This window comes from Fringilla coelebs (assembly GCF_963513975.1).
Source record: "Fringilla coelebs genome assembly, chromosome: 23".
Taxonomy (NCBI): domain Eukaryota; kingdom Metazoa; phylum Chordata; class Aves; order Passeriformes; family Fringillidae; genus Fringilla; species Fringilla coelebs.
The window spans coordinates 2895598-2964481 of NC_140049.1; the positions used below are offsets into that span (position 1 = coordinate 2895598).

At 51.0% G+C, this 68884-nt stretch overlaps 4 protein-coding genes across 8 annotated transcripts in view; 1 reads left to right on the forward strand and 3 right to left on the reverse strand.

The window, feature by feature from the left end:
• Positions 1-772: 772 nt before the first annotated feature.
• On the reverse strand, positions 773-10823 carry PPP1R15B (protein phosphatase 1 regulatory subunit 15B). 5 transcript variants are annotated; one of them, XM_084220839.1, is made up of 3 exons: positions 9304-10823; positions 6061-6078; positions 773-3798 (listed from the first exon to the last, which is right to left on the reverse strand). In XM_084220839.1, the coding sequence occupies exons 1-3, from the start codon at positions 10693-10695 to the stop codon at positions 3604-3606; spliced, it is 1605 nt and encodes a 534-aa protein (XP_084076965.1). In that variant the 5' UTR covers positions 10696-10823; the 3' UTR covers positions 773-3603. The 5 variants fall into 5 exon arrangements, with proteins under 5 accessions (XP_084076965.1, XP_084076966.1, XP_084076964.1 ...); XM_084220838.1 differs by lacking the exon at positions 773-3798 and adding an exon at positions 3826-4662; XM_084220840.1 differs by lacking the exon at positions 6061-6078 and having other exon boundaries at positions 774-3816.
• Positions 10824-11800: 977 nt separating this feature from the next.
• On the reverse strand, positions 11801-37086 carry PIK3C2B (phosphatidylinositol-4-phosphate 3-kinase catalytic subunit type 2 beta; the record flags this gene model as incomplete). The annotated part of the gene is made up of 32 exons (XM_084220857.1): positions 11801-12072; positions 12154-12282; positions 12363-12469; positions 12550-12631; positions 12752-12869; positions 12949-13073; positions 13160-13361; positions 13805-13914; positions 14004-14160; positions 14785-14954; positions 15058-15194; positions 15391-15520; positions 16328-16420; positions 16510-16617; positions 17845-18025; positions 18566-18660; positions 18739-18832; positions 18914-19102; positions 20344-20486; positions 20567-20678; positions 21453-21620; positions 22932-23054; positions 24738-24933; positions 26416-26449; positions 27770-27916; positions 28711-28774; positions 29338-29417; positions 29756-29867; positions 32192-32312; positions 33966-34120; positions 35492-35592; positions 36238-37086. The coding sequence occupies 32 exons, from the start codon at positions 37084-37086 to the stop codon at positions 11884-11886; spliced, it is 4821 nt and encodes a 1606-aa protein (XP_084076983.1). The 3' UTR covers positions 11801-11883.
• A 9645-nt stretch (positions 37087-46731) lies between these two features.
• MDM4 (MDM4 regulator of p53) lies at positions 46732-66671 on the forward strand. Its single transcript, XM_084220444.1, has 11 exons — positions 46732-46858; positions 50095-50200; positions 51427-51501; positions 53366-53499; positions 54855-54904; positions 59581-59642; positions 60362-60458; positions 61492-61652; positions 62885-63019; positions 63533-63613; positions 64437-66671. The coding sequence occupies exons 2-11, from the start codon at positions 50126-50128 to the stop codon at positions 64977-64979; spliced, it is 1413 nt and encodes a 470-aa protein (XP_084076570.1). The 5' UTR covers positions 46732-46858; positions 50095-50125; the 3' UTR covers positions 64980-66671.
• Positions 66672-68537: 1866 nt separating this feature from the next.
• LRRN2 (leucine rich repeat neuronal 2) overlaps positions 68538-68884 on the reverse strand; it is a gene marked incomplete at both ends in the record, with an annotated part of 2028 nt that continues 1681 nt past the window's right edge. Inside the window, one exon of the mRNA XM_084220491.1 lies at positions 68538-68884. This exon is cut by the window's right edge and continues 1681 nt beyond it. Coding sequence (XP_084076617.1) covers positions 68538-68884 — 347 coding nt within the window.

Sequence of the window (68884 nt, forward strand, 5' to 3'; positions counted from 1 at the left end):
CAAGGAATAGGAAAAGGGGAAAGGAAAAGGGGAAAGGAAAAGGGGAAAGGAAAAGGGGAAAAGGGAAAGGGGAAAAGGGAAAGGGGAAAAGGGAAAGGGGAAAAGGGAAAGGGGAAAAGGGAAGGGGAAAAGGGAAAGGGGAAAAGGGAAAGGGGAAAAGGGAAAGGGGAAAAGGGAAAGGGGAAAAGGGAAGGGGAAAAGGGAAAGGGGAAAAGGAAAAGGGGAAAAGGAAAAGGGGAAAAGGAAAAGGGGAAAGGAAAAGGGGAAGGGAAAAGGGGAAAGGGAAAGGGGAAAGGGAAAGGGGAAAAGGGAAAGGGGAAAAGGGAAAGGGGAAAAGGGAAAGGGGAAAAGGGAAAGGGGAAAGGGAAGCTCCTCCTCCAGGGGCACATTCCCACATCCTGAGCTTTTTCTTGGAGCTCTCTGGGACAGACCCAGGGTGGGACTGGGGGGTCTCTGCAGTTTCTCCCATCCCAAACCCCTCCATGATTTTTTATTTTTTGGCAAGGAGCAGCAATGGAAGGCGAGGACAGCTCAGGAAAAATTCCATGCACATCCCAAAACCCCAGGCCAGGAAAGCAGCCAGGGTTCTTATCCTGAGGGCAGCTCCAAGCCTTTATTCCTATTTAAATCCCTTCATCCCCTCCAAAAAACCCCAAAAAAACCCCTTGGGTTAAACCCCACTCAGAGCTCAGCAGCCCAAGGTGGAGCTGGAACACAATCCCACATTTCTTCCTTCTCCTGCTTCCCAGCTCCAGGAAAAAAATCTGAATTTTGGGATCAAAGCAGCACCTCAGGGCCTCAAATTAATTAATTCTCCAATCCTGTGGAGAAGCTGCAGCTCTGGAGCAGGAATTTTTCTCCTCTGAGTGGGATAAAGAATTCCCAGTGGGATTTGTGTGCTCCAGCTGGAAATTGGATGTTCAGCCAAGACCAGGGAAGTTTTCCCATGGAGAAATCCCAATTTTCATTTTAAAGCAGATTTTTTAAAACCTCCCCCACATTGCCCATGTCCAGCTTTATTTTTATTATTTTTCAGGAATAATTCCCTGGGTTTTTTCCTTTTATTCCAGAAGTTTTTTATCCTGATCATCAGGAAAATCAACCTCGAGGTGTTTTTAGGGATGAATAAGGAGAGGAAAACATGGATTGTGCTCCAAGGTGGGAATTCTGAGTGAAGTTTGGGGTTTTAAGTTGGAATTTCTTTCCAAAACTCCCCCAGAATTCCAGAGGTTCCCAGGGAATGAGCACAGAACCCTGAGGGAGCTCCAAAGGGAGCAGGATTTTGGTTAAATCCCAAAAATCCTTCATCAGAATCCCTGGAAAAAAATCCAGTTTATTCCTCCAGGCCCCTTCAATCCTAATTTTGGGATAATTTCCCAGCTCCTGCCAGGAATTCCCTGCCCTAAACCCCAGGGAATGACAAACACAGCCTCTCACCACCCAGAAAATCCAAATTTGGATTTTCCAGCTGGTTTTTTTCCCCAAATTTATCTTGCAAATCTCTTTATTACAACACACAGATTAGTCCTGAATAGTTTCTTATGTACAGAAATAGAATTTTTAGGTAGAAAAAACCCAACAAAGCGGCCACAAATCAAGGAAAATTCATAGAAAGCCAAATCCAAACTTTTCCCCCCCTAAATGATACAAAAATAAAAATCTGCAGATCACAGTTTTGATTTAAATCCCTCCAAGTTTTGCTTCCCATTTATTTTAAGGAATTTTAGAGGGGAAAAAGGAGCTCTGAGGTGTTCAGGGATGGGTTTGGTGGTAAATAAATTCAATTTTTAGCTGGAATAGAAGGAAAAAAAGGAGGTTGGAGAAGTGGGAGATGATCATCAGTGGGAATTCTGATTAAAAAAATCTGATTTTTCCAAGGTTTCAGCTGTTCCTTCTCCAGATCCCATTTTTTTTCCAAGCAGCTGTGGATTCCCAGCACTCCCAAGGTTCTCCCGAGCACCAAGAAATCCGAGTTGTCCATAAAGAACTGAAGCACCACAATCCCAAAAAATCCCAAAAAAATCCCAAAAAATCCCAAAAGTCCCAAAAAATCCCAGGGGAAATTGGGAGATCCGTGGGAAAAACCAACTGGGAGATCCATGGAAAAATTCCTGTCGTGGGTTTTCCTTGGAATGATCAGAAATCCACATTTTTTGTTGTTCACTTTTAATTTTTTTCCTTTTTTTTGAGGAAAAAAATCCAATTTTTAGGATGGCAAACAGTTGGAATTTGAATCACCATTAATTTAATTTTCTAATTGCACCACAAAAAGAGGATTCTTCAACTCAAGGAAGACACTTCCTGCAATAAAAATAAAGGATAAATCCAAAATTTCTGGAATTTTCAAATCAGGATAAAGAAATTATTTTCTTCCAGATTAAAAACTGAAGGAATTAAGGATAAATTTAAAGCACTTGAAGTTTTTTCTTCTACAAAATGGAAATTATTCTGGCCAGCTGAACAAATAATTGATTTATTGACCCAACTTTGTGCAAACATTGGAATTTTTCCATTTTTATTTTCCCTGCTTGGAAAATTCCCACACCAACCTCCAGCTCCAAACCCCTTTTTCCCCCCTCAAGGATTTTGATTAAATAATATTAATATTTTAAATTAAGAATATAAATAAAGAGTTTTGTCCTCTCACTGAAATGTTTTTGGTGACCCCAGTGCAGACACAAAGAGTTAATACTGATTTTTGGGAAAGAAAATAAGGAATTTTTGCCTTTAAAATTTCCTTGAATCCAAGAAAATTATCAGGAAAAACAGATTGGATATAAAAATTCACTTCAATCCCTCTCCCATAGCAGAACTACAGCAAAAATTAATTAAATAATTCAGGAATTTTCCTCCCTAAATTCAAGCATCATCCACAGCCTCATTAAATTTTAATTATTAATTGGGATGAGGAATTTCCTTGTCCTAAAAAGAAGGAATTTGTTGGACAAGCAGTCAGAAGCCTTTGGAATAATCCTGGAATTATTTAAATCAATCAAACCAAAGCTTGGCTGGAATATTCAAACCTCAAAAAGCTCCAGAAATATCAAAAAATTGGATTATTCCAATTAAAAAAAAAAAGTGGGGGAAAAAAAATCACTTAAAGGAAAAGATTTTTAAAAATGAGGCTTTTGGAGAAGCTGGAAAAATAGAGAAACACACACACAAAAAAATATAAAATAAACCCTCACCTGCACATCCCTCAAGGAATTTTAAATCAAAACTGCAATTTTAGGGAATGAACCCCATAAATATTTCCTTCAAAATAGGTTTTGCTTTGTTTTTTTTTTTGTTTCCAAAGTGCAAAAATCCAAAGGAACAGTCCCCAGGCTTCCCAAGGAACGGCAGGAAAAGGCATTTTTTGGGAATGGATGGAACCCCAAGCAGTCAGGTGCTAATTAACAGGAATGCAATTAGAGCACCCTTTTCAGAGAGCTCCAGGGGGTATTTTTATCTGGATATCAAAAGGAGAATTTGTTGAATATCAAACTGGGGAAAACCAAAAAAATCCCATTTTTTTCTCCCCGTTTCAGCACATGCAGCTGCCACTGGCGGTTGAGATTTCATTAATTTAAGGGTCAGGCAAATTGCAGGAGGTGGAAGGTGCTAGAAGGGGTCAGTCCTGTGGGAATGGGATTCCTGGAGCCTGTGGAATACCCTCAGTCTGTGCTCAGTGCTCAGGCAGTAGCCAATGGCCTCCTCGGTCTCCTGGATGCGTTTCTGGAACCTGCAGCCGTCCCGAGCCAGCTCCTCCCAGGGACCCCTCCGGTCCTCCTCGCTGCTGATGTAATACTCTGTCACCTCCTCCTGGAATGTCACCTGCAAAAGAAGGGATTCTGTCAGGAATTTGCAGCAAATTCAAGTTTAAAGTTGTGGTTTTGGAGTTTGAGTGGTGAAAAGGTCGGGAATTTTTTCTGAGTCGTTTTGGGAAGGGATTCCTATAAGGATGGGATTGCCAGAGGAGCTGTGGCTGCTCCATCCCTGGGAGTGTCCAAAGTCAGGAATTCAGAGGAAATGGAAGCTTTAAGTGGTGTTTTTTGGGGTTTGAGTTGAAATTGTTGAGTGGTGAAAAGGTTGGGAATTTTTTTTTCAGGAATATTGGGAAGGAGTTCCTGACTGGGATGGAACTCCCAGAGGAGCTGTGGCTGCTCCATCCCTAGGAGTGTCCAAAGTCAGGCTGGAATGTGGATAAAAACCAGAAAAAAAGGTAAAAATTAATAAAATATGGATCAAAAATATGGATTTTAAAGATTATAAAAATAATCAGAATATGAGGTCCCTTCCGGTCCTCCTCACTGCTGATGTAATACTCTGTCACCTCCTCCTGGAATGTCACCTGCAAAATGAAGGGATTCAGTCAGGAATTCTCAGCAAACTGAGATTTAAAATTGTGGTTTTGGGGTTTGAGTGGTGAAAAGGTCGGGATTTTTTTTTTCAGGAATATTGGGAAGGAGTTCCTGACTGGGATGGAACTCCCAGAGGAGCTGTGGCTGCTCCATCCCTGGGAGTGTCCAAAGTCAGGCTGGAGAGTGGATAAAAACCAGAAAAAAATAGATTAAAGTAAATAAAATATGGATCAAAAGTATGGATTTTAAAGATTATAAAAATAATCAGAATATGAGGTCCCTTCCGGTCCTCCTCGCTGCTGATGTAATACTCTGTCACCTCCTCCTGGAATGTCACCTGCCAAATGAAGGGATTCAGTCAGGAATTCTCAGCAAACTGAGATTTAAAATTGTGGTTTTGTGGTTTGAGTTGAAATTGTTGAGTGGTGAAAAAGTTGGCAATTTTTTCTGAGGGGTGTTGGGAAGGGATGAGACTAGGATGGAATTCCCAGAGGAGCTGCGGCTGCTCCATCCCTGGGAGTGTCCAAAGTCAGGCTGGAATGTGGATAAAAACCAGAAAAAATAGGTAAAATTAATAAAATATGGATCAAAAGTATGGATTTAAAAGATTATAAAAATAAATAGAATATGAGGCCCTTTCTGGTCCTCCTCACTGTCACCTCCTTGTGGAATGTCACCTGCAAAAGAAGGGATTCTGTCAGGAATTCTCAGCAAATTCAAGTTTAAAATTGTGGATTTGGGGTTTGAGTGGTGAAAGGGTTGGGATTTTTTTTCAGGAATATTGGGAAGGAGTTCCTGACTGGGATGGGATTGCCAGAGGAGCTGTGGCTGCTCCGTCCCTGGGAGCGTCCAAAGTCAGGCTGGAGAGTGGATAAAAACCAGAAAAAAATAGATTAAAGTAAATAAAATATGGATCAAAAGTATGGATTTTAAAGATTATAAAAATAATCAGAATATGAGGCCCTTTCCGGTCCTCCTCACTGCTTGTGTATTACTGTCACCTCCTCATGAATGTCACCTGCAAAATGAAGGGATTCAGTCAGGAGTGCTCAGTAAATTGAAGTTTAAAATTGTGGTTTTGTGGTTTTAGTTGTAATTGTTGAGTGGTGAAAAAGTTGAGAATTTTTTCTGAGGGGTGTTGAGAAGGGATTCCTATGAGGATGGGATTGCCAGAGGAGCTGTGGCTGCTCCATCCCTGGGAGTGACCAAAGTCAGACAGAAGGCTGGATAAAAATTGGAAAAAATAGATTAAAATAAATAAAGTATGGATCCAAAATATGGATTTAAAAGATTATAAAAATAATCAGAATATGAGGCCCTTTCCGGTCCTCCTCACTGCTTATGTCATACTCTGTCACCTCCTTGTGGAATGTCACCTGCAAAATGAAGGGGTTCAGTCAGGAATTCTCAGCAAACTGAGATTTAAAATTGTGGTTTTGGGGTTTGAGTTGAAATTGTTGAGTGGTGAAAAGGTTGGGAATTTTTTCTGAGTCGTTTTGGGAAGGGATTCCTGACTGGGATGGGACTCCCAGAGGAGCTGTGGCTGCTCCATCCCTGGGAGTGACCAAAGTCACACAGAAGGCTGGATAAAAATTGGAAAAAATAGATTAAAATAAATAAAATATGGATTTAAAATATGGATTTGAAATATTATAAAAATAATCAGAACACGAGGCCATTTCTGGTCCTCCTCGCTGCTTATGTCATACTCTGTCACCTCCTCGTGGAATGTCACCTGCAAAATGAAGGGGTTCAGTCAAAAATTCTTAGCAAACTGAAGTTTAAAGTGGTGGATTTTGGGTTTGAGTCAAAGTTTTTGAGTGGTGAAAAGGTTGGGATGTTTTTTTCAGGAATATTGGGAAGGAGTTCCTGACTGGGATGGGATTCCCAGAGGAGCTGTGGCTGCTCCATCCCTGGGAGTGTCCAAAGTCAGGCTGGAAGGTGGATAAAAACCAGAAAAAATAGATAAAAATAAATAAAATATGGATAAAAATTGATTTAAAATATGAATTAAAAATATGGAATAAAAATATGATAAAAATAAATAGAATATTATTTAAATATGTGTGGAACTGCTGCTGGGACTATGGGATCCCCGCTGGGATTCTGGGATTGCTGAGGATTACGTGACAACCCCTCCAAAAAAAAGCAAAAACAAAAACAAACAAAAAAAACTCAGAAGGGTTTTGTTGAGTCAAGAGCCCCGTGAGTCACCACGGGGACAGATAAGGAAGGAACAGGACAGCACTCATGGCAACGTGACCGGAACAACCCGTCCTGGATTAAAAATATACACACAAAAACTGTCCCAATCCCTCCTGGAATTGCAGAAGGTGGAGTTTATGTAATGAAATTAAAAATATACAAACAAAAACTGTCACAATCCCTCCTGGAATTCCAGGGGGTGGAGGTAATGCAATGAAATTAAAAATATACGCACAAAACTCACAATCCCTCCTGGAATTCCAGGGGGTGGAGATAATGCAATGAAATTAAAAATATACACACAAAAACTGTCCCAATCCCTCCTGGAATTCCAGGGGGTGGAGGTAATGTAATGAAATTAAAAATATACACACAAAAACTGTCACAATCCCTTTTGGAATTCCAGGGGGTGGAGTTTATGTAATGAAATTAAAAATATACACACAAAAACTGTCACAATCCCTGTTGGAATTGCAGAAGGTGGAGTTTATGTAATGAAATTAAAAATATACACACAAAAACTGTCCCAATCCCTTTTGGAATTCCAGGGGGTGGAGTTTATGTAATGAAATTAAAAATATACACACAAAATTCACAATACCTCCTGGAATTCCAGAGGATGGAGGTAATGCAATAAAATTAAAAATATACACAGAAAAACTGTCACAATCCCTCCTGGAACTGCAGAAGGTGGAGTTAATGCAATGAAATTAAAAATATACACACCAAACTCACAATCCCTCCTGGAATTCCAGAGGGTGGAGTTTATTACATAAATATACACCCCAAACTGTCACTTTTAACACCTTCTCGCAGCTATTCAGCTATTTTAAGTAAATAAAGGAATTTATAGGCTCAAGATCTGCACTTGGTAGGGTTTAGACTAAGATCACAGTAAGGATTTAAGTCTGAGTTGAACCCAGCTTATTTTAGGCTCCTGCTGGATTATTTGTGCCTTTGCATTCAGCTATAAAAAGGCACAAACTGAACTGTCAGCACCTCTAAAATCAGGATTGATTCTTCAAAACAAACTCTGCTACAGGATAAATATTCCTGGAAGCAAGAAAAAAAACCCCATGGAAATGTAAAAATAAAAATATGCTGCTCCATTCCTAGGATTTATCAGCACAAGGAGGAAGGTGTTGGTGCTGCAGGGAGCTTCCAAACAGGAAAATCTGGAATTCCAGAAGGGTTTGGGTGATGCCATTCCATGAGGGACACTTCCCACTGTCCCAGGGGGGCTTTGACCAAGGATGGGATGAAGGGGTGACTCCAAAAATCAGGAGTTGGGGATGCAGAAATTCCCAGGGAGCAGCAGGTGCCCTGACACAGCCGAGCCCAACGCGCCACCAACACTCCCAGATTTGATGGATTTGGGAAAAAAAACCACCAGGATTCCAGCTGGGAATGGCCTTGAGCTGGCTGGATAATCCCAAAAATTCCCGGGAATCCTCAGGAAGGTGCCTGGCCTGTGCAGCAGCCGCTTCAGGAGCTGTTACATCAGCCCGTCCCCTCCTTGCAGCTTTTTTACATCAGTCGGAGCCACAATTCCCGCGGCTCTGACATCATGTGCGATATTGCAGCCAGCTCATCCCTTCTTTCACCACTGCCCCGACGGCACCTGAGCCAAAAATTCCCGCTGCAATCGCAGCCCTGCCGCTTGGGAGTGCTCTGAATTAATTATTAAGCGAAATTAAGGGAGAAAATAAATGTATCTGCTGGAAAAATAGGAAAGAATTGTAAATATTTGCTGTTTGCATGGTTTGTTCCACCTGGATTGCTCAGGGATTTGGTATTCAAGTGATTCCTCATCCAGATGTTTGAGGTATCCACCTTGAACACCTGCAGCACCACAAAATTTAGGATAAATTCCTGTTTGTCTGCATCCCAGCACAGGCATTAATATAATTATTAATGCCCAAATTACTTAGGAAATCAAATTAATCTGTTTGGGCTCAAAAGTCCGGTTTTTGATTACATCCCTCCTACAAATAGCTGTCTAATAAATAGCAAACCCATAAATAGCTAACTCATAAATATAACAGAAATATTATATTTATAAATAATTTAACATGATAGTATTTAATAATATCTTAAAATGGGAATATTGGGTAATTTATATAGGAACCCAAATTTACTCCAGAGCACTGAACAACGTGGGTTATAAAAAAATCCTAAAAAAATCTTTTAGCAAACCCATAAATAGCTAACTCATAAATATAATAGAAATATTATATTTATAAATAATGTAACATGATCATATTTAATAATATCTTAAAATGGGAATATTGGATAATTTATATAGGAACCAAACTCCAGAGCACCGAATAACGTGGGTTATAAAAAAATCTTTAAAAAATCTTTCGGTTTCAAGTCCGAAGTAACTTCCTTTTCACAAAACTGGCGCTTTTCAGGCAAACTCCTCACAGCTCTGGAGTTTCTCAGGGAAAAATTTCCACTCCGGGCCTGGAGTTTCTCTGACGTCGAAACCACAAGAGAAACAGAAGAGAAATTACAACTAGAAAAACGGAAACAGAACTTTTTGAGTCTTAGAGAAAAAAAAATTCCCCGCCTCGGTCGTCAGCGAGTTTCAGAATGAGTCTCAGAATTTCCCATCACGTGCCAAGGATGAGGCGCAGCATTCCAGGGAAATTTATCAGCACATATGGAACGCTGACCTCACCCCCACTTGGCGCTTTGGGTTTTTTTTTTTTTAACAATCCCAAAACGCAAAAAATATTAATAAAACCTGTACCTTTTTCCTCTTGGAACTCGCAGTTTTCTCCCTGCTCTGCCCCAGTTCGCAGTTGTGTTTTTCCAGCTGTACCCTACACACGCTGAAATGCTCCGAGGTGACAGAACTCGCCCTCTCTGCCCCCTGCAAACCCGGCGTCCCTTTTTTCTCCGCTGTCTGAAAGGCCGCCGTGAAATTGAAAGGGTTATAGGGATCGTCCGAGCTACAGAACGAGTTCCAAAGTTTCAAGTTCTCTGCCTCATCCACGCTCTCACAGTCCCACTCGTCCTCCTCGGAACTAGGCGAGCCCTCGGAGGACTCTGCCCACGAGTCTTCCTCCTCCTCCTCCTCCTCCACGTCCGACATTCCCTTTCCCGGCTCGCTGGAAGACGTCTGGATGGTGGCTGTGAAGTTCTGAGGGTTGTAGGGATCCAAGCTGTAGAAGGAATTCCACAGATGAAGCCTCTCCCCGTCCTGGCTGCCGGCGTCTGAGTCCGAGGGCAGCTCTTCGCTGTCAAACCCATCATCATCATCTTCATCATCATCATCACCATCATCCCAGTCTTCCTCACCCTCACTCTCCTCCCCGCTGGATACTCCCCCGATGATATAATCGATTAATTTATTCGCACAGGCGGGTCTGGTGGAAATTGGGAAGTCTTGCTCTGTTTCCGAGTCCTCACGTTCCCCTTCGGCCAAGGCTTCCCCCTCCTCAGCCGCGGCCCGGAGCCCCTCCTGCTCCCCGGGGACACCTCCGGGCTGTCTCCCCGCATCCTCGGGCTGCTCTAAATCGCCGCTATCGCCGCGCTGCTCCCCAATTTCCCGGCAGACTCCCTTGTGCTGCTGCTGCTGCTCCTCCTCCAGGCTGTGGTAGCCGTGGTCAGGGTCGGGCACGGGCAGATGCCAGCGCTGGAGGAACGCCAGGCGCTTGCTGCGCAGGAATTCAACCTCGGGCAAGCCCTCGGCTCGCAGCGGCTGCGGCAGGTGGCTCTTACCCTGCTCCAAGCCCGGCACGTACCAATCCATGGCAATGGCCCCCAGGCTGCTCCGCACCAGCCCTGCTCCCCACAGCCCCGCCGGCTCCGGGCCGCCCTCCGGCCGCTTCTCCGGGAGCTCCTCCCCGCTCCAGTCCAGCGAGGTGTCCGCCTTGGGCAGCAGCACCAGCGGCGGCGGCGCCTTGGCGGGGCAGAGCGCGGAGCTCAGCGCGGCGCCGGGCAGCAGCCGCTGCAGGAGGGCGGGCAGCGGCGACAGCAGCTGCGACACCACGCGCAGCCACGAGAAGGGCGGGCTCGCCTGGGACGAGCCGCCGGCGGGCGCCGCGCTGGGCCCCGCCAGCTTCGGCCAGGCCCCGGCCAGGCCCAGTCGGGCCCATCCCAAGCCGGGGCCGGCGCGTTCGCGTCCGCTGTGCTCCATGAGGCCGTTCAGCGCTGCCAGCGGTGCGGAGGGGCGTGTGGAGCGGCGCTCCGTGTTGAGGCGATGAGTCTGAAGGCTCGGGGGGCGTAGGGCAGCTCCGGTTCGGGTTTCGACTCCATCCTGAGGCAGCTTCAGCACAAAATGGCGGCGCTGCCGCCTCAGCGCTTCCCGCCCCCAGAGGGAGGGGCGGGGCGTCACCTCTCTGCCCCGCCTACTTCGCGTCACCACCTCCCATTGGGCGGTGTCGGCGGTGCCACGCCCACTCCGCAGTGTGGCCACGCCCCGCGGGGATTGCATCAGCCGGCGCGCGGCGCACGGCAGCGCCCCCTAGCGGCGCGGCGGGGTCTGGGGGAGCGGGGGGACCCCGAGCCCACCCGGGGCTGGTCACGGGACACTCTGGGGACACTCTGGGGACACTTGGTCAGCTCCAGGGACAGCGCTGGGTGAGGAGCTGCAGGATGCTGGGAGTTGAGGGAGGCAGGCCCCAGACCCCCAGGGCTCGGCGTTCTGGAGGGTGCGGTGGGCAAAGGTGCGGACAGATGTGCGCCCAGATGTGCGGGCAGAGGGGCAGATGTGCCGCCCCTGCCTTTTATCCCCTTTTTTGTCCTCCATGTTCCAGGCAGGAGGGTCCCAAGGAGATTTCCAACTCCCCCACCCCTCCAGAAGCCAGACCGCCACCAGATCCAATATTTAAAACTTTTAATATAAAGGTTAAAGTTAATTATTCTCGATCCTGAGAAACATTTCGTCCGTTTACGGAGCTGTCGCTGTAAACAAAGCACCACAGGCACCAAGCCCGCACCCGGGGCCGGGTGGCAGGCGGGAAGGACACGGATGTCCCCAGCGCACGGGGACAGCGAGGGTGGCCGGCAGCCACACGGGACGGGCAACTCGCCACGCCGCTCTCCTTTGGGAGCACATTCCCCGCGGTGGGAATTGCCCGATTCCTGAGGTGGGGAGGGGTCCGCACACCCCCCAACCTCTCCCCCGCGCCACCTCCCCCTCCCCTCCTCCCCGGTGCTCACGCTGCTCGTTATTAAAAAAAAATTAAAATACGGATATCCCAAAGGAAGAAATAACCCCCGAACCGCCCCGCGCCCCCCTCCCTCCCCGCGTTGCTCCCTTGACACAAGGTAAACTTAAAAAAGAAGCCACTTTTGGGGACACCCCCGGGATGGGGTGGGGGGCTCAGAGGGTGCCGTGGCCGCGGGAGCCCAGGGCGAACCAGCCCATCTTCTCCTGGGCCAGGTCCAGGTCGCGGAGGCGAATTCCCACCTCCCCCAGCAGGATGTTCTCCCAAAATCCTTCCTCGCTCAGCACGCTCAGCCGCAGCTCCCTCTGCTCCAGGTCCCCCCGGGGGATCCCGTCGTACACCAGCTGTGGGACACCACGGGGACAAACCCTCAGCTGCGGCCACCCTTGGGGACACCCCAAATCCATCCCGGTCCCTCCTCCTACCATCTCGTTGTAGGTGGGGTTGCAGGTTTTTCGGGCCACTTTGGTTTTCCTCTTGGTGGTTTTTTGGGGGTCGGGCAGCAGGTAGGTCTTGACGTAGGGGTCGGGGTCGTTGCCGTCCTGCAGGGGTGGCTGTGGGGCAGGGTGGGGACACGCTGTGTGAGCACGGGGAGGGGACAGCCCCCCCCCAAGCCCGCTCCCGTGGGTCCTACCAGCCCTCGGATGTGCATCACCATGATGAAGAGCTTGTTGTTCTTGTAGGAGATGGAGAGTTTCACCTCCCCGCCGACCTTGCCCAGGGATCGAGCCCATGTGGCGTCTGGAGAGGGGGACAGGAGGGATGGGACACCATTGATGTCACCCCCAAAATCACCCCCCCCAAAATCCCCCCTTCCCCACCTGCCGGCTTTGGGGTCGGGTTAGTTCCAGCCGCCTTCTCATCCCGGGGCAGGGGGTGGAAGAAGGTGTAGATGAGGTCACACTGCAGGGTCAGGAGGTGACATTAGCGGTGACAACCTCCCCACCATCCAAACCCGGCGCTGTCCCCGAGCGTTTCCCCGCCTCGCTGGTGTCCCTGGCAGCCCCCAGCCCGTGTCCCCACCTCTGCCACCTCGGGGGCAGCGTGGATCAGGTGCCAGATGTAGCCGTTGAGCTCCTCCTTGCGCCGCTCGGCCACCGCCTCGCCCCGCGAGCGCCCGATGACGAACCTGCTGGGGAAGCTGCGGGGATGGACACTCAGCGGGGCTCCCGGTGGGGTTTTGGGGAGTCCCCCGAGGTCCTGAGGGGTGTCAGGGGTACCTGGGCAGCAGCGAGGAGGGGAAGAGGAGGCGCAGTTTGTTGTGCAGCTCCTGGAACTCCTCGAAGGTGCGCTGCACGAAGGTGACCTCGCCGGGGTTGTCCCGCTGCACCTTCACCACGTAGGTCTGCAGAGAGGCGGGAATGTGACGTGGGACGGGGAGTTGGGGCACCCCAGGCCTGTCCCCAGCTGTCCCCAGCCGTCCCCACTCACGTAGCCCTTGCTGGGGTTGAAGACCCTCTCGTGGCGGCAGAGGAAGACGTCGCGGATCCGGCCGGACGTTTTGAGGGTGTGCGTGCGGGGCGCGAAGGACAGCGTGGGCCGCGCCTCCGAGCCCGTGAACTTCATCTGCGCCAGGTTGTGGATGAAGAAGTTGAGCTTGGTGGCCACGCTGCCCAGGCTGGACTCGATCAACCTGCAACGAGGCCACCGCCCGCTCAGTGCCACCCTGCGGTGGTGCTCCAGGAAGAGGGAGAGACGAGGATCTGACTCCGTGTTTCAGAAGGTTGATTTTATTATTTTATGATATATATTGTATTAAAACTATACTAAAAGAATAGAAGGATTTCATCAGAAGTCTTGCAAGGAAAGGAAAAAAATGGAATGAATAGCAAAAGCTGCTGGCTCTCAGAGAGTCTGAGCCAGCTGTTATTGGCCATTAATTACAAACTAGATGAGACCAATCCCACATCCACCTGTAGCATCCCACAGCAGCAGATAATCATTGTTTACATTTTGCTCCTGAGGCCTCTCAGGAGAAAAAATCCTGAGGAAAGAATTTTTCCTAAAACATGCCCGTGACCCCAGCATCCGAGGGCGCCTCCAGCCACCGCTGTGTCCCCCACCCATGTCCCCTACCTGGTGAAGTAGGTGGTGGCATCAGCATCAGAGTCCTGTGGCCTCAGCGCATCGTAGACGTACTTGAGGTCCTCCAGGTCGGAGAGCTCGGGGATGCCGCAGGACAGCATCTGGCAGGGAGGGCAGGGGTGAGGACAGGGCACAAAGGGACCCCTGTGCCACGCTGAGGGGAAGGTTGTGCCTCCCCCCCGGCTCTCACCAGCCCCAGCAGGTTGAGGAAGAGGTGGGTGTGCTTGCGGATCAGGTTGTAGGCCTGGCAGCACAGGTCCACGAAGTCGTGGAAGCGGCTGGAGGGCTTGTCGCCGCCGTTGATGACGTACGCCATGTCCGAGGTGAAGACAAACGGTGCACGGTCCCTGCGTTGGGGGACAGCAGGGACAAAGTGAGCAGGGGTGGGGGGCAGGACGAGGAGAGAGAGAGAGAGAGGTGACCCACTGCCAGGACACGGAGAGGGGGAGGTCACTGATCACCAGGATGAAGAGAGGGAGAGGTCACCCACTGCCAGGACAGGGAGAGAAAGAGGTCACCTCTCACCAGGACAAGGAGAGGGAAAGGTCACTGGTCACCAGGATGAGGAGAGGGAGAGGTCACCCACCGCCAGGACACGAAGGAAAGGTCACCCACGACCAGGACAAGGAGAGGGAAAGGTCACTGTGGCCACCACTGGGATGACAGGGAGAGGTCACCCACCGCCAGGACACGAAGGAAAGGTCACCCACGACCAGGACAAGGAGAAGGGGAGGTCACTATGGCCACCACTGGGATGACAGGAAGAGGTCACCCACCACCAGGACATGAAGGCAACGTCAACCAAGACCAGGACAAAGAGAAGGGGAGGTCATTGTGGCCACCACTGATATGACAGGGAGAGATCACCCACCGCCAGGACATGAAGGAAAGGTCACCCACGACCAGGACAAGGACAGGGAGCTTCCCCCTCGGCAGGGATGAGGGCAGGAGGTCCCAGGGGCCTCTCTCACCTCTTGATGTTGCCGAACATCTGGGCGTGGCCCAGGAACCGGCCGAAATCGATGTGGAACATGTGGCCCGTGGTCTTGAGCATGATGTTGTCGTTGTGCCTGTCACAGATGCCCAGCACGTAGGTGGCCACGCAGCAGCCGGCGCAGGAGTAGATGAAGTTTTCCACGGCCTGCGAGGAAGGAGGGAAGGACAAGGAGAAGGGATGGGTACGATGGGAAGCAAGGGGCTGGTCCCTGGAATGGGGGACGCAAGGAGCAGGGATTCTCCCTCACCTTCTCGTACTCATCCTCCTCGGGGTTGTGTTTCTGCAGCCAGTCCGCCAGCGGCCGGTCCTTGAAGGAGCCGGTCACGCCGTGCTCCACCTGGATTTTCCGCAGGGTCTCGGCGTTGGGGATCATCTCCACCATGCCTGGCAGGTGGGGCAGTGGGGTGAGACCCTTCAACCCCAAGGACCACGACCCCGACCCCCTCAGTCACCAACCCAACCGCTCCCCACCCGTCACCACCGCGTGACAGGGAAGGGCTGGTGGGATCAGAGCCCAGGATGTCCTGGGCCATCCCCAGCCCCACCAGGGACCCCTGGGGACCCCCAAACTCCGCCTCACCTCGCCCGCGGCCGGTGGAGAAGCAGCGGAAGATGACCATGCGCATGTCCAGCCCCTCCTGCACCCAGATCTTGTTCATGATGCGGATCATCTGCAGCGTCAGCATGTCCTGCCGCAGGTCATCGCCACACTGCCGGGGGGAGAGCCACCATCAGGGCCAGGGGAGAGCCACCAGAGCCATCAGGGCCAGGGGACAGCCACCAAAGCCACCAGAGCCATTGGAGAGCCACCAGAGCCATCAGGGCCATGAGGGCCAGGGGACAGCCACCAGAGCCATCAGGGCCATCGGAGAGCCACCAGAGCCACAAGAGCCATCGGAGAGCCACCAGAGCCATGAGGGCCAGGGGAGAGCCATCACAGCCATCAGAGCCACCAGAGCCATTGGAGAGCCATCAGGGCCACCAGAACCATCAGAACCAGGGGAGAAGCCATCAGGGCCACCAGAACCATCAGAACCAGGCAAGAAGCCATCAGAGCCACCAGAGCCATGAGGGCCAGGGAAGAGCCATCAGGGCCACCAAAGCCACCAGAGTCATCAAAGCCAGGGGAGAGCCATCAGGGCCAGAGGAGGAGGCATCAGAGCCATCAGGGAGCCATCAGAGCCAGGGGAGAACCATGAGGGCCAGGGGAAAACCATCAGGGCCACCAAAGCCATCAGGGCCAGGGGAGAGCCACCAGAGCCACCAGGGTCACCAGAGCCAGGGGAGAGCCACCAGAGCCATTGGAGAGCCACCAGAGCCATCAGAGCCATCAGAGCCATCAGGGAGCCATCAGGGCCAGGGGAGAGCCATGAGGGCCAGGGGAAAACCATCAGGGCCACCAAAGCCACCAGAGCCACCAGAGCCATCAAAGCCACCAGAGCCCTCAGAGCCCGGAGCAGGGGGAATCTCGGAGGGCTGTGCCAGGATTTGGGCATTTCCAAAGGCGCCAGGCTGACCTTGAAGATGACGCGGATGTTCTCCCCGAGCGGATCGACGTTCTGGAAGGAGAGCTTCAGCGGGACGGCGTTGGAGTTGAAGTAGGAGCAGTCCTGCCGTGGGAAGGAGCGAGGGGCAGCCGGTCAGGGCGAGCCGGGAGCGGGCGGAGGAGCCCCCCAAGCCCCCCGGGGCTGGCACTCACCCGGGGCACGATGCCCTTGACCAGCAGGCTGGGGCTGAGCGGCAGCCGGCACGAGCCGTGGGCCTTGAAGAACTGCGCCACGTCCTCCAGCCCCTCGCGCAGGATGGCCTGCGGGGCGGGAACGGGGTGGGATCCGGGTGGGAATGGGGTGGGATCCGTGGGAATGGGGTGGGATCCGTGGGAACGGGGTGGGATCCGTGGGAACGGGGTGGGATCCGTGGGAATGGGGCGGGGATGGGATGGGATCCGTGGGAATGGGATAGGATCCATGGGAATGGGATGGGATCCATGGGAATGGGGTGGGATCCGTGGGAACGGGTCGGGATCCGTGGGAACAGGGTGGGATCCGTGGGAACAGGGTGGGGATGGGATGGGATCCGTGGGAATGGAATGGGATCCGTGGGAATGGAATGGGATCCGTGGGAACGGGGTGGGATCCGCAGGAACAGGGTGGAATCCGTGGGAATGGGGTGGGGATGGGTTGAGATCCGTGGGAATGGGATGGGGATGGGATGGGATCCGTGGGAATGGGGTGGGATCCGTGGGAACGAGGTGGGAACGGGGTGGGATCCGTGGGAACGAGGTGGGATCCATGGGAACGGGGTGGAATTTGTGGGAACGGGGTGGGGATGGGATCCATGGGAATGGGGTGGGAATGTGATGGAAATAGGATGGGATCCGTGGGAATGGGGTGGGGATGGGATCCGTGGGAATGGGATGGGATCCGTGGGAATGGAAAGGGATCCGTGGGAACGGGGTGGGATCCATGGGAACGGGGTGGGGATGGGATGGGATCCGTGGGAATGGGATGGGATCCGTGGGAATGGGATGGGGATAGGATGGGCATGGGATAAGGTGGGATGGGATGGAAATGGGATGGGATCCATGGGAATGGGATGGGATCCGTGGGAATGGGGTGGGACGGTATGGGATTCATGGGAATGGGATGGGATCCATGGGAATGGGATGGGATGTGCAAGGAACAAGGTGGGAATGGGATGGGGATAGGATGGGCATGGGATAGGGTGGGATGGAAACGGAATGGGGTGGACAAGAGATACAGAGACCATGGGATAGGGCAGGCACGGAGAGGGTGAGGATGGGATGGGATGGGCAAGGAACAGGGTGACCACGGGATAGAAATGGGATAGAGAGGGGTGGGCACGGGAAGGGATCAGCATGGGATGGAGCACGCATGGAATACAGCGGGCAAAACCCGGGGTGCCCGTGGGACGGGGCAGGAACGCGATGGGCCGAGGTGGGCATGGGGCAGGAGGGGTGAGTGTGGGGCAGGGGGCTGGCACCCTGCACCCCTCCCAGCACCCTGGCACCCACCTGGCGGGCGGAAGGGGCGGCGTCCCGGACCTGCTGCGCCAGCCTGGCCAGCGTGCTGACCAACAGGCACTGCCGGTCAAACTCCTCGCGCAGCCCCTTCCCGCAGCAGCACAGCAGCGCGGCCAGCAGGTACTGGTACCGGATGCTGAACTGGGAGTCCTTGAGGCCATCCTTCAGCAGCCTGCTGGGGACACACCGGGTCAGGCCAGCCTTGGGGACATCTGGGGTCAGGCCAATTTCAGGGTCCTGCCTGGCTTGGGGACGTGTGAGGACAGGCCAAGCTCAGGGACCCTACCAGACTGGGGGACATCTGGGGTCAGGCCAGGCTCAGGGTGCCCCTCTGGTTTGGGGACATGTGAGGACAGGCCAGGCTCAGGGTGCCCCTCTGGTTTGGGGACATGCAGGGTCAGGCCAGGCCTAGGACCCCCACCAGACTGGGGACATGCGGGGTCAGGTGAGCCTCAGGGTCCCCTCTGATCTGAGGACACATAGGGTCAGGCCAGCTTCAGGGTCCTGCCCGGCTTGGGGACATGTGAGGACAGGCCAGGCTCAGGGTCCCCTCTGGTTTGGGGACACGCAGGATCAGGCCAGCCTCAGGGTCCTGCCTGGCTTGGGGACACGCAGGATCAGGCCAGCCTCAGGGTCCTGCCTGGCTTGGGGACACACAGGGTCAGGCCAGCCTCAGGGTGCCCCCCCTGCTCCCAGAGCCCCCCAAACCCACCAGAAGAAGTAGTGTGTGATCTTCAGGTCACAAATCGCCCTCTTCATGAGGAAGCGCACCAGGGGGCTGTCCAGGTAGCACTCGTACTTCAGGGCCTGCACAGGGACAGCGTCACGGGGCTGCGGTGACACCGGCGGGCACACCCCGTGGCACGTCCCGGCGCCACCACGCACCTGCACCAGCTGGGGCAGGTAATCCAGCAGCTCTGTGTCTGAGATGGAGTCAATCCACTGCACCGCTGTCCTCCTCACCTCCTGGTCGGGGAACCTGCAGGTGGGACACATTCCGTGGGGTGACAGCGTCCTCCCGCTGCCACGCGGCACAGGGGTGTCCCCACGGGTGGCTTACGTGGCGTGCAGCAGCCCCAGGGCGTCCTGGTGGCTCATGGAGGTCCACTGGCTGAGCAGGGCATAGATGTCGGGCAGGCAGCCCCAGTCCCAGCTGGGGGCACTGGCCAGCAGCATGGGCAGGGCGCCGGGGGACGCGTGGCAGTGGCAGCGCTTCTCCCACAGCCGCTGCCGGTCGGCGTCCGTCAGCCTGGGGGGACACGGGGACAGCGTCAGGGAGGGCGTGGCAGGGCTGGCGTGGGGGGGGAGGGTGAGGAGGTGGCGCCTCTGTGACCCCAGAACAGGTGGGACATAGGGGAGGTGGCATCCTTGTGACCCCAAAACGTGGGAGGGCGAGGAGGTGGCGCCTCTGTGACCCCAGAACAGGTGGGACATAGGGGAGGTGGCATCCCTGTGACCCCAGAACAGGTGGGACATAGTGGAGGTGGCATCCCTGTGATCCCAGAACAGGTGGGAGGGTGAGGAGGTGGCATCCTTGTGACCCCAGAACACATGGGAGGTAGGGGAGGTGGCATCCCTGTGACCCCAAAACAGGTGGGAGGGTGAGGAGGTGGCATCCCTGTGACCCCAGAACAGCTGGGAGGGTGAGGAGGTGGCATCCTTGTGACCCCAAAACACATGGGAGGTAGGTGAGGTGGCATCCCTGTGCCCCACTGGGCATGGAGAGAATGGGGCTGGCAGGATTGGGAGGTGGCATCGTTGGGACCCCAAAACACATGGATGGGATGGGGCTGGAAGGTTGGGGAGGTGGCATCCCTGTGACCCCAAAACAGGTGGGACGTAGGGGAGGTGGCATCCCTGTGACCCCAAAACATGTGGGAGCTCAGGGAGGTGGCATCCCTGTGCCCCTAAAACACATGGGAGGTTGGGGAGGTGGCATCCCTGTGACCCCAGGACACGTGGGAGGTTGGGGAGGTGGCACCCTTGTGCCCCACTGTGCATGCAGAGAATGGCTGTGGCAGGATGGGGCGGTGGCACCCCTGTGCCCTCATCCCACATGGGCAGAACGGGGCTGGCAGGATGGGGTGTGTGTCCCCTCTGCCCCCAGCATTTATCAGAACCCCAATAAATCCCCTGAGCCCTCCCTGCATCCCCACACGGCCCTCCCCAGGGATGGAGGGGCTGATGGCAGCAGGACCCTGCTGAGGGACAGCCAGGAGGCCCTGTGCCCTGGGGGGACTGAGCTGTCCCTGGCTGTCCCCCTGCCCAGGGACCCCCGAGCCAGCCCTGCTGGCCTTTGGGCAGCTGCTGACACCCGATCCCCCCGGGCAGCTCCTGGCCGAGGCGCCGGTCAGCTGTCCCCGAGGAGGGGACAACAGGGAGGGCAGAGCATGGGAGAACCCCCAGCTCCAAAACCTCCAGCCCCGGAGGGAGGGACACCCCCTGTGAGTGCCAGGGGGGTGTCACCGCTGTCCCCCCAGGTTTATTTACCAATAAAGGGATTTTTTCTGCATGGCCTCCCGCAGCTGGCGCTGGTCCTCCTCCCCCAGGCTGCCGAACTCGTACCTGGGGCTGGCCTCGGCCGCCGGCGGGCTGGTGAACTTCACCTCGAAGGCCGAGGTGGGGAAGTCGATCTGGGGCAGAGGCAGAGGGTGAGGGACCCCCAGGAGGAGCTTTGAGGGGGGCTCTGTGCCCCCGGAGTGCCAGGACGTACCTGCAGGATGACGCTGTCGGGCTGGTTGAAGTTTGGGGCGCTCGACCTGGCCCTGGAGTTGTCCTGAGTGGCCGGCCACAAGCCCAGGAGCTTCCTCCCGCAGGTCAGGACCCTGGGGGGGACAAAGGGTGGCACTGGGGGGGCACTCTGCTGGGGCACGAGGGTGGCACTGCTGCTGGTGCTCAGATGAGGCACGGGGCACCCCATGGTACTGGGGACACCGAGGTTCTGGGGACCCCATGGCACTGGGGACCCTCCTGTGCCCCCCAGGGATGCCAGCCAAGCCCCTTGCTCTGCCCAGGATGCTGAGAACCCCACGGCACTGGGAACCCCCAAGGTTCTGGGGACCCCATGGCACTAAGGACCCTCCTGTCTCCCCCAGGGATGCCAGCCCAGCCACTTGCTGCGCCCAGGGAACCCCACAGTACTGGGGACCCCGAGGTTCTGGGGACCCCAAGATGCTGGGGACCCCCCTGTGCCCTGCAAGGATGCCAGCCCAGCCTCTTGCTCTGCCCAGGATGCTGAGAACCCCACAGCACTGAGGACCCCGAGGTTCTGGGGACCCTCCTGTGCCCTCCAAGGATGCCAGCCCAGCCCCTTGCCATGCCCAGGGTGCTGGGGACCCGACACTACTGGGGACACTGAGGTTCTGGGGACCCTCCTGTCACCCCCAGGGATGCCAGCCCAGCCACTGAGCATGCCCAGGGTGCTGGAGACCCCACTGAACTGGGGACCCTCCTGTGCCCCCCAAGGATGCCAGCCAAGCCCCTTGCTCTGCCCAGGGTGCTGAGAACCCCACGGCACTGAGGACCCCGAGGTTCTGGGGACCCCATAGCACTGGGGACCCTCCTGTGCCCCCCAGGGATGCCCAGCACACCCCACGTACTGCCTGAAGTTGAAGAGGGGGGTGGTGACCCAGCCCAGGGCCTCGGGGACGCGCCGCTGCTTGTTGGCGTCGGAGGAGCCGCCCGGGGGTGGCACGGGCACGGCAAAGAGGGTGACACTGAGCAGGGTCTCCCGGGGCAGCCGGTTCACCTGGACCGGGAAGCAAATCCTGCAGGAGAGAGGGGGGGACGGGCTCAGGGTGCCAGGGGTGGGCTTGGGGTGCCAGGGATGGGCTCAGGGTGGTGGGAATGGGCTCAGGGTGGTGGGGATGGGCTTGGGGTGCTGGGAATGGGCCCAGGGTGGTGGGGATGGGCTTGGGGTGCCAGGGGTGGGGTTGGGGTGGTGGGGATGGTCTCAGGGTGCCAGGGATGGGGTTAGGGTGCTGGGAATGGGCTCAGGGTGCCAGGGATGGGCTTGGGGTGCTGGGAATGGGCCCAGGGTGGTGGGGATGGGGTTGTGGTGGTGGGGATGGGTTCAGGGTGCAGGGGATGAGATCAGGGTGCCATGGACCTGCTCAGGGTGCAGGGGAGGGGCTGGGGTGCAGGAGACAGGCTCAGGGTGCCAGAGATGGGCTCGGGGTGCCATGGACCAGCTCAGGGTGCAGGGGAGGGGCTGGGGTGCAGGAGACAGGCTCAGGGTGCCAGGGATGGGCTCGGGGTGCCATGGACCAGCTCAGGGTGCAGGGGAGGGGCTGGGGTGCAGGGGACAGGTTCGGGGTGCAGGGGACAGGCTCAGGGTGCCAGGGATGGGCTCGGGGTGCCATGGACTAGCTCAGGGTGCAGGGGACAGGCTCAGGGTGCCGGGGATGGGCTCTCCCAGTCCCCTCCTTGGATGCCCCAGGAGAGCCCGGCCCTACAACCGCCTTTTCTGCAGGCACCAGGGTGTCCTTGGAAGTCCCTGAAGTCCCTGAAGTCCCGGCCACCCCGCAGGTTTGGGGACAGCCCGCTGGAGCTGCCGCCACTCCGGGAAGCCCGGCTGCCCTCTCCGTCCCGCGAAGGTGACCGCAGGGCCAGGGCCCTCCAGCGACAGCCCCGCCGGGCACTGACCTTGCCCCACCACCCGGGGGGGGCCGCGTGGGACCCCCGGGGCTGGGATTCCTCTCTGCCGCTCCCAGGGAGCTCGGGGGGGCAGCTACATCCCGCGGGGAGGAAGGGGAAGGATCCCCGGGCTCGCTGCGCTCGCCGCCGTCCCGCCGGGCACCTGTCCTTGGGGGCAGCGGCGCCGTCTAAAATTATCCCGTCCCATCCCCACCTCCCGGGCCGCTGTGGATGCCAGGCGTGGCGAGGGCTCAGCACGGCCTCCCCGCCTGCTGCCGGCGCTATTTTGGGAGCAGATCCCCTTTCCCGGGGGTTGCTATTTCCGGGCAATGACACAAAAACTTCCAACACCCCAAATAAAAACCAAAACGGCGCGGAGGAGAGGAGGAGCAGGGGAGGGGAGGATGATGATGGCAGCGTGGGTGGGACCCCCTTGGCCTTACTGCTGGTCCCAAATGATGAGGTGGAAGAGGTATTTGTAGACGTGGGCCTTCCTGGTGAGCAGGGGGCTGCACAGCTCCTTCCCGCCGTGGCTGAGGGAGCACGAGAGGTAGAAATCTTCATAACTGCGGGAGAAACACCCAATGAGCCGGGTGGGGCCACCTGAGCCCCTAAATCCTGTCCTGAGGATGGGGAAGAGGTGGGGGAGGCTTTACCTGGGCCACCAAAACCCCTAAATCCTGCCCCAAGGATGGGAAAGGGGTGGGGCTTTACCTGGGTCACAAGAACCCCTAAATCCTGACCCAAGGATGGGAAAACCCAGATCACCAGAACCCCTAAATTCTTCCCCAAGGACAGGAAAATCTGGATCACCAGAACCTCTAAATCCTTCCCCAAGGATGGAAAAGGGGAGGGGGCTTTACCCGGATCATCAGAGCCCCTAAATCCTGCCCCGAGGGTGGGAAAGGGGGACAGAACGGGGACGTTTCCCCCCCTCGATGTCCCCAGCACCATATGGCACGGCGCATTCCGGCACACGGGGGGGCCCTGCCATGTGGCAGGTGCCGAGCGACAATCCGGGCAGGGCTGCGACAATCCGGGCAGGGCTGCGACAATCCGGGCAGGGCTGCGGGGCGCGGGGGTCAGGGGCTGGCGGCATTTCCCAGGCTCGCCGCTTTGTTCGGAGCCACTCACCAAAGGGAATACATTAAGGACAAGGACAAAGGCGAGGGGTCCCCGGCGGGGCGGCTCTGCCGGCGCCGCTGTCGCCACCCCCCGGTCCCCTCCCGGTCGCCTCCCGGTCCCCCCCGCGCCGGGCACGGGCACGGAGGAGCGGAACAAAGGGGCCACGCCGCTGGCGCGGGCGCGGGGCCATCTGTCACCTCCCCCGGGTGGCGCGGTGGCCTCGGGATGAGCCAGCCCGGCCCGAGGTGCGGCGACATCCCGCCCTGCCTGGCAGTGCCAGCGATCCCGAGAACACACTCTGGGATTTTGGGGTGTCCCAGTGCCAGCGATCCTGGAACACGCTGGGATTTTGGGGTGTCCCAGTGCCAGTGATCCGGGGAACACGCTGGAATTTGGGGTGTCCCAGTGCCAGTGTTCTCAGGAACATGCTCTGGGATTTTGGGGTGTCCCAGTGCCAGCATTCCCAGGAGCACACTGGGATTTTGGGATGTCCCAGACACACTGTAATTTTGGAGTGTCCCAGTGCCAGCGTTCCCAGGAACACACTCTGGGATTTTCTTTTTTGTGGTTTTTTTTTTCCTTTTTTTTGTACTATTGCATTTTTATTTTAATTTCCCTAATAAAGAGCTGTTATTCCTATCCCCGTATTTTTACCTGCAAACCCCTTAATTTCAAAACCATAACAATCCCGAGGGAGGAGGGGGTTACACTTCCCATTTCAAGAGAGGTTCCTGCTTTCCTTAGCCGCCACCTGCCTTTGCAAACCAGGTGAGGAGAACCTTACCTGGCGGCCCAGGTAATGGGGTGAAGGTGGGGGGACAGGTGAGGGCCTTACCTGGCGGCCCAGGTGATGGGGTGAAGGTGGGGGGGCAGGCAAGGGCCTTACCTGGCGGCCCAGGTGATGGGGTGAAGGCCAGAAGGGAGGTGAGAGCCTTACCTGGCAGCCCAGGTGATGGGGTGAAGGTGGGGGGGCAGGTGAGGGCCTTACCTGGTGGCCCAGGTGATGGAATGAAGGGCAGGGGGCAGGTGAGGGCTTTACCTGGCAGCCCAGGTGATGGGATGAAGGCCAGGGGGCGGCCCAGGTGATGGGGTGAAGGCCAGGGGGCAGGTGAGGAGGGCCCTACCTGGCGGCCCAGGTGATGGGGATGCGGTGGGTGGCGTAGACGGTGAAGGCCAGCGGGCAGGTGAGCAGCCGCGCCTCCTGCGCCACGCCCAGCTCGCGGCTCCCGGGCGCGGCCGTCTGGAAGTCGGCGTTGAAGGTGCTGCAGTAGAGCTCCACCAGGTTGAGGATGGCGGCCGTGAGGCTCTCCACGATCCTCTCTGCGGGAGACACGGATGGGGATCCATCAGCGCCTCGGGAACGGGGGCAGGGATCCATGGATCCCTCAGGGAAACGGGGACAGGGATCTGTCAGTGCCTCAGGGATCTGTCAGTCCCTCAGGGATCCCTCAGGGATCCATCAATCCTTCAGGGACCCATCAGTCTCTCAGGGATCCAGCAGTCTCTCAGGGAAAAATGGACAGGGATCTGTCAGTGCCTCAGGGATCTGTCAGTCCCTCAGGAAACATGGACAGAGATCTGTCAGTGCCTCGGGGATCCATCAATCCCTCAGGGATCTGTCAGTCTCTCAGGGATCCATCAATCCTTCAGGGACCCATCAGTCTCTCAGGGATCCATCAATCTCTCAGGGAAACATGGACAGGGATCTGTCAGTCCCTCAGGAAACATGGACAGGGATCTGTCAGTGCCTCAGGGATCCGTCAGTCCTTCAGGGAAACATGGGCATGGATCCGTCAGTCCCTCAGGGATCTGTCAGTCCCTCAGGGATCTGTCAGTTCCTCAGGGAAACATGGACAAGGATCCATCAATCCCTCAGGGAAACATGGACAGGGATCTGTCAATCCCTCAGGGATCCATCAATCCCTCAGGGATCTGTCAGTCCCTCAGGGAAACACGGACAGGGATCTGTCAGTCCCTCAGGGATCCATCAATCCCTCAGGGAAACATGGACAGGGATATCCATTGATCCATGGACAAGGATCTAGCAATCCCTCAGGGAAACATGGACAGGGATCCATGAATCCCTCAGGGAAACATGGACAGGGATCCCTCAGTCCCTCAGGGAAACATGGACAGGGATCCATCAATCCCTCAGGGAAATGCAGACAGGGATCCATCGATCCCTCAGGGGAACACAGATGGGGATCCATCGATCCCTCAGGAATCCATCAATCCCTCACAGATCCATCAATCCCTTAGGAGTCAATTAATCCATCAAGGATCAATCAATTTTCCTCAGGGAAACATGGACAGGGATCCACTGATCCCTCATGGATCCATCAATCCCTCAGGGATCAATCAATCTATCGGGGATTCATCAGTCCCTCAGGGAAACATGGATTGGGATCCATCATCCCTCACGGATCCCTCAATTCCTCATGGATCCATCAATCCCTCATGGATCCATCAATCCCTCAGGGATCCATCCCTCATATCTGGATTTGGGACCCCCACATTGCTTCTCCCCCCCACTCAGGGATGAATTAATGATGTGGGAATTCCAAACTTCCCATTTGGAGTACGGGGAATTCCAAAAATTCCAGATTTTCTATTTGGAGCTCACAAGGAGCAACAACACCCCCCAAAATTCTCCTCTTTTTTTTTTTTTTCCTTTTCTTTTTTAACCAGACCGGTTCCCAACCCGTTTTTTGGCCTGGAGAACTGAAGGGGGAGGAGGGGTTTGAAGATGAAAAGCATGGCATGAACTTGAGCCCAGAAAGGGGAGCAGGAGAAGAGAAATACCTCGATTTTCCCTCTTGGCCAGAACGTTCGGATCCTGTGGAGGGAAAGGAAAAAAAAAAGAAACACACACATAAAAAAATCGAGAAACCACCAGAAAATTGAGAAACCACCAAAAAAAGGAGAGAAACCACCAAAAAAAAAAAAAAAAAAAAAGAAGAAACCACAAAAAAAAAGGAGAGAAACCACAAAAAAAAAGAAGAAACCCCTGAGTGCTGCCAAGGCGGATTTTATGTAACCACCCCAGGCTGCCAGACCCAGGCTGCTCCCGGCTATTGAGGGATTTTCCACGTGGTGGAAAGGAGGGAAAAGAGCCAGATGTGACAATTTTTGTTCTCCTCCCACTCCTGGCCGAGTTCCCCCAGGTCCTGCACTGCAAGATAAGTAAGTGTGTGTTCTATTTGCCATCTGTTAAAGGTGGAGCAGCTCTCTGCTGCTCACGGGGCAGCTTCTTTATTTGTTCCTCACCCAATCCTCCCTCCAGGAGATCTCTGCTGTTAATGGCCATTAATTATTAATTTTCTTCTGTCCATGGCCACTGAGTGTCCCTGCAGGGCTGATCAAATTCCACCATCCCATGGGGAGATGCTGCGCCCAGGGGAGGAGCCCAGCATTCCTACCTGGATACAATCTGGGATTTCACACATTCCTACCTGGATACAATCTGAGATTTCACACATTCCTACCTGGATACAATCTGGGATTTCACACATTTCTACCTGGATACAATCTGAGATTTCACACATTCCTACCTGGATACAATCTGGGATTTCACACATTCCTACCTGGATACAATCTGGGATTTAACACATTCCTACCTGGATACAATCTGGGATTTCACACATTCCTACCTGGATATAATCTGAGATTTCACACATTCCTACCTGAATACAATCTGGGATTTCACACATTCCTACCTGGATACAATCTGGGATTTCACACATTCCTACCTGGATACAATCTGGGATTTCACACATTCCTACCTGGATACAATCTGAGATTTCACACATTCCTACCTGAATACAATCTGGGATTTCACACATTCCTACCTGGATACAATCTGAGATTTCACACATTCCTACCTGGTTACAATCTGGGATTTCACACATTCCTACCTGGATACAATCTGGGATTTCACACATTCCTACCTGCAGGGTTTGTTTTGTACTCTTTCACTTGCATTTTTAATTTTCCTAGTACAGAACTGTAATTCCTGCTCCCACACCTTTTCCTGAGAGCCCCCTAATTCCAAAACCATAATAATTCAGAGGGAGGGTTTTACATTTCCCATTTCAGGGGGGGCTCCTGCCCTCCTGAGCAGAACCTGTCTGCCCAAACCCACACACCCCGGGCTCACCTTCTGGATTTTGGGCTGCATGCGGGACGGGCAGGGCGGCATCTGGTTGAGGGCAGCCGTGATCTCCTGGGACTCCACGGCCGCCAGGGCGTTGCAGATGGCCATGACCGACTGGATCACCCGCTCGGCCTTGAGGGGGACATCGCCCTGGGGGGACAGGACAGGGTGGGCTCGGGGAAATGCAAGGCCTGGCTGGGGGTGTGAGTGCTAGTTATCTGTTAGAGGTGGGGCAGTTGATTTATCTCTTTGTTTCTTATGTTTGTTTTATGTTTTATTGTATTATAGGGTATTTATGGTATATCAGTAATTATATTTATATTTGTATTTTATCTTTTTTATCAATATAATGTAATGTAATATAATGCAATATAATGTAATGTAATGTAATGTAATGTAATGTAATGTAATGTAATGTAATGTAATGTAATGTAATATAATGTAATATAATGTAATATAATATAATGTAATGTAATATAATATGATATGTATAGATAGAGGATATAAAGATGTTAAATATAAATAAATATACTATTAAAGTATGCTATTATATACTATACTATAACAATATAATATAATAGTATAGTATAGTATAGTATAGTATATTTAATTAGTATATTATATACTATACTATAACAATATAATATAATATAATATAATATAATATAATATAATATAATATAATATAATATAATATAATATAATATAATATAATATAATATAATATAATATAATATAATATAATATAATATAATATAATATAATATAATATAATATAATATAATATAATATAATATAATATAATATAATATAATATAATATAATATAATATAATATAATATAATATAATATAATATAATATAATATAATATCCAAACCCCCAAACCCTCCCAAAACTGCCCCAAAACTGCCCCAAAACCGCCCCAAAACCAGCGCTGGCTCACCTCGGCCGCCAGGAACGCGTCCACCTCGTTGTGGAAGGTGTCGAAGAGGAGACTCAGGGCCTGCCTGGGGGACAGGGGACAGCGCTCAGCCCGCCCAGGGGACAGTGGGGACAGTGCCACCGTGTCACCTGCTGGGTGGGCACTGGGGACAGTGCCACCACATCCCCCTGGGTGGACACTGGGGACAGTGCCACCATGTCATCTGCGGGGTGGGCATGTGGGGACAGTGCCACCGTGTCACCCCCTGGGTGGACACTGGGGACAGTGCCACCGTGTCACCCTCTGGGTGTGCATTGGGGACAGTGCCACCGTGTCACCCCCTGGGTGGGCATTAAGGACAGTGCCCCCGTGTCACCCCCGGGTGGGCACATGGGGACAGTGCCACCACATCCCCCTGGGGGAGCATGTGGGGACAGTGCCACCACATCCCCCTGGGGGGGCACATGGGGACAGTGCCACCGTGTCACGCCCTGGGTGGGCATTGGGGACAGTGCCACTATGTCACCTCCTGGGTGGTCATTGAGGACAGTGCCACCGTGTCACGCCCTGGGTGGGCATTGAGGACAGTGCCATCGTGTCACCCCCAGCTGGGCCCTGGGGACAGTGCCCCCGTGTCCCCAGCCCTACCTGCTGATGGTCTGCTTGATGGGTCGCTCCTGCAGGTGGATGTGGTGGTTGAGGGTGGACGGGCTCTGGTCATCGCTGGCCTGGGGACACAGAGAGGCTGAGCAGGGCTGTGGGGAGGTGACACCGACCCCTCGGTGTGACACTGACCCTGCAGTGTCCCAGGGTGGTGACAGCGACCTCACAGTGTCCCAGGGAGGTGACACTGACCCCCCAGTATAACACTACAGTGTCCCAGGGAGGTGACGCCAACCCCTCCGTGTCCCAGGGAGGTGACACAGACCCCACAGTGTGACACCAATCCCTCGGTGTCCCAGGTTGGTGACACCAACTCCCAGTGTCCCAGGTTGGTGACACCAACCCCTCGGTGTCCCAGGGAGGTGACACCAACCCCTCGGTGTCCCAGGTTGGTGACACCCACCGTGCGGGCCAGGTCGCTGCGCACTCCCTTCCTCCTGAGCAGCTGCAGCCGGATGTCCATGTCGAATTTCCTGCAGTGCTGGATGTGCTCGTGGCTGCCCAGTGAGTGTTTGCTGTGGGGACAGGGCCACAGGCTCACCCCACACCCCCAAAATCGCACCTGGCTGCCCCAAAATCCTGGGGTGCCCCAAAATCCTGGGGTGCCACAAAATCCTGGGGTGCCCCAAAATCCCCTGGCCAGGCAGCCTTGGCTGGGGCTCACAGTGAGGCCGGGCTCCCAGCAGGGCTGGGTGAACTGCCCAACATGAAGGGACAGCCCCACAGCTCATCCCACACCCCAAAATCCCACTTGGGGAGCCCCAGAATTCCACCTGAAATCCCCCAGCCAGGCAGCTTTGGGATGGGCTCAGAGCAAGGCTGAATTTCCTGCAGGGCTGGGTGAACTTGTGCCTGCCAAACGTGCAGGGAGAGCTCTGCACACACATCCCACACCCCAAAATCCTGCCTGGCTGCCCCAAAATCCTGCCTGGCTGCCCCAAAATCCCATCTGGGGTGCCCCAGAATCCCCTGGCCAGGCAGCCTTGGGATGGGCTCAGAGCAAGGCTGAATTTCCTGCAGGGCTGGGTGAACTTGTGCCTGCCAAACGTGCAGGGAGGGCTCCACAGGCTCATCCCACGGCCCAAAATCCTGCCTGGGCACCCCAAAATCCCACCTGGCTGCCCCAGAATCCCCTGGCAAGGCAGCCTTGGCTGGGATTCACAGTGAAACCAGACTTCCTGCAGGGCTGGGTGAACTTGTGCCTGCCCCACATGCAGGGAGAACTCTGCACACTCATCCCACACCCCAAAATCCCCCCTGAGAGCCCCAAAATCCCACCTGGCTGCCCCAAAATCCCACCTGGAGTGTCCCATCCTGATATCCCCCAGCCAGGCAGCCTTGGCTGGGGCTCAGGGTGGCCGCCCTGCCTGCACAGGGACCTTTGTGGCACCAGGAAATTCAGAGAATGAGGAATTGTTCTCCCTCCTTCCCCTCCGGAGCCGGGCCCGGCCTGCCAGGACCTGCCCAGGGAGCCGTGGGAAGCAGGCATGGATCTGGGAGTGGGACTGGGGGGGAATTCTGGAGCTGGGAGTGACAGGGAGAATCACAGATCTGGGAATGACAGAGGGAATTCTGGAGATGAGAATGACAGGGAAAATTCTGGAGATGAGAATGACAGGGAGAACCTTGGAGCTGGGAATGATGGGGGAATTCTGGAGCTGGGAATGACAGGGAGAACCATGAAGCTGCGAATGACAGGGAAAATTCTGGAGCTGGGAGTGACAGGGGGAATTCTGGAGCTGGGAATGATGGGGGAATTCTGGAGCTGGGAATGACAGGGAGAACCCTGGTGCTGGGAGTGACAGGGGGAATTCTGGAGCTGGGAATGACAGGGAGAACCTTGGAGCTGGGAATGATGGGGGAATTCTGGAGCTGCGAATGACAGGGGGAATTCTGGAGCTGGGAATGACAGGGAGAACCATGGAGCTGGGAATGACAGGGAGAACCATGGACCTGGGAATGACAGGGAAAATTCTGGAGCTGGGAATGACAGGGGGAATTCTGGAGCTGGGAATGACAGGGAGAACCATGGACCTGGGAATGACAGGAAGAACCCTGGAGCTGGGAGTGACAGGGAAAATTCTGGAGCTGCAAATGACAGGGAGAATTCTGGAGCTGGGATTTATCCAGGCTCTGCTCCCTGACACGGCTTTTACAGAATTCTCCTCCAAAAAGCATTTTTGGCAGCTCCCAGCTGATTTTCCAGGGGTTTGGGGGTCAGCCTGACTGGGACTAACATTCCCAAGACATTCCCAATGCTGCTTTTGGCAGGAGCAGCTCCAGAGGCAGGAAAAGGAGCAGAGAAGATCCGGCTGTGCTCGCTGGGATCAACCCTGGGAGTTCATCACAGCCTGAACCATCTGCCATGCATTTTCCCTGGTTTTCCCGTGTTTTCCCATTTTTTCCTTTTTTCTCTTCCCCCCCCCCCACCATTTCCCCCCCATTTCCCCATTTTTTTCCTCATTTCCCCGTTTTCTCCATTTTTCCCTGTTTTTTTCCCTGTTCATCTCCTTTTTACACCCATTTCCCCCCTGTTTTTCCCCCATTTTTCCCCTGGTTTTTCCCCATTTCCCCCTGTTTTCCCCCCATTTTCCCCCTGGTTTTCCCCCATTTTTTCCCCTGGTTTTTCCCCATTTCCCCCTGTTTTTCCCCCATTTTTCCCCCCTGGTTTTCCCCATTTTCCCCTTTTTTCCCCCCATTTTTCCCCCGATTTTTCCCCATTTTCCCCTGTTTTTCCCTCTGTTTTCCGCCATTTTCCCCTGTTTTTTTTTTCCCATTTCTCCTCTGTTTTTCCCCCTCCTTTTCCCCGTTTTCCCCTGTTTTTCCCTGGGCCACTCACTTCTGCAGGAATTCCTCCAGGCCGCAGATTTTGAGCAGGAAATCCTCGACGTCCACGGCGTGCAGCTCGTCGTGGGTGTAGCACAGGGCCTGGTAGATGAGCAGGTCCACGGTGGAGGAGCCTGGGGGAAACAGGAACAGCCCCTGGATCCTTGGGATGGAGGGATTGAGGGATTGGGGGGATGGAGGGATTGGGGGAATGGTGGGGATGGAGGGGATGGTGAGAGTGGAGGGGATGGTGGGGATAGAGGAGATGGAGGGGATGGTGGGATTGGGGGAATGGTGGGAATGGGGGAATGGTGGGGATGGAGGGGATGGAGGGAATGGGGGAATGGGAGAATGGTGGGGATGGTGGGGATGGTGGAAACAGGAACAGCCCCTGGATCCTTGGGATGGAGGGATTGGGGGGATTGGGGGGGATGGTGGGATTGGGGGAATGGTGGGGATGGTGGGGATGGGGGAATGGGGGGATGGTGGGAATGGTGGAAACAGGAACAGCCCCTGGATCCTTGGGATTGAGGGATTGGGGGGATTGGGGGGATGGTGGGGATGGGAGAATGGTGGGGATGGGGGGAATGGTGGGAATGGTGGGGGTGGAGGGGATTGGTGGGGATTGGGGGGATGGAGGGGATGGTGGGATTGGGGGAATGGTGGGATTGGGGGAATGGTGGGATTGGGGGAATGGTGGGATTGGTGGGGATTGGGGGGATGGAGGGGATGGTGGGATTGGGGGAATGGTGGGATTGGGGGAATGGTGGGGATGGTGGGAATGGGAGAATGGTGGGGATGGTGGGGATGGTGGGATGGTGGGGGTGGAGGGGATTGGTGGGGATTGGGGGGATGGAGGGGATGGTGGGACTGGGGGAATGGTGGGATTGGGGGAATGGTGGGGATGGAGGGGATGGCGGGATTGGGGAAATGGTGGGACTGGGGAAATGGTGGGACTGGTGGGAATAATGGGAGTGGTGGGGATGGGGGAATGGTGGGAAGGATGGGGATGGGGGAATGGTGGGATTGGTGGGAAAGGTAGGAAAGGTGGGAATGGTAGGATGGGGGAATGGTGGAGATGGTGGGAATGGTGGGGATGAATGGTGGGAATGGTGGGAATGGTGAGATTGGGGGAACGGTGGGATTAGGGGAATGGTGGGAATGGCAGGAACAGTGAGAAGAGCAGGAATGGTGGGGATGGAGGGATTGGTGGAATGGTGGGAATGGTGGGATTGGGGGAATGGTGGAGATGGTAGAATTGGGGGAATGGTGGGATTAGGGGAATGGGAGAATGATGGGGATGGTGGGAATGGTGGGGATGGTGAGAACGGCAGGAACAGCGGGAATGGTGCAATTAGTGGGAATGGTGGGAATGGTGGGAATGGCAGGAACAGTGAGAAGAGCAGGAATGGTGGGGATGGTGGGATTGGGGGAATGGTGGGAATGGTGGGATTGGGGGAATAGTGAGATTGGGGGAATGGTGGGATTGGGGGAGATGGTGGGAATGGTGAGAATGTCCGGAACAGCGGGAATGGTGCAATTAGTGGGAATGGCAGGAACAGTGAGAAGAGCAGGAATGGTGGGAATGGTGGGGATGGCAGGAACAGTGGGAATGGCAGAAACAGCAGGAACAGGAACAGCAGGAACAGAGGGAAAGGTGGGAATGGCAGGAACAGTGAGAATGGCAGAAACAGCAGGAACCGCAGGAACAGAGGGAAAGCTGGGAACGGCAGGAACAGCAGGAAGGGCGGGGATGTGGGAATTGCCCCTCCTCCCCGGGCACTCACAGTCGCAGGTGAAGGTGAGCGGCTCCCTCAGGCTGTCACACAGCACCGTCACCTTCAGGCTGACGCCGTGGCCCGGCTGCTCCGGGCTCAGGTTCACCGCGCTCCACACCAAGCCCGACCCCGAGCAGCCCCCGGAGCCGCAGCTGGAGCGCAGCCTGCGGGAGCAGGGGGGGCTCAGGGCTCCTGCTGGGGCTGCAGGGGGGCCCCTCACCCCAAAAATCACCTGGGTGGCCTGGAATCCCCTTTTGGCACCACAAGGGCTCGGCAGCCCCGGGAACAGCCCCGTCTGGTGGCCCTGAAACCCCTCTTGGTGGCCCTAAGTCCCCTTGGGGTGGCCCTGAATCCCCTTTTGGTGGCCCTGAGTCCCCTTTTGTGGCCATGCAACCCCTCCTGGTGGCCCTGAAACCCCTCTTGGTGGCCCTGAATCCCCTTCTGGTGGCCCTGAATTCCCTCAGGCTGGCTCTGAATCCCCTTTTGGTGGCCTTAAATCCCCTTTTGTGGCCATGAAACCCCTCTTGGTGGCCCTGAATCCCTTTGGGATGGCCCTGAAGCCCCTTTTGGTGGCCCTGAAGCCCCTCTTGGTGGCCCTAAGTCCCCTTGGGGTGTCCCTGAAGCCTCTCAGGGTAGCTCTGAATCCCCTTGGGGTGGCCCTGAAGCCCCTTTGGTGGCCCTGCAGCCCCTCTTGGTGGCCCTGAAGCCTCTCAGACTAGCCCTGAATCCCATTTTGGTGGCCCTGAATTCCCTCTGGGTGGCCCTGAATCCCCTTTTGGTGGCCTTAAATCCCCTTTTGTGGCCATGCAATCCCTCCTGGTGGCCCTGAAGTCCCTTTTGGTGGCCCTGAAGCCCCTCAGAGCAGCCCTGAATCCCCTTTTGGTAGCCCTGAGTCCCCTTTTGTGGCCATGCAACCCCTTTTGGTGGCCCTGAATCCCCTTTGGTGGCCCTGAAACCCCTCTTGGTGGCCCTGAATCCCCTTTTGGTGGCCTTAAATCCCCTTTTGCGGCCATGAAACCCCTCTTGGTGGCCCTGAATCCCCTTGGGATGGCCCTGAAGCCCCTTTTGGTGGCCCTGAAGCCCCTCTTGGTGGCCCTAAGTCCCCTTGGGGTGTCTCTGAAGCCTCTCAGGGTAGCTCTGAATCCCCTTGGGATGGCCCTGAAGCCCCTTTGGTGGCCCTGAATCCCCTTGGGATGGCCCTGAAGCCTCTCAGACTAGCCCTGAATCCCATTTTGGTGGCCCTGAATTCCCTCTGGGTGGCCCTGAATTCCCTCAGAGTAGCCCTGAATCCCCTTTTGGTGGCCCTGAGTCCCCTTTTGTGGCCATGCAGCCCCTCCTGGTGGCCCTGAAACCCCTCTTGGTGGCCCTGAATCCCTTTGGGATGGCCCTGAAGCCCCTTTGGTGGCCCTGCAGCCCCTCTTGGTGGCCCTGAATCCCCTCCTGGTGGCCCTGAATCCCCTTTTGGTGGCCATGCAGCCCCTCCTGGTGGCCCTGCAGCCCCTTTGGGTTGTTTTTGGGAGGTTTTGGCTACTCACACATCCAGCATGTGACAGAAGGCGGCCACCTCCTCGTCCCGCTCCTCGGACACCTCGAAGAGCTCGTAGCCGTTGGCCAAGGAGTGGGGCCTGGGGGCCACCTGTGGGGCAAGCACGACCCCGTCAGCTGGGGTTTGGGGTTTTGGACAGGTCTGACTTACAGGACCTTCAGTTTTGGGGTTTTGGACAGGTCTGACTTACAGACCCTTCAGTTTTGGGGTTTTGGACAGGTCTGACTTACAGGACTTTCAGTTTTGGGGTTTTGGGCAAGTCTGGCTCAGTTTTAGGGTTTGGGACTGGTCTGGGTCAGTTTTGGGATTTTAGGCAAGTCTGGCTCATGAGACCCTTCAGTTTTGGGATTTTGGGCAAGTCTGGCTCATGGGACCCTTCAGTTTTGGGATTTTTGGGCAAGTCTGGCTCACGGGACCCTTCAGTTTTGGGATTTTGGACAGGTCTAGCTCAGTTTTAGGATTTTGAACAGACCTGGCTCACCTTTTGGGTCTCCATGTCTCACAGAACATCCCCACACTCAGATGCCTCAGATCCCCCTCCAAGGAGCCCCGATGGCACCACAAGGAGAACCCCCCAGAAAGACACGGGGCTCGGGGACATCCCAGCTGAGAATTCCCAGCTCCATCCCTGCCCAGTCCCCATTCCCAGTCCCCATTCCCAGTCCCCATTCCCAGTCCCCATTCCCAGTCCCCATTCCCAGTCCCCATTCCCAGTCCCCATTCCCAGCCCCTCACCGGCTCCACGGAGCTCCTGCGGTTCCTGTTGCCCGCCAGGTTCCTCCTGCCGCCCGCCCGGGCCCCGTAGGTGCGCGGGGGCACCTGGGGGGGCATGGTCTTGCTCCGTGCCACCGGCTTCCCGCTGGATTCCTTCTCCAGGATGCTCCTGCCTTCCTTCCAGCCCCGGGATCCTTCCCTCAGCGCCTCGGACTCGTAGGTGGACTTGAGGTTGAGGCAGGTGATGGCGTCCACGCCGTAGGGATCCTCCTGGGAGATGCGGCGCCCCAAAAGTTTGTCCTGGGCCACCGAGAACACGTTGATGTCCCTGGGCTGGCCCTGGCCCTTGGGGGACAGCGGGGACGCCTTCCCCGAGCGCTGGCCGCTCTCGGGACAGCCCCACAGCGGGTGCCGGGGGGGCAGCGGGGGCGGAGAGAGCTTTTTGGGGGAGCCCTCGTGGGGCTCCGAGCCGTTGAGGGGCTCCCCGAGGAAATCCCGCTGGGAGCCCTCGAAGATGAGCAGGTAATCCCCGCCCTTCCAGGGCTGCGGCTCCGGCCGGGGCGGGCTGGGCCCGGGTGGCACTTGGGGACCCTCGGGGACATTGGGGACGGCGTGGCTGAGCGCGGGGTCGGAGCCGGAGAGCGCCCGCGCCGCTTTGACGGCGCTCCTGTCGGCGGGGTCGTCCCAGGAGATGAGGGAGCGCTCCTGGAGCTGCTCCTTCCTGGCGCGGCTCTCCTCCTTGTCCTGGCGGAGCCGGGACAGCGCGTCGTACTCCATCTGCAGCGCCTCGGCCAGCGCCAGCTCCTTGCGGCTCAGCCCCACCGACTCCAGCGCCGGCCACTGCTCGGCGGGGCCGCGGCGGCGCGACATCCTGCCGGGATCGGCGTCGGGAGAGCGGCACCGGCGTCAGGAGAACGGCATCCTGCTGCTCCTGGGAGCGGGAGGGGACGGGGTCAGCGCGGGGGAGTGGGGAAGGGTCCGGGGGAGAGATGGTGGGAGTGGGGAACGGTGGGGAGTGATGGTGGGAGTGGGGAAAGGTCCGGGGGAGTGGTGGTGGGAATGGGGAACGGTATGGAGTGATGGTGGGAATGGGGAAAGGAGTGGGAGTGGGGAAAGGTGGGGAAGTGATGGTGGGAGTGGGAAAGGTGTGGGATTGATATTGGGAGTGGGGAAAGGGTGGGAGGGATGGTGGGAGTGGGGAAAGGGGTGGGATTGACTCTGGGAGTGGGGAAAGGTGGGGGAGCGATGGTGGGAATGGGAAAGGTGGGGAAGTGATGGTGGGAGTGGGGAAAGGTGTGGGAGTGATGGTGGGAGTGGGGAAAGGTGTGGGAGTGATCCTAGGAGTGGAGAAAGGTGTGGGATTGACTCTGGGAGTGGGGAAAGGTGTGGGAGTGATGGTGGGAGTGGGGAAAGGTCCGGGGGAGTGATGGTGGGAGTGGGAAAGGTGTGGGATTGATATTGGGAGTGGGGAAAGGTGTGGGAGGGATGGTGGGAGTGGGGAAAGGTGGGGGAGTGATGGATGGGTGCCCGTGGATGTTGGGAATGGGGAAGGTGAGGGAGTGGGGAAAGGTGAGGGGTTAATGGATGGGAATGGGAAATGGTGAGGGATTGATGGATGGCGCCCATGGGTGTTGGGAATGGGGAAAGGTGTGGGACTGATGGTGGGAATGGGGAAAGGTGTGGGATTGACTCTGGGAATGGGGAAAGATGTGGGAGTGATGGTGGGAACGGGAAAGGTGTGGGAGTGGTGGTGGGAGTGGGGAAAAGTGAGGGGTTAATGGATGGGAATGGGAAATGGTGAGGGATTGATGGATGGCACCCATGGGTGCTGGGAATGGGGAAGGTGAGGGGTTCATGCTGGGAATTCTTCCCTCCCAGGGAAGGATTTATTCCCAGGGAGCCCTGGCGTGGTTTGGGTTGGAATTCCCAGGGAATCCGTGGCTGCCCCTGGATCCCTGGGAGCCCCCCCGAGGCTGGATGGGGTTTGGAGCTCCCTGGCACCGTGGGGTGGGACTGGGATGATCCTTAGGATCCTCCAGCCCAAACCATTCCAGGATTCCATAAAAAAATCCCAATTTCAGCGCTCCTGACTCATTCCCAGCCTGCAAATTCCCACAGAATCCGTGGCTGCCCCATCCCTGGGAGCGTCCAAGGCCGGGTTTGGATCGCCCTGGGATGATGGATGGAATATCCCAAGGTCCTTTCCCACCCTCTGGAATCTCTGGGATAAGGAAGGCCGGGCTGGCTCAGCCCTTCCTGTGTGCCTGGAAAAAGGGAAACGAGAGGGGGGCCCAGCAGGGCCAGGGGGTAAAAATAAAAATTTGGCTGCAGCTGCTGCTGCTTCCACTTCCCCAGCAGCCCACAGACACCAGGCACGGAAGGGGCTGAGCTGAAATCCCCATTTTTTTTCCCTAAATGGGCAAATCCAACCCCAGATTTGGGGAGGGAAATGGGATCAGCACCTGCAGATGGGGTTGAGCCACCCCAAACCCCACCAGGATGCCCCAGCACTGCGATTTTATAAAAATTTCAATGATTTGAGGGGAAAAAAAACCCAAAAAAACTGCTCCTGGCAGCAAATCCAGGGATTTTTAAAGCAGAATGGAAGAGATGGGGAAGGAAGGGATGAGGGGGCAGCTCCCATCTCTCATTTCAGGAGAGGGAGCTGGGAATGGCCTGGAAGAGCTGGGAAATTTCTGGATCTCCTGGATATTCCCCAGCACCCACCCAGGCACTGCTCAGCTCTGAAAATCACCAGCAGGGACCTCCAGATTTTGGGGTTTTGGATGGGTTTGGTTCATGGGACCTCCAGTTTTTGGGGGTTCTGGCTGTGTTTGGCTCATGGAACCTCCAGTTTTGGGGTTTTGGATGGGTTTGACTCCAGATTTTGGGGTTTTGGACAGGTTTGGCTCATGGAACTTCCAGTTTTTGGGGTTTTGGATGGGTTTGGCTCATGGGACCTCCAGTTTCTGGGGTTTTGGCTGGGTTTGGCTCCAGTTTTTGGGGTTTTGGATGGGTTTGGCTCCAGTTTTGGGGGTTTTGGATGGGTTTGGCTCATGAAACTTCCAGTTTTTGGGGTTTTAGATGGGTTTGGCTAAGGGGACCTCCAGTTTTTGGGGGTTTGGACAGATTTGGCTCATGGGACCTCCAGGATTTGGGGTTTTGGATGGGTTTGGCTCCAGTTTTGGGGTTTTGGATGGGTTTGGCTCCAGTTTTTAGGGTTTTGGATGTGGCTCATAGGACCTCCAGTTTTTGGGGTTCTGGCTGTGTTTGGCTTATTGGACCTCCAGTTTTTGGGGTTTTGGATGGGTTTGGCTCATGGAACCTCCCATTTTTGGGGTTCAGGTGAGGTCTGGCTCCAGTGCCCCCCTCAGGCTCCCCTCTGCCTCCCACAAGGCTCTGTTGACGCCCCAATTTAGGGTAAAAAGGGTTCACTCCCCTCTCCCAGCAACAACTAACGTTTCACTAGCAGCCCTGGCTATCCCCACGCCCATTTTGGGGAGAAAAACAGGAAAATCCTAAACCCCAAACCACCAGATCCAGGAGAGTCCTGAGACCTCCCCCAGCCCCACAAGTGCCCCCCACACCCCAGCCCAGTCACCTCCCTCCAGCCCAGGGTGTCCCCAGGTCGCTCCTGGGGGATTTTTGTCCTCCTGACCCCGAGCTCTGCAGGACCAGATGGTTCCTAATGAGCTCCACAATTCCCACTGGATTCATCCCTTTTTCCAGCCCCCCAGCACCAGCTCATCCCGGGATTTTGGTGCTTTCCAGCTGGAAAAAGTGGCTCCAGGGATGTTGGGAATGTTCCCTTCCCTGGCAATTCGGGCCCCGCTGGCAGCTGCGGCTTTTTCCTGGAAAAGCAGAAATCCCGAAAGCTGGAAGCCGAACAGAGGAAAATCTGCTTTTAACCCAAAAGCAACAAAGTCCCGGCGGAATTTTGCGGCTGACGAAGCCGCAGCCCCGCGCCGCTCTCCAAGACAAACATCTGCATCCCCTCCCGCCGCGTGTGGGGCTGGGATGGCCACGGGAATGGGGCGGGAATGGGGCGGGAATGGGGTGGGAATGGGGTGGGAATGGGGTTTGACCCCACCGAGCCGGGAAAAGCCCCGCTGAGGGGTGTCGCCACCACCAGGGGATGTCGCTCGGTTTGGGGACACTGAGCAGGTGGCTCAGCCTCTTCCCTTCCCAAAAAGGAGCAAAAAAAATCCTGTGGGAAAGCCCCAAAATCGCCCTCTAAGCGCTGGTCCAGGAGCAGGAAGTGAGGCTTGGTCAGAGGCGCTTGCCACGGGGGTTAAATGGGAATTTCATGGGAATTTTAATGGGAATTTCAATGGGAATTTTAGTGGGAAATGTTAATGGGAATTTCAATGGGAATTTTAATGGGAATTTCAATGGGAATTTCAATGGGAATTTCAATGGGAATTTCAATGGGAATTTTAATGGGAATTTTAGTGGGAATTTCAATGGGAATTTTAATGGGAATTTCAATGGGAATTTCAATGGGAATTTTAATGGGAATTTTAGTCGTGCCATGGTTAAAGGGGGCTCTGGAGCCACCCTGATCCTGGGAAAAGGGGCAGGATCCCATGGCAGATCCCATGGCAGATCCCATGGCAGATCCCAGGCCCCCCATTCCCAGGGATGGGATCCCAGGGGCTCCTGGAGCACCCCCATCCCTCCCATCCCCCTCTCAGGATTGGGACAGGGGGGTGACAGACCCCCCCCCCTTTTAAAGAGACCCCGACTCCTGGCCCCAGGGACACCACGGTGTCCCCACGGTGTCCCCACGGTGTCCTCACGGTGTCCCCAAGCAGCTCCAGACCCCGCCCCGGCCCCGGAGCCACCTCCTGTCCCTGTCCCCGTGTCACACCCACCCCCGGGGGGACACGGGACGTGACGTCACGCTGTCCCCGAGGCCACCACCCGTGTCCTATGCAAATCTTGTCTTCCTCCTGCCACCCACCTGGGGACAGGAGGGGCAGCAGGGACAGGAGGGGCTGGAGGCCTCAAAACACCCCAGAAACACCCCAAAAACAAACATCCCAAATCCACACTGAAACACCCCAAAAACACCCCAAAAACACCCCAGAAACAAACATCCCAAATCCACACTGAAACACCCCAAAAACACCCCAAAAACACCCCAGAAACAAACATCCCAAATCCACACAGAAACACCCCAAAACCATCCCCAAAACACTTTTGGAGCCCCAAATGGATCCAGTGATCCCAAATCCAGCAAATCCAACAGTCTGGAAGGAAATAAAGGGATGCAGGGAGAACTGGGATCGTACCAGGGTGAATCCCAGTGCATCCCAGTCAATCCCAGTACATCCCAGTGAATCCTAGTCAATCCCAGTACATCCCAGTGAATCCCAGTAAATCCCAGTGAATCCTGGCGAACCCCAGTGAATTCCAGTCAATCCCGGTGCATCCCAGTCAATCCCGGTGCATCCCAATCAATCCCAGTGCATCCCAGCACATCCTGGAGCATCCCTGTGAATTCCAGTGCACCCCAGTCAATCCCAGTAAATCCCAGTGAACCCCAGTGAACCCCAGTGAATTCTAATCAATCCCAGTCCATCCCAGTGCATCCCGGCCCCGCTCCCACTGCAGCAGGCCGGGAATTCCCGGCAGCAGGGTTGGAAGGGCCGATCCTCCAGATCCTCCAGATCCTCTGGATCCTCTAGATCCCCTCCCCAGCCTCCCTCTGGAATTCAGGATTGTGCTCCGAGGTGGGGCAGGTGCCTGCCTGGGGCGGATACCCCGGGAAATCCGGGATAAGCGGGTTCCTCACCCCAGAGCTCGCTGTTATCCCATCCCTGCTGCTCTGGGGAGGAAGGATGGATTTTCCTGGGAATACCAGGCTCCAGGAGCATCCTCTCACCCCCAGCTCCCTGCTATCCATGCAGCTCTGGGAAGGAAGGACGGATTTCCCTGGGAATACCAGGCTCAAAGAGAATTCCCTCACCCCCAGCTCCCTGTTATCCCATCCCTGCAGCTCTGGGAAGGAAGAACAGATTTTCCTGGGAAATCTGGGCTCCAGGAGCATTCCCTCACCCCCAGCTCCCTGTTACCCCATTCCTCTCACTTCACAAGGGAAAGGATCGATTTTCCTGGGAATACCAGGCTTCCCTCACCCCCAGCTCCCTGTTACCCCATCCCTGCAGCTCTGGGAAGGAAGAACAGATTTTCCTGGGAATTCCAGGCTCCAGGAGCATCCCCTCACCCCCAGCTCCCTGCTATCCCATCCCTGCAGCTCTGGGAAGGAAGAACAGATTTTCCTGGGAAATCTGGGCTCCAGGCAGGTTCCCTCACCCCCAGCTCCCTGTTACCCCATTCCTGCTGCTCTGGGAAGGAAGGATGGATTTCTCTGGGAATACCAGGCTCCAGGCACGTTCCCTCACCCCCAGCTCCCTGTTACCCCATTCCTCTCACTTCACAAGGGAAAGGATTGATTTTCCTGGGAATACCAGGCTTCCCTCACCTCCAGCTCCCTGCTATCCCATCCCTGCAGCTCTGGGGAGGAAGGAAGGATTTTCCTGGGAAATCTGGGCTCCAGGAGCATTCCCTCACCCCCAGCTCCCTGTTAACCCTGCAGCTCTGGGAAGGAAGAATGGATTTTCCTGGGAATACAAGGCTCCAGGAGCATTCCCTCACCCCCAGCTCCCTGCTATCCCGTCCCTGCCGCTCTGGGGAGGAAGGATGGATTTTCCCGGTCACGCTGGTGCTCATGGAGCCGGGCCCAGACGCCGGGAACAATCCCAGCCGTGCTCGGCCTCGCACACGCGAGCAGGGAGCCCCTGGAGCTCCCTCGCCCAGCGGGAGCAGCTCCCAAACCGCTGGAATTCCGATCCACGAGCAGCCCCGCAGGTTTGGGATCCGCAGGAGAGCGGGGAGCCAGGATCCCACCGGCATCCTCGCCGGAGCCTCCTGCCCCTAAAACCGTGGGCTTTTAGGGCTGGGATTCCCTGCTCGGCCTCACTCCACGGCTGGCCTGTCGCTGTCCCTGTCCCTGTCCCCAACCACCGACCCAAAGGTGGCATCCCTGCCCAGGGCAGGGGGGTGGGGACCGGAGGCTCCAAATCCAAAAACCAAGACCAAAAGCGCTCCAGGATTCCGCGATCCCCATCCTCATCCCTTCCCTATTTCTGTCCCCACCCCTGTCCCCATCGCTGTCCCTGCCTCGCCGGGTGGGGACAGGACCTCAACCCCCCCCGTCCCCTTCGCCCAACTTCGCCGTTCCTCGGGCCCCATCTCATTGTTCCAAACCCCCCAAATTCCCGAGGGGACATTCCGAGACCCCCGACCCCTCCGCGTGCCCTGGGAAGGGGCAGCCCCGCATTTCCCCCCGCTCCCTTTTGGGGTTCCCAGGATGAGCCGCAGCTCTTGGGAAGCTCCGGGAAGGTGAGCGGCGCCCGCATCTCCCCCGGGAGGGGAAATTACGGATGCACAAGCCTCCCTTTAAATAGAAAATATCATTTTTTAGCGGGGAAACCCCGGGACGAGCCGAGCAGAGCCCCCTGCTCCCTCCGCGGCCCTACCTGCTCCGAGCGGCGGCGGCGGCGGCGGCGGGGCCGGGGGTGCGGGAGGAGCCGGGGGGATGCGGGAGGAGCCGGGAGGATGCGGGAGGAGCCGGAGGGATGCGGGAGGAGCCGGAGGGAGGCGGGAGCTCGGCGGCGGAGGCGGCGGACAATGGCGGGCGCAGCGCGGGGCGGTGCGGGGCCATCTCCCGGCCGCGCTCCGCATTGCACAGAGCCCCGGCTGGTGTCCCCCGGTGTCCTCCCGAATGTCCCCGAGATGTTCGGAGCCCCGGCTGGTGTCCCCCGGTGTCCCCCTGAATGTCCTCAGGTTGTTCCTCTTTACACAGAGCCCTGCCCGGTGTCCCCCTGAATGTCCCCGGGATGTTCAGAGCCCCGGCTGGTGTCCCCCTGAATGTCCCCGAGATGTTGCTTATTGCCCAGAGCCCCGGCTGGTGTCCCCCGGTGTCCCCCTGAATGTCCCCGAGATGTTCCTCATTGCACAGAGCCCCGGCTGGTGTCCCCCGGTGTCCCCCTGAATGTCCCCGAGATGTTGCTTATTGCCCAGAGCCCCGGCTGGTGTCCCCCGGTGTCCCCCTGAATGTCCCCGAGATGTTGCTTATTGCCCAGAGCCCCGGCTGGTGTCCCCCGGTGTCCCCCTGAATGTCCCCGAGATGTTCCTCATTGCCCCGAGCCCCGGCTGGTGTCCCCCGGTGTCCCCCTGAATGTCCTCAGGTTGTTCCTCTTTACACAGAGCCCCGGCCGGTGTCCCCCTGAATGTCCTCAGGTTGTTCCTCATTGCACAGAGCCCCGGCTGGTGTCCCCCGGTGTCCCCATGAATGTCCCGGGGGGTTCCCGCTGTCCCTCCGCATTGCACAGAGCCCAGGCTGATCCCCCGCCGTGTCCCCCGCCGTGTCCCCTGGTGTCCCCTGGCGTCCCCCGGGATGCTGCCGTCAGTTAGGGGGGGCAGGAGGGAAGGTGCAGATCGGGGGGTGCAGGAGGGAAGGTGCCGATCGCGGGGTGCAGATGGCGGCGCAGGCAGTGGGGTTCAGGCAGAAGGGGTCGGTTAGGGGGTGCAGACCGGGGTACAGTTGATGGGGCGCTGATAGGGGTGCAGATAGTGGGGTGCAAACCGAAGCACAAACAAAATCCCAGCAGCCGCGCTGTTCCTTTGCACGGGGATATTCCAGCAGCACCACTACATGCGCAAGAGCCCGGATAGCTCAGTCGGTAGAGCATCAGACTTTTAATCTGAGGGTCCAGGGTTCAAGTCCCTGTTCGGGCGAATATGTTTTTCCTTATTTTTTCACCACCCTATCATATTTTTTCCTCAAAAAACCCTTTTTTTAAACCTGCAGCACGGCCGACGCTGTCCGCCGGAGGGTCCCGGCTGCGCCTACAGCGAATCGTGGCAGGAAATAAAAAAAATTAATTATTATAAGGAAAAAAGGCCACCCGCCCGAACAGGGACTTGAACCCTGGACCCTCAGATTAAAAGTCTGATGCTCTACCGACTGAGCTATCCGGGCTCTGGGTTCGCTGCCTGCTCAGTGCTTTTATCAGCGCACAGCACGGCGGCCGCTCCAGGTTTTTCCCGGAATTTGGATCCTTTCCTGGCGTGCGGCTCCCTCCCCCGGCCCAAACACATCATTAGACAAAATATTCTAATAATTTCTCAAAATATTCTAACGACTTCTCAAAGTATTCTCATTATTTTTCAAAATACCCCAACTCTTTCTCAAAATATTGTCATTATTTCTATCCGAGCCGGCCACAAACCCAGCCCATCGCTGCTGGCACCCAGCAGTTCCCAAGCGCTGCCCCTGTGCTGGGATTAATTCGGAATTTTCCAAATATGTGGAAAATATTCCCAGCTTGGAAAGGAGCTCTGGAAATAACTCAGTGACAAGGCAGGGTGATCTGGAGCAGGTGACGCAGGAAAGTGTGGGGTTTTAAATGGAAATAGCTGGATATCCAGGTGGATATCCTGATATCCAGAATATTCTAATATCCTGGATATTCTAATATCCAGGTGGATATTCTGATATCCAGCTGGATATTCCAGTGGTTGTTATAATGTCCAGGGGAATATCCCAGTGTCCAGGTGGGAATTAAAATTAAAACTCAGCTCTAGGACACAGGGACCTTGAATATTTCGCCAGGTCAGCGATGCCTGCATAGACCCACAGTGACATTTTGATTTATTCCATCCTTAAGGCTCGATAATTCCAGGGTGTCCTTGAGCCAGGGATGTTCCTGCTCCCCTGAGCTCTCCTTTCTTGCTGATTAGATCTGAAAATATGCAAACATCTTGCATCAAAGGACATCCTGACTGGAGATAATGTTTTCTTTTCCCAGCAATTTCTTATTATTTTCATTAATATTAATCCCTAATTATTATTGACTTTTAAATTTGTTAAATATTGTTATGTTGCATAAGATATTATATAATACAAAACCTTTACTGTGCATTTGCCATGTAGTCTTATTTTTTGCATTTATTATTATTATTTTGAGCTATTTTTAAAATCAAAGTTTTATTTAATTTTTTAATTTTCTTTTTTTTTCATTTTATTGATTTAAGGGTTCGATTAGTTAAGTTTATAAATGTTACTTAAGTTCATAAATGAATAAAATAGAAAAGTTTACCTAAATTCTGTATTTATATTTCTAGTTACATTTATATATTTATATTTATAGTTATAGTTATAGTTGTATTTATAGTTATAGTTATATGGTTTTTTATTTTTATTTTTATTTTTATTTTTATTTTTATTTTTATTTTTATTTTTATTTTTATTTTTATTTTTATTTTTATTTTTATTTTTATTTTTATTTTTATTTTTATTTTTATTTTTTATTTTTCAACGTTTTCCACGTAGGGCTGAGCTGACGCACGGCCGTGGTCCTCCACCCCGCTAGGGGGCGCCACCCTCCCACGCCATCCCCGCGTCCCTTCCAGCCGCACATCCCCCTCCTCTCTATGGCCCCGCCGCCATGTTGGCCGTGAGGGGAAGCGGCGGCCTGGACCCCGCTAAAATGGAGGCGCGGAGCCCTCAGGGGGTGTAGGGGCTCCTTCCCCTCCCCAACCCCCTGCCCGGAGCCCATGGAGCGGCTGTAGGGTGAGCAGGGCGCCCAGGGGAACGCGGGGGTCCCCGGGGGCTGAGGAGAGGCCGGAGGCGGTGCCGGCGGGAGGGGCCTGGGGCGGCGGGAGCGTCCCTGAACTTTTATCTCTTCCCGGGAAATTCGGAGATAATTGTGATTGTCCCGCCTGCCGGAGGGAAGCTTGGGGGTGATTTCATTGCGAACCGATGGAGAAAGATGGGTGGGGAATGTTCCCAAAGGGGAATGGCTGCAGGCTGACACCGGGATATGGGGAATAAATCGGGATTTTGGGAATAAATCCTTCCCTGGGACGGAATTCCCAAAAAATCCGTGGCCGCCCCATCCCTGCAAGCAGGTTGGAAAAACCTGGGGTTGTGGAAGATGACTCTGCCTATGGAATGGGATAAAATTTTAGGTTTTTTTCATCCCAAACCGCTCTGGAATTCCATTTTTTCCAGGATTTCACCCCATAAACTCGAGCTGAGGGATTGATTGATCCCACTTTTTTTTTTTGTTTTGTTTTATCGGGTTAAGCTGCCTCAACTATTGTGAAAAAACCCCAAGAAAAGCCAATTTTTTCCCTCTTTAAAAATAAAAACAGCCGCACATCAGGAACGCTCAGGCCGGTGGAAGCGTTTCCTTATCGCAAATTGCTGCGGGGATTTAGGGAGATTTGCAGGGAAATTCGCTTTTTTTGTCATTTTAATTGATCACTTTTGGTTTCCCTCCCACTTTCGCAACATTTCACAACCCGAGGAGCGCTTGCACAACGTTTTTTCGATTTATCTTTTATTTACCCCAGGTTTTGGTGGCGTTTTTGGGGATAAATTCCCCAAATTTGCCCCGAAATTCCAAATGCATCGTGCCAGCCGCAAAACTCAGGTGCAAATCAGAATTTTTGAAGTATATTTTTAATTAAAAGGGTTAAATTTAAGGTATGAAACCCCTCAGGGGCTGATGAGGACAAACGTAATTAATTAATTTATCAGTGACTTCATGATTGCATCAGTGCCTGTTTAAATCCTCCCCTTCAGAGCCCTAAAATTCCCCAAAATCCCAACTTTATTATCAATATTTTGCTTTATTTGAAAGCTGAAAAAAATCGCTGTCACCTGAGCCCAACCCCTGCTGTGTTTCTACTTTAAATCGAATTTTATAACTAATTTTTCCTTCAATTTAGACCTTAAAAAAACCCATCCAAGCTTGAATAAATTTTCATTTGACTTTTCAGCCCCTTGAGATTTTCAGTTTGAAAAAAGCTGCGGTTTCTTGGGGGTTTTTGGTGACTCAGAAAGGAATTTTCAGTCATTAAAAAGGTATTTTTTTTTTTTAGTCATAAAAGAAAATGAATCCTTCCCTTGGCTGGGGTGAAAATTTGGAGTGGAAAATTTGCTCAGCTCATGACTCGAGGGTGATTCACGATTTCCTCTCGAGATTTTTCAGCCCCTAAAAATCCATTTCTGGATGGGAGTTGGGAGGTGAAATTATCCCAAATTAGGGATTGAAATTATCCCAGATTTGGGACCGGAATTATCCCAAATTTCTAAGCTGGCCGAGCACAAAATTCCAATTTTTTTAAAGGAATTTCCACCACGTGGGAGCTTTCCAATGGGGCTACACCCCTAAATTTCACTCTATTTTCTCCTGAAAACATTTTAAAACTCGTGAACAAAACCTTAATTAACCCCAAAATTAATTTCTGATTAAATACGAATATTAATGAGAAGCAAACTACCTAAAAAAAATCATTTCTCTGCAAAACCCGGAGGTTTTCAGTGATAAAAAAGTTAAAATTCGTCTCCCTCAGCCCTGAATTTTTTTCCAAGAAAAAGGGAGGGACAGAAAATCCGAATTTTTTCCCTTTTTTCGAGCTGATTTTCAGCCCAGCCCAGCCGTTATCGGCCACTTTGGGTCCCTCCCTCGGGCGTGGTTTGAAAAAAGCGAATTTTAGAAAAACTCCCGGAGCATCCTCGGTTTTGAAATCCCGGGAAAATAATCCCAGGATATTCCTGCCGGGCACGGAGAGTCAAGGTCGGTGAGTCCCGCTCATTTTAAAGGGGTTTGTGGTCAATATTTTGATTTTTTTCCCTCAGAAATCGGTTAAAATTTAGGGAAATATGAACTGGGAAGGGATTAAAACTGTTATAATTTGAATTATTCCAAGTCACTGTCGATGCTCTAAATAAATTTAAATATTTATTAAGTTTGACTCAACCCTGTCCAGCTCATTTTAAAATTGTTTGTGGTAAATATTTTGTTTTTTTTCCCTCAGAAATCGGTTAAAATTTAGAGAAATATTAACTAGGGAAGGGAACAAAGCTGTTATAATTTAATTTATTTCAGGTCACTTTTAATGCTCCTCACATTTAAATATTTATTAAGTTTGAATTAACCCTCTCCAGCTCATTTTAAAGTTGTTTGTGGTCACTATTTTGATTTTTTTCCCCTCAGAAATCGGTTAAAATTTAGGGAAATATGAACTGGGAAAGGATTAAAGCTGTTATAATTTGAATTTTTCCAAGTCACTGTCGATGCTCTTCATAAATTTAAATATTTATTAAGTTTGAATCAATCCTGTCCAGCTCATTTTAAAGTTGTTTGTGGTCAATATTTTGATTTTTTTTCCCCTCAGAAATCGATTAAAATTTAGAGAAATATGAACTGGGGAAGGATTAAAGCTGTTATAATTTGAATTTTTCCAAGTCACTGTTGATGCTCTAAATAAACTTAAATATTTATTAAGTTTGACTCAACCCTGTCTAGCTCATTTTCAGGGTGTTTGTGGTCAATATTTTGATTTTTTTTTCCTCAGAAATCGGTTAAAATTTAGAGAAATATGAACTGGGAAAGGATTAAAGCTGTTATAATTTGATTTATTTACTTCACTTTATTTATTTCTTTCACTTTTCATGCTCTAAATAAATTTAAATATTAAGTTTGTATCAATCCTGTCCAGCTCATTTTCAGGGTGTTTGTGGTAAATATTTTGTTTTTTCCCCTCAGAAATCGGTTAAAATTTAGAGAAATATTAACTGGGGAAGGATTAAAGCTGTTATAATTTAAATTTTAATTTAGAAATTTGAATGTTTGATATGCTTGAATCAACCCTTCTCAAATATTATTTCCTTTTTTTTTCCTTTTTTTCCCTCTTTTTCCCCAACCCCTTTCCCAGAGCAGCACAAAGTGGGAGGGACCCAGACCAGGATTAAAAATAAGATTTTAAAGCCGATTTTAACCCCAAATCCATTTCCAGGTCGGTGCTTGAACAGCTCCTCACTGCCAGGATGAGCTTCCCAAATTCCACCCAAGCTGCAGGAGCTGGGAATTCCTGCAGGATCACCCTGGGCCCAGCCAATCGGGTAATTATCAATTAATTATCAGCTAATTACCCCTCATTCCTGTCATTTATTTGTGTTGTTTCTTCCTCAGAGCAGCGATTTTAATGAAATTTAAAATATATTTAGTCTGGAGAATTTATCCTAAAAAAATTTGGATTTTTTCAATTGGAGGAGCTTGGAAATGAAGCCAAATAATAATAATAATAACAATAATAATAAAAGAATAAATAGTGGGGAAATATTGATAATATTGAGAAATAATGGGGAAATATTGATAAATAGTGGGGAAATATTGATAGTATTGATAAATGGTGGAGAAATATTGATAAATAGTGGGAGAATATTGATAGTATTGATAAATAGTGGGGGAAATATTGATAAATAGTGGGGGAATATTGATAGTATTGGTAAATAGTGGGGGAAATATTGATTATTGGGGGAAATATTGATTATTGGGGGGAATTATTGATAAGTAGTGGGAAAATATTCTTAGTATTGATAATTAGTGGGGAAATATTGATAAATAATGGGGAAATATTGATAGTATTGGTAAATAGTGGGGAAATATTGATAAATAGGGGAAAATATTGATAAATAGTGGGGGAAATATTGATAAATGGGGGGGAATATTGATAGTATTGATTAATAGTGGGAAAATATTGATAAATAGGGGGAAATATTGATTTTTGGGGGGAACTATTGATAAGTAGTGGGAAAATATTCTTAGTATTGATAATTAGTGGGGAAATATTGATAAATAATGGGGAAATATTGATAGTATTGGTAAATAGTGGGGAAATATTGATAAATAGTGGGGGAAATATTGATAATATTGATAAATAGTGGGGGAATATTGATAGTATTGGTAAATTAGTGGGGGAATATTGATAAATAGGGGGGAATATTGTTAGTATTGATAAATAGTGGGGGAAATATTGATAAATAGTGGGGAAATATTGATAGTATTGATAAATAGTGGGGGAAATATTGATAAATTGGTGGGGGAATATTGATAAATAGTGGGGAAATATTCTTAGTATTAATAAATTAGTGGGGAAATATTGATAATTAGTGGGGAAATATTGATAGTATTGTAAATAGTGGGGGAATATTGATAAATAGTGGGATTCTTTTTTTTTGCTGTGGATTTTTTTTGTTTTTGCTGTGGGTATTTTTGCTGGGGGTGTTTTTGGGGTGGTTGCAGGTTTGGTGGCAGAATTCCAGGAGATCCCTGCTGTGTTTTCCAGGTGGTTCCCAAGCTGCCCCTGCTGAGGATCCTGCAGGCTGCCGGCGCCCAGGGCGACTCCTTCACGCTCAAGGAGGTGGGGACACCTTCCAGGGCCTGGCCTGGGGGGTTTGGGGTTTGGGATTCACTGCTCCATGCCCTGGGAAATGGTCCCTTTTCACCTGGGGGTGGTCACTTCTTAGGGACACTGGGGGGTCACTTTTTAGGGACACTTTGGGGTCACTTGGGGATCACTTTGGGGGCCGATTTTAGGAGCACTTCAGGATCAATTTTGGGGTCACTTCAGGATCACTTTGGGGTACTTAAGGGTCACTTTGAGGACACTTTTTGGGGCACTTCAGGGTCACTTTTTGGGGCACTTCAGGGTCAGTTTGAGGGCACTTTTTGGGGACACTTCAGGGTCACTTTTTGTGGACACTTCAGGGTCACTTTTTGGGTCACTTTGAGGGTACTTTAGGGACACTTCAGGGTCACTTTTTTAGGGACTTTAGGGACACTTCAGGGTCAGTTTCTGGGAATACTTCAGGGTCACTTTTTAGGGACACTTTGGGGTCACTTGGGGATCACTTTGGGGTCTGATTTTAGGAGCACTTCAGGATCAATTTTGGGGTCACTTCAGGATCACTTGGGGGCACTTAAGGGTCACTTTGAGGACACTTTTGGCACTTTGGAGTCACTTTTTGGGGCACTTCAGGGACACTTCAGGGTCACTTTTTAGGGACACTTCAGGGTCATTTTGAGGGCTCTTTGAGGACACTTCATGGTCACTTTTTAGGGACACTTTGGGGTCTGATTTTAGGAGCACTTCAGGATCAATTTTGAGGTCACTTCAGGATCACTTGGGGGACATTTTTTGGGGGCACTTAAGGGTCACTTTGGGGTCACTTTTGGCACTTTGGAGTCACTTTTTGGAGCACTTCAGGATCACTTTGGGGACATTTTTTGGGGACACTTCAGGGTCAGTTTTTGGGAATACTTCAGGGTCATTTTGAGGGCACTTTAGGGACACTTCAGGATCAGTTTTTGGGAATACTTCAGGGTCACTTTGGGGACACTTGGTCACTTTTTGGGGACACTTTGGGGTCACTGGGATAACTCCACTTTAAGAGGGAATAATGCAGTTTGAACTGGAATAACTCCATATTAACTGGGAATAATGCAGTTTGAATTGGAATAACTCCATATTAACAGGGAATAATGCAGTTTGAACTGGAATAACTCCATATTAACAGGGACTAATGCAGTTTGAACTGAAATAACCCCATATTAACTGGGAATAATGCAGTTTGAGCTGGGAATAATGCAGTTTGAATTGGAATAACTCCATAATAACTGGGAATAATAATGCAGTTTGAACTGGAATAACTCCAATTAACAGGGACTAATGCAGTTTGAATTGGAATAAATCCATATTAACTGGGAATAATGCAGTTTGAGCTGAGAATAATGCAGTTTGAATTGGAATAACCCCACTTTAACAGGGAATAATGCAGTTTGAATTGAAGTTACTCCAATTAACAGGGAATAATGTGTTTTGAGCTGGGAATAATGCAGTTTGAATTGGGAATAATGCAGTTTGAATTGGAATAACCCCATATTAACTGGGAATAATAATGCAGTTTGAATTGGAATAACCCCATATTAACAGAGAATAATGCAGTTTGAATTGGAATAACCCCATATTAACAGGGAATAATGCAGTTTGAATTGGAATAAATCCATATTAACAGGGAATAATGCAGTTTGAACTGGAATCCAAAACTGGATTGCAAATTTGGATTTAAATCCAAACATCCTTTTGAACCATCCTCCACCTCAACCCCGAACCTTTACTCCAACACAACCCCCCCCTTATCTACCACCCCAAAATCCCCTCAAATTCCCCTCCCAGCATCCCAAAACGCCAGGGGATGAATTCCCAGCAATTCCTGTCCCCTCAGGTGATGCATTTCCTGGGCCAGTACATCATGGCCCGGCAGCTCTACGACAAGAGGCAGCAGCACCTGGTGCACTGCGGGGGAGATCAGCTGGGAGAGCTGCTGGGACTGCAGAGCTTCTCTGTCAAGGACCCCAGGTAAGGGAAAAAAATCCCATTTTTAGCCACAAATCTAAAAAACCCCCAATTTTTGAGCTGGAAAATCTTCAAAACCTCCTATTTTTAGCTTGAAAAGCTGGAAAAATTCACATTTTTAGGTGGAAAATTTCCCATTTATAGCTGGAAAAGCTGCCCGTTTGTATCCAGGAAATCTGAAAAAAAAAATGTCATTTTTATCAGGAAAAACTGAAAAAGTTTGTGGTTTTATCCAGAACATCTGGGGAAAAAAAGTTGCCATTTTTATCTGGAAAAACAGAGGAAAAAATCCCTTTTCTGTGTGGAAAAGCTGAAAAAATTCACATTTTTAGATGGAAAGGTGAAAAAAATCCCATTTTTTATCCAGAAAATCTGAAAAAAGTTGGCATTTTTTATCTGGTAAAGCTGAAAAAAAAATCCCATTTTTATCTGGAAAAGCTGAAAAGAAAATCCCATTTTTATCTGGAAAAGCTGAAAAAATTCACATTTTTAGCTGTAGAAGTGAAAAAACATTCCCCTTCCTATCCAGAAAATCTGAGAAAAATTCACATTTTTATCTGGAAAAGCTGTAAAAAATTCCCATTTTTATTTGGAAAGGCTGAAAAAATTTCCTGTTTCTATCCAAAAAAATCTGAAAAAAATATTTGCCATTTTTACCTGGACAAGCTGAAAAAACAAAATCCTATTTTTATCTGGAAAAGCTGAAAAAATTCCCATTTTTCTGGGGTGGCACTGGTGGGATGAAGGGTTTTGGTTTTGGGTTTCCTCAAGGGCTGGGTGGTGAATTTTAGGAAAAATCTGCTGAGGTTTGAGGTGAGTGTTGTAATGAGCAGTTAAAAAAAAATGCAAATTGATTTTTTTGGGGTTTTCTAGGAAAAAAATTCACTGTGGGTTTTGATCTCTCTAGGAAAAAAAAAATATTCACTGTTTTTTGGGGTCCCTAGGGAAAAATTCCTGTGGGTTTTTTGAGGCTTTCTTGGAAAAAAAAAACCCTCAGTGGTTTTGGGGTTTCTCTGGGAAAAAAATTCACTGTGATTTTGGGATCTCTAGGGAACAATTCCTTGTGGGTTTTTAGGAACACTCTAGGAAAAAATTCTATTTTTTTGGGGTCTCTAGGGAAAAATTCCCTGTGGTTTTTGGGATCCTTCTATGAAAAAAAACCATTTTTTGGGGGTCTCTTTAGTAAAAACCCCACTGTTTTTTTGAGGTCTTTCTAGAAGTAAATCCCATTTTTTCTGGGATCTGTAAGAAAATCATTTTTCCTTAAGAATGTTTAGAATTAAATGTGTAAAAGAAGAAATGATTTTGGGGTTTCTGGGCTCCCTGTGGCCTCTAAAGGGATTTTTGGCCCTCCCCAGCCCCGTGTACGAGATGCTGAAGAGGAACCTGAGCCCTGCTGCCCTCCCAGGTAGGTTTGATCCCATTCCATAAATCTTGCTCTGACCTGGTAAGTACAAAAAAAGAAAAAGGAAAATCCCAAATGCAGGAAAATCCCAAATCCTGGCGCTGCAGGAGGAATAAACTTCTCTCAAAAACTTTGGCGAGCGAATCTCTCGGAGTTTGTGTCTTTTCTGTGTGCCAGGAGCTGTTTGAGTGGTGCCAAAAAACCCCAAATTTGGGTCAAAGCTGAATCCTGAAATCCCCTCCTTGATTAAAACCAATATTTTAATTTTTTTTCATCTTTAGAGTTACAATTTCTTGCTCTCACCTTATTTTATATTTTGTAAGAGTGCTAAAAATTCTGCAAGGCTTTAACCTTGAACCTTGCAGCTCATGAGAGGAATTAAATTCAACTCCATCAAAATGGAAATTTATTCTCAAATTAATCTGAGCTGGGGGGGTGACTTCCTTAAAACCAGTTCTTGGTGTAGGACTGGGAAAAAAATCAACCCCACTGTGGAATTTTGTGCCACATTTCCAATTTTTTTTAGAACAGATAAAATGGATTTAATCCACAGACATGGAATTTTGTGCCATGTTTCCCTTTTTTTTTAACAGATAAAATGGATTTAATCCCCAGATGTGGAATTTTGTGCCACAGTTCCCATTTTTTTAAAAACAGATAAAATGGATTTAATCCCCAGATGTGGAATTTTGTGCCACAGTTCCCATGGATTTCAACCTTTAGGAGGGCTCAGAAGAATTAAAAATCCAATTGAAATTAAAAACGTGGCCGTTTCTGCCTTGGATTTTTTACAGAAGATTCTTTTTTTTTTAATTTGGATTTATTTTCTAGAAGAATCTTCTGAATTCTATTTGGACTTTTTAGCTGTAGGAAGGTGGTGTGAGTGCTTTTCCCTGCTCCCAGACAAAGCTGAGTGTGTGCAGAGCTGAGTTTGCTGCCTTTTCCTGCCCTGGGGCTGCTCCTGGGCCAGCCCTGGCCTCACTTTAAGCCTGGCTCAGGAAAAGCTGCTCCTAGGGCTGAGTTAGACCTGGCTGTGTGTGAGTGTGACCCAAACCAACCAAGCTTGGCAGACCAGACCTGGGAGTGCACAGGGAGGGAGCCTCAGGCTCTTCTTCCTTTCCCACCCTTTTTCCTTCCTTTCCCACCTCTTTTCCTTCCTTTCCCACCCTTTTTCCTTCCTTCCTCTCCCACCCTTTTTCCTTCCTTCCTTTCCCACCCTTTTTCCTTCCTTCCTCTCCCACCCTTTTTCCTTCCTTCCTCTCCCACCCTTTTTCCTTCCTTCCTCTCCCACCCTTTTTCCTTCCTTCCTCTCCCACCCTTTTTCCTTCCTTCCTCTCCCACCCTTTTTCCTTCCTTCCTCTCCCACCTCTTTTTCCTTCCTTTCCCACCTCTTTTTCCTTCCTCTCCCACCTCTTTTTCCTTCCTCTCCCACCTCTTTTTCCTTCCTCTCCCACCTCTTTTTCCTTCCTCTCCCACCTCTTTTTCCTTCCTCTCCCACCTCTTTTTCCTTCCTCTCCCACCTCTTTTTCCTTCCTCTCCCACCTCTTTTTCCTTCCTCTCCCACCTCTTTTCCTTCCTTTCCCACCCTTTTTCCTTCTTTTCCAGCTCTTGGCTTTCCTCCAGCCCAGCACAGGAATGACTGGATTTGGTTAATTTTCCTCCTCTTGTCTAATTTTCCTCCCTTCCCTTTCCAATTTTCCCCTTTTCTTGTTTAATTTCTCCTCCTTTCTTGTTTATTTTCCCCCTTCCTGCCTAATTTTCCTCCTTGTCAATTTTCCTCCTTTCTTGACTAATATTTCCTCCCTTTTCTTTTCTAATTTTCCCCCCTTTTGTAATTTCTTGCCTGATTTTTTCCATTTTCTTGTGTGATTTTTTCCCCCCTTTTCTTTTCTGATTCTTTCTTTCCCCCCCTTTTCTTTTCTGATTCTTTCTTTTCCCCCTTTTCTATTTTTCCCCTTTTCTGATTTCACCCCTTCCCTGCCCTCTTTTCCCAAGTCTGACTCCCCCAGGCTGCATTTAGGACTCCCTCATTCAGGCTGGATTTTATGGAATTTACCATCTCCAGAAGGAAACCTTCCAGCCCCTGGAGTGTTTTCACTCCCTGAAAATCAGATTTTGGAAGGATTTCTCCCTGTTCCCATCTCCCTGCAGAGCCCAGGCTCCTGTTTTCCATCAGGAATTCAACCCCAGCAGCTGGAAGGGGATGAAAGGAGGAAAAAAAAGGGGGAATTTCTGAATTTTGCTCCATTTTTAGGTGGAATTTTGTGCCATTTTCAGATCTTCCCCATCCAGATGTGATTCCTGGTGGGATTCAGCCTCATCCAAAGGGAATTTTCCTGTTCCATGGAAAGGGGAGCAGGCAGGAGCCAGCCTGGCATCTTTTGTTCTCTCTGCTTAAAGCCAGGCTCAGAAAGATTCCTGTTAATTGGATTCTTGTTAATTTAGCTTGGCCTTTTAATTAACTCTTGGGAGCAGCTGGATCCAGCTGTGTCCAGCCCTGTGCATGGAATTTTCCCTTCTTTCCTCTTTATCCTCATGGCCAAACCTTTCAAGAAGAGCAAGAAATCCTGAGAAATTCCCAAAAATCCCCTGCTCACCTTCCAGGTGGGATTCCAAAAGAGCCTTGGGAACTCCAGGGAAAATCACACAAAGCTGTGGTGGTTTTTAGGCAACCTCAGGAGAAATTCCAAATCCAAAACAAAAGCTTTTCCCTTTGGGAAGAATATTCTGAATTTGGATGGAGCAAAAATATGTTTTTCCCTTTGGGGTTAATATTCTGAATTTGAGATGGCTGCAGCAAAAGGAATAATTTTTCCCTTTGGGAAGAATATTTTGATTTTAGGATAGCTGTAGGAATAAGAGTAACTTTTCCCTTTAGGAAGAATATTCTGAATTTGGGATGGCTATAGCAAAAGGAATAATATTTCCCTTTGGGAAGAATATTCTGAATTTGGCTATAGCAAAAAATAATAACTTTTCCCTGTGAGAATAATTCTTAATTTGACCATAGCAAGAAGAATACTTTCTCTCTTTGGGAAGAATATTCTGAATTTGGGATGCCTATAGCAAAAGGAATAATACTTCCCTTTGGGAAAAATATTCTGAATTTGGCCATAGCAAAAATAACAACTTTTCCCTTTGAGAATAATTCTGAATTTGGCCATAGCAAGAAGAATAATTTTTCCCTTAGGGAAGAGTATTCTGAATTTGTCTATAGCACAAGGAATAATATTTCCCTTTGGGAAGAATATTCTGAATTTGGCTATAGCAAAAGATAATAACTTTTCCCTTTGAGAATATTCTGAATTTGGCCATAGCAAGAAGAATCATTTTTCCCTTTGGGAAGAATATTCTGAATTTGGGATGCCTATAGCAAAAGGAATAATACTTCCCTTTGGGAAGAATATTGTGAATTTGACCACAGCAAGAAGAATCATTTTCCCCTTTGGGAAGAATATTCTGAATGTGAGCTGGCTGTAGCAAAAATCATTTTTCCCTTAGGGAAGAATATTCTGAATTTGGCCATAGCAAGAAGAATACTTTTTCCCTTTGGGAAGAATATTGTGAATTTGGCTATAGCAAAAATAATAACTTTTCCCTTTGAGAATAATTCTGAATTTGGCCATAGCAAGAAGAATCATTTTCCCTTTGGGAAGAATATTGTGAATTTGAACTGGCTGTAGCAAAAATCATTTTTCCCTTAGGGAAGAGTATTCTGAATTTGGCCATAGCAAGAAGAATCATTTCCCTTTGGGAAGAATATTGTGAATTTGGCTATAGCAAAAAATAATAACTTTTCCCTTTGAGAATATTGTGAATTTGGCCATAGCAAGAAGAATCATTTTCCCTTTGGGAAGAATATTGTGAATTTGGGATTGCTATAGCAAAAGGAATAATATTTCCCTTTGGGAAGAATATTCTGAATTTGGCCATAGCAAGAAGAATCATTTTCCCCTTTGGGAAGAATATTCTGAATGTGAGCTGGCTGTAGCAAAAATCATTTTTCCCTTAGGGAAGAGTATTCTGAATTTGGCCATAGCAAGAAGAATACTTTTTCCCTTTGGGAAGAATATTGTGAATTTGGCTATAGCAAAAATAATAACTTTTCCCTTTGAGAATAATTCTGAATTTGGCCATAGCAAGAAGAATCATTTTTCCCTTTGGGAAGAATATTGTGAATTTGAGATGGCTGCAGCAAAAGGAATAATTTTTCCCTTTGAGAAGAATATTCTGAATTTGGGATGGCTATAGCAAAAGGAATAATATTTCCCTTTGGGAAGAATATTCTGAATTTGGCTATAGCAAAAAATAACAACTTTTCCCTTTGAGAATAATTCTTAATTTGACCATAGCAAGAAGAATACTTTTTCTCTTTGGGAAGAATATTCTGAATTTGGGATGCCTATAGCAAAAGGAATAATACTTCCCTTTGGGAAGAATATTGTGAATTTGGCCATAGCAAGAAGAATCATTTTTCCCTTTGGGAAGAACATTGTGAATTTTCCCCCAGCTGCTTCTCCCCAAAATCCAACTCCCCCCCGAGCAGCCCAGCCTTCACCCACAGGAGTTGCCCAGGTCTGCCAAGCCTGGCTGCTTGGTTGTTTTCCCCAGCCCTGTGTGGTGTGAGAGTGGGAATTTCCAGGGAAGGCTTTTCCTTGTGTTTTGCCTGCCATCTGCAGATGCTGCACAGACTCTCCCAAAGGAGCAGAGCGTCGCTAAGCCCAGCCCAGACCAGCTGCAGGTAAACCCCACTGCCCAGTGGGTTCTTTTCTTGTACAGAGCCGCCCCTTCTCTGTACCTCTGCATGGTGGACTGCCAGAACTTTTTGTTGATGTTGTTGTGCTGCTCCTCACCTTTTTTCCTAAAAGAAAAAAAATCCCAAAAATGTAAAAAGTTCTGGAATCCACAGAGCAGGGACAGAGGCACCCTTCTCTGTTCTCCTCCTCGTGACAGAGTGCCAGTCTCTGAGCGCGTTCTTCTGGGGTGCAGCACTTCCAGCCCTCAGCTTCTCCAGCCCTGTTTTCCTGTTTTTTTCCCCCTCTTTTATCCCACTTTTTCTCTCACTAGGAATTGCCAAAGAAATAATTCACTGTGCTCAGTTAGGATTTGTTTCCAGCAGCTTTTCAGGCAGAGGTGAAAACCTCGGAAAAATCTTCCAAGTTTTTTCCAGGTGTGGTTTGGGGTGAAGGCTGGGAGGTGTCAGAGAGTCACAAAATCAACTTTTACTGCATGAAAATCACCAACTTTGGGATTTTTGCCAAGCTGAAGATTTTTCCTTGGTTGTTCCTGCTGATTCCAGAGGCTTTAAAGAGAAATAGTTTGTAGTTTTTTTATTCTGAATTATTTCCTCTTCCTACCTGCTTGGTCTCATCCTGCAGCTGGTGCCTGGGGATGGAAGTGCTGCATCCCCTTGTCCCTGCAAGCTCTGCTGGGCTCATTCCTGGATTTTCCTTCCTGCAGCTCAGCCAGGAGGAAGGATCTGACTCTGGGATCCTGGAGAGTGACAGCAAAACTTCAGCTCCTGCTACCTCAGAGCCCAAATGTGACACTTGTGAAGGTGAGGGGACAAATTTCTGCGTTTTCAGAATGTTTGCAAATGCATGTGAGACATGGAACAGCAAAATGCTGGAGGAGGGACTCAAAAAACCCCTGGTTTGGGATAGAATAACTAAAAATCTTTGTGCTAAAGGCTTGAGAAATTACAAAGTTCACCACAGGTATTTTTTAAATTTCTGGTCATAAATCAATGCTCTGAATGCAGTGGCAGTTTAAGCCCCAAAATCCCATCTCTCACTGAGTAATGCCATGAGAAAAAATCTTCCAGCCCTTGCTGGAGGGTGTTTTAAATGCTGGAATTATCTTTGGATCCATCCCCCTTCCCAGGGGAGGCTCTTGAGCTCACAGAGCCCAGCCTGGACTGGCTGCAGTCATTCCCTGCAAACCAAGCAGGGAACTGAAAAAAAAAATGAGAATTTTTGGGTGGATCTGTCATATTTTGACATTTCCCTCGTGGAATTTTTTTGTTAGGTCACACATGGAGATTTCACAAGTTTTGGGAGCAATTTTCCCATTTTTTCCACTTTTTATTCTCTCTTATCAATGAACCTCAGTTGGAAAAGCAGCTCCTTGTTTCCAGCTCAAATGGGAGAGCTGGAAATTCCCTGGATTTACCAACCAGCCTTGGAAAATTCCCTGGATTTACAAACCACCCATGGCTGTGCCTTGGAAGCTCCAGGCACTGGAGGGAGGGAGATCCAAGGAGATCCTGGAATGCAGAGTGCTCATTTTGGGATCCCACATCTTGGAAATTCAAGAGCTGCCAACTGAATTCTGCACTTTAAATCACTCCAGAAATCCACTCAGGGCTGGCTGGGGAAATGTTTGTGTTTTTGTGGTGAAACTTTAATTTAAATTTAGCACAGGGGCACTGGGATGTTCCTGACTTGTGCAGGGATTTTTGCCAGACGGGACATCCAAACCCCAGAGCTCTCAGCCTTGTGCAAGAAATTAAAAAAATCAGATTTGAGCCCAATTTTTTTTTTCTTTTGTGTCTTTTACCCAATGATTTGGGCTGTGCTTGGCTCTTCCAGACAGTGATTTGATAGAAAACCTCTCCAAAAGCAAAAAGCCCAAGCTGGACCTGGTTTTTGAGGAGTGGGATGTGGCTGGGCTGCCGTGGTGGTTTTTAGGGAATCTCAGAAGCAATTACAAATCCAGGAGCAACGGATCCACGGATATTCAGACTAACCAGGTGTGTAAAGAGGGGCCTCATGTCCTCTTCCCTTCCTCTTTCATCTCCCAAAGAAATCAAATATTCTGTTTTTTCCTCCCTTTCCCCTTCCTACTCCAGGATTTTCAGATTTTTTTCCCCATTCTGGGCCTTTTCCTTTGGGTGGTTGGTAAATTTTAGAGTTTTTAAATGGATCAAATTATTTTCTCAAGGCCCTCAAAGTGCCTGGATTTCAGATTTCAGGAGTTGCCCCTTTTTTTTTTTTGTTATTGGGGTGAAAATTGTAGGGGGGTGGCAGAGCTGGAAGTTGGAAAAAGGGAAAATGGTGAGGTGGGAATTGAGGAAAGGTTGGGAAAAGGGGAAATTCTGAGGGGGAAATTGGGGAAAGAGAATCTGTGAGGTGAAAATTTTAAAAATGGAAGCCCATGAGGGGGAAATTGGGAAAAAGGGAATCTGTGAGGTGAAAATTTAAAAAAGGGAAATCCATGAGGGGGAAATTGGGGAAAGAGGAAATTAGTGAGGTGGAAATTGGAAAAAAATGGAATCTGTGAGGTGAAAAATATATAAATGGAAACCTGTGAGGTGGAAAATAAAAAAAAGGGAATCTGTGAGGTGAAAATTTTAAAAATGGAAGCCTGTGAGGTGGAAATTGGGAAAAAGGGAATCAGTGAGGTGAATATTTTAAAAATGGACATCTGTGAGGGGGAAATTGGGAAAAGAGAGAATTAGTGATGTAGAAAATGGGAAAAAGGGAATCTGTGAGGTGAAAATTTTAAAAATGGACACCTGTGAGGTGGAAATTGGGAAAAAATGGAATTTGTGAGGTGAAAAATTTTAAAAGTGGAAGCCTGTGATGGGGAAATTGGGGAAAAAAGGGAATCAGTGAGGTGAAAATTCATAAAATGGAAGCCTGTGAGGTAGAAATTGGGGAAAGAGGGGCCTGTGAGGGGAAAATTGGGGAAATCTGAGTTGGTGAGGGGGAAGGAGGGAACTTGTGAGGTGGAAATTGGGGAAAGGTTGGGAAAAAGGGAATCTGTGAGGGGAAAATTGGGAAAAAGAGAATCTGTGAGGGGAAAATTTTAAAATTGGAAACCTGTGAGGGGAAAAGGGGGTCTGTGAGGCAGAAATTTTCCAAAGGGGTGTCGGAGGGCAGTGAGGTGCCGGGGCTTTGGAGGTTGTTGGAGAGGAAAACGGGGCAGGGCTGGATGTGGAGCTGCCCCTAATTGTTTTTTCCTGTTTTTTTTTCCTTTCAGGACATTGACACTGCCATAGTTTCAGACACCACTGATGACCTGTGGTTCCTCAACGAGTGTCCCCTGGAGCAGGGCGCTGCTGGGCTCAAGGTGGAGGTGCTGGACTGTGAGGAGGTCACGGAAGGTGACACCAAGGTACCTCTGGCACCATTTTTTCTGTTTTAATTCATCCCACGTGCCCTTGGAAAGGCTGGATCTGTTCCCTTCCAGAGGATAATCCTCTTCAGAAAAGGCTGTCGCCATTCCTCATGTGTTTGATGGTTTTCCTGCTTGGGTTTTGGTTTAAATTCCAATTTTTCAAGGCATGAAATCAATTGAAAATGAATTAAACTTCTCGCAGCAGCTTAAGTGGGTTTCTAAGCAATACCTGCAAGAGTTATAAATCAAAAAGCATGGAATAAAGTTTGGAAAAGGCTTTAGAAGATTGAGTCCAGCTAAAGACACAAAGAGGAGAATCTGATCATGGTAAACCAGCAAAAGTTACCAACGTTCTGCAAGAGAACCTGGTTTTTAATTCACTTTTAGAAGTGATTTAATGAGCAGGGTGATGCTCTAATCCTTTAATTGATGTGTGCAGCACCAGGCAAAGCATAAACAGGGAATATTCCAACATTCCCACCCTCTGCCAATGCTTTCCTGGAATTCCAGGTGCCTGAGGATGTGTGCTTGGACGAGCTGGAGGATTCCCAGTGCCTGAGTGATGACACGGACACAGAGGCTGCTTCTGAGGTGGGAATTTTTTGGGATTACCCGGGGCTGGAAGGGCTCATCCCAACATCTGCTGCTGCTTTTGGGGTGGGAAAAGCTGATTTTTGTGTGGGTTTCCAAAAAGAAAAGTGGCTGGGTGAAATTATGTTGATAGCAGGGCATAGTTTAATAAGGGTTTTAATAAGATTTTAATTCCATGTTGTCCTCTGGATGGAAATCTGGAGGATTGTCCTTGGAAGGGACTTGGAAATCTCAAGTAGCACTTTATAATCAATCAAAAAGTCAGAATTTTAATGGTTTTTAGCAGAATTTTAATGGTTTTTAGCAGAATTTTAATGGTTTTTAGCAGAATTTTCCAGCCTGGAATAAATAGGGATATCCCTGGCTTTGAACAGCTGAGTCCTGGCTCTGCACTTGTGCAGCTCCTGCCTTTTTTTTGTGACATAATTAATTAGTAAATCCATTAATTGTGCAGATTCAACAGCTGGTAAGTGATGGGTGAGCCTGGAAAACAAATTCCTGCCAAATTCCAGGAGCTCTCCCCTTGAATTTTGAGAAAAATATTGAAAACTCTCTTGAAATTAAATAAAACTAAACTGCCCAAACTTGGATTCTTCCAGAGGGCTGGGAGAGAGGGAGAGGAATTCATGAGGGGACAGATCTGGGATGAATCAATCCCAAGCCACAAAATGTTGATTTTCCAGCTTATAAATAATGTTTTTTAACAAGGCTTCCTTGCTGACTTTTCCACACGGCTAAAATGAAGGAATACCCCAAAAAATACCCAAAAAATAAATGGATTTTTTTTCTTTTTTGCTGGAATTTTTTGCCTTTAATCCCTCAGGATTGCTGGCAATGCTCCAAGTGCAGGAAATTCAACTCCCCTGGGAAAAGGTACTGCTTCCGCTGCTGGGCCCTGCGCAAGGACTGGTACCGGGACTGCCCCAAACTGCCCCACTCCCTGTCCCTCTCCAACATCAACTCCATGGAAAACCAGGAGCAGGATGAAGGGATGGACGTCCCAGACTGCAGGAGGACGATCTCAGCCCCGGCTGGCCAACCCAAACACATTTTCCTGGGAGAAACCAAACCCCACGTGGATCCCGGCGGCTCCATCGAGCCCTTGGATTTGGCGCGGGAGGGGAAAAATCTGGATTTTTCCAAGCTGAAGAAAGAGGAGGAGATGGAATCTTTGGAGAGCATCAAAACCCTGCTGAATCCCTGCTTCCTGTGCCAGCACAGGCCTCGGGATGGGAATATCGTCCATGGAAGGACTGCTCACCTGGTGGCCTGCTTCAGGTGTGCCAGGATGCTGAAGAAGAAGAGATCGCCGTGTCCCGTGTGCAGGAAGGAGATCAAGATGGTCATCAGGATCTTCATGGGGTAGGGAGGCTTTCTGCCCCAAAGGAGTCCCAAAATCTGGAATTTTTGCACTCAGACCTTCATTACAGTGAGGAGATCACGATGGTCATCAGGATCTTGATAAAATAACCCCAAAATCCAGATTTTTGCACTGAAATCTCAGTTTCAGTGTGTGCAAAAAGGAGATCATGATGGTCATCAGGATCTTCCTAAAATAACCCCAAAATCTGGAATTTTTGCACTCAGACCTCTGTTACAGTGTGTGCAGAAAGGAGATCACGATGGCCATCAGGATCTTCATAAAATAACTCCAAAATCTGGATTTTTGCATTCAAACCTCCATTACAATGTGTGCAAAAAGGAGATCACAATGGTCATCAGGATCTTCCTAAAATAACCCCAAAATCTGAATTTTTGCACTCAAATCCCAGTTTCAGTGTGTGCAGAAAGGAGATCATGATGGCCATCAGGATCTTCATGGGGTAGAGAGGATTTCTGCCCCTAAAGTAACCCCAAAAATCTGGAATTTTGCACTCAAAGCTCCATTACAGTGAGGAGATCACAGTGGTCATCAGGATCTTGATAAAATAACCCCAAAATCCGGATTTCTGCACTCACATCCCAGTTTCAGTGTGTGCAGAAAGGAGATCATGATGGCCATCAGGATCTTCATGGGGTAGGGAGGCTTTCTGCCCCTAAAGAACCCCAAAATCTGGAATTTTTGCACTCAGATCTCCATTACAATGTGTGCAAAAAGGAGATCATGATGGTCATCAGGATCTTCATAAAGTAACCCCAAAATCTGGATTTTTGCACTCAAACCTCCATTACAGTGTGTGCAGGAAGGAGATCACGATGGCCATCAGGATCTTCATGGGGTAGAGAGGATTTCTGCCCCTAAAGTAACCCCAAAATCTGGAATTTTTGCACTCAGACCTTCATTACAGTGAGGAGATCACGATGGTCATCAGGATCTTCATAAAATAACCCCAAAATCCGGATTTTTGCACTCAAATCCCATTTTCAGTGTGTGCAGAAAGGAGATCACGATGGCCATCAGGATCTTCATGACCTAGCAGGACTTTCTACTACTAAAATAACCCCAAAAATAGATTTTTTTTGCACAAAAACCCCAATTCCAGAGCTCGGTCTGCAGATCAAGATGGTCATCAGGATCTTGATGGGATAGCAGGACCTTCTGCCCCTAAAATAACCCCAAAATGAAGATTTTTGCACTCAAACCCCAATTCCAGAGCTCAGCCAGTGAAACCAAAGAGTACCAAGATTTAATCCCAGCAGGAATTTTCCGCTTTTCCATGGAAATCACCTCAAGATCAAAACCCCAGCTTGGAAATTTTCCCAATTTCCCATCTTCAGCCAGATTTTATCCTTTGGGATTCTTTCTCCTGACCAAGAACAGCAGATTTGGGAAAAAATTGAAACCTTTGGAATGGTTTTTTTTTCCCATAAATCCCGACTTGTGCAATGCCTTTGAAGCTGAGAGCTAAAAAACAGAAATAAATATTTATGATGGGAGAGCAGGGGATTTGTTTTGGAGAGAAGAAAAAGAACTTTATTCCTAATTTTTTTATTGTTTAAGGTCGGCAGGGTGAAGAATTCCTTGCTTGCAGGTGGGAAATAAATCCAAGTTTTTAATCCATACCTCTCAAGTCACAAATGAGATGGAAAAATAATAATAATGTTATATTTTTCTTTCTTTTTGGCCTCGTTAATTTCTATTTCTTCTGGGTTTTTTTGTATATTTAAGTCTATTCTGCGCCACCTCTGTCCAGCAGGATTCAATTCCAGCAGCTCTGGGATATTTTGGGATGTTCCACCTGCCCTCACCTGTCCTTTAGGCTAAAACAATCCTCATTTTAGAGTGATTTGAAAAGCAGCTTAAAAATTCAACATGTTGTTTTGAGGGATAAAATAATTCCTTTAAAACCTCATTAGCACCCTGTTGAGGCAGGTTTTTCCCCCTTTTGAGGCAGGTTTTTCCCCCTTTTGAGGCAGGTTTTTCCCCCTTTTGAGGCAGGTTTTTCCCCCTTTTGAGGCAGGTTTTTCCCCATTTTGAGGCAGATTTTCCCCCTTTCCAAGCAATTTTTTTCCCATTTCCAGGCAAAATTTTTCCCCCTTTTCAGGCAGATGTTTCCTCTTTTCAAATACATTTTTTTTCCTCTTCCAGGTAGATTTTCCCCTCTTTTCAGACAGATTTTTTTCTCCCTTTCCAGGCAGACTTTCCCTCCTTTTTAGGAATTTTTTTCTCCTTTCCAGGCAGGTTTTTCCCCTTCCAATGTCTGCAAAATCCCTCGGGACTGGCAGCAGTAAAGCCTCTGGATTTGAACCTTTGTTCCCAATCCCATTTCCTCTGACATTCCCGTGGGATCACCCACCCACCCCATCCCTGGGACAATTCCCAGTGGATTTTTTCTCGTTTTTCCTCGTTTTTCTCCCTTTTCCAGCTGTTTTTTTGGGATCAGTGCTCCTGGAGGAGGCACAACTCACTAGAGGGCACCCACACCCAGCTCCTGCTGCTCTCCCTCCTTCCAGGATCCACATTCCCAGCTGGAGAAGGTGCTCAGGGACACCTCCCCATGGCTGAGGGTCGTTTTTCCTCATTTCCCAAACCCACAAATCCAAGTTTTTCCCCCTATCCCAAATCCCAGCGATGCCCCTTGGATCCCTCCAGCTGCATCTCAACATTCCCAGTTTTTTTGTTTCCTTCCTCCTCCCCTCTTTTCTTTCTGTTTTTCTTTTTCTCCCCTGGTTTATTCTTTATCCACAAAAGTTTTGGGATCTTGTGGGATCCAGGATCCATCCAGCCCCACAGGGGAGTGTCCCCATCACCATTTCCCTTCTTCTACCCCAAATCTTCCCTTCCTGCTTTTCCCCCAGGTGACAGCACTGACAGAGCAGGGGGTGACACTTGGTTTGATGATCCCAACGCTCCAAAGAACCCCCAAAAATAACCCCAAACCCCACACAGATCCCTAAGGCAAAAAAACCTCATTTTCTAGGTTTTTTTAAAGTTTTTTTTTTATATTTCCAAAGCAGGGACTGTCCAGCGAGGGAGGTGACACTTGGGGTTGCTTTGTTTGATGATCCCAAGACTCCAAAAAACCCCAAAAAAGAAACCCCACACCCCACACAGATCCCAAAGGAAAAAACCTCTTTTTTTTTTTTTTTTTTTTTTAGGGGTTTGGAGGGTTTTTTTGTATTTCCAAAGCAGGGACTGTCCAGCGAGGGAGGTGACGCCTCTGGGGTGTCCCTGGTGCCAGGGGGACGCAGCTTTGGGGTTCCTTTTATGGCTCTTCACCCACTCGGGGCACCGTCCCCACAGCGTTCTCCATCCCCTCCCATCTTCCCAGCGGGGTTTTTTTGGGATCCACACCCAAATCCAGCCCCTCCACATGGATCCAGCCCCACCAGAGGTTCCTCTCCCACGGATCCTGAGGCTCCTCAAGGTCACGTCCACGAAATCCCGTTTTTCCCACCGTTTGTCTTTTTTGGTAAAAAACCCTTTCCCCCCTCCCCACCCACCCCAAAACCCCGCTGTGAACCCCCCAAAATCCATCCTCCCTCAGCACTCCAGGGGTGCCGCCTGCACCTCCACGGCCAGGAGCTGTCCGCGGGGCTGCACGGGATAAACCACGCGCACGGCCCCGGCCCCGCGCAGCGCTTCCCGCCGGGATCCCGCCCGCGCCGCCACCCCCAGCAGCAGCAGGCACAGCAGCAGCGCCGTCACCAGCGTCCCCTGTCCCCACGGCATCCCCCGGCTGGCCTCTTTAGTCCTGGTCACCACACAGGCCACCCTGCCCGGCGATGCCACCGAGGTGACGTGCAGACACGCCCGGTACTCGGTGTCGGGGCGCAGCCGGGTGACGTTGAAGCCGTGGGTGCCCGCGGGGATCCGCGCCGAGCCCGGCC

Bases quoted from the DNA above. Each gene is read 5' to 3' on its own strand.
- MDM4 (XM_084220444.1), top strand. From the start codon at position 50,126: ATGAGCTTCCCAAATTCCACCCAAGCTGCAGGAGCTGGGAATTCCTGC. The intron at 50,201-51,426 runs GTAATTATCAAT...TGTGTTTTCCAG, and splicing joins CCCTGGGCCCAGCCAATCGG to GTGGTTCCCAAGCTGCCCCT. The intron at 63,614-64,436 runs GTGGGAATTTTT...TTAATCCCTCAG, and splicing joins ACACAGAGGCTGCTTCTGAG to GATTGCTGGCAATGCTCCAA.
- PPP1R15B (XM_084220837.1), bottom strand. From the start codon at position 10,695: ATGGAGCACAGCGGACGCGAACGCGCCGGCCCCGGCTTGGGATGGGCC. The intron at 4,681-9,303 runs GTACAGGTTTTA...TTCATTTGGCAG, and splicing joins CGAGTTCCAAGAGGAAAAAG to GTGACATTCCAGGAGGAGGT.